A 72,089-nucleotide genomic window follows, 5' to 3' on the forward strand; every position below is an offset into this window, starting at 1 on the left:
GCGCTGCGGTCAGTGTACGATGTGGACCTGGCCCTGCGGTCAGTGTACGATGTGAGGAAGGGCGTGCTGCGGTCAGTGTATGATGTGGACCTGGCCCTGCGGTCAGTGTACGATGTGAGGAAGGGCGCGCTGCGGTCAGTGTACGATGCGGACCCGGCCCTGCGGTCGGTGTACGATGCGGACCCGGCCCTGCGGTCGGTGTACGATGCGGACCCGGCCCTGCGGTCAGTGTACGATGTGAGGAAGAACGCGCTGTGGGACCTGCAACTCGTCGGGTCCCGGGGTGGGTTAGTGAGGTCAGGGATCCGGTTTGTGAGGTCAGGGATCTGGTTTGTGAGGTCAGGGATCGGGTTTGTGAGGTCAGGGATCCGGTTTGTGAGGTCAGGGATCCGGTTTGTGAGGTCAGGGATCCGGTTTGTGAAGTCACGGATCCAGTTTGTGAGGTCAGGGATCTTGTTTGTGAGGTCAGGGATCCGGTTGTGAGGTCAGGGATCCGGTTTGTGAAGTCGCGGATCCCGTTTGTGAGGTCAGGGATCTGGTTTGTGAGGTCAGGGATCTGGTTTGTGAGGTCAGGGATCCGGTTTGTGAGGTCAGGGATCCGGTTTGTGAGGTCAGGGATCGGGTTTGTGAGGTCAGGGATCGGGTTTGTGAGGTCAGGGATCGGGTTTGTGAGGTCAGGGATCCAGTTTGTGAGGTCAGGGATCGGGTTTGTGAGGTCAGGGATCGGGTTTGTGAGGTCAGGGATCGGGTTTGTGAGGTCAGGGATCGGGTTTGTGAGGTCAGGGATCGGGTTTGTGAGGTCATGGATCCGGTTTGTGAGGTCGGGGATCCGGTTTGTGAGGTCAGGGATCCGGTTTGTGAAGTCACGGATCCAGTTTGTGAGGTCAGGGATCGGGTTTGTGAGGTCAGGGATCCGGTTTGTGAGGTCAGGGATCCGGTTTGTGAAGTCGCGGATCCCGTTTGTGAGGTCAGGGATCTGGTTTGTGAGGTCAGGGATCTGGTTTGTGAGGTCAGGGATCCGGTTTGTGAGGTCAGGGATCCGGTTTGTGAGGTCAGGGATCGGGTTTGTGAGGTCAGGGATCGGGTTTGTGAGGTCAGGGATCCGGTTTGTGAGGTCAGGGATCCAGTTTGTGAGGTCAGGGATCGGGTTTGTGAGGTCAGGGATCCGGTTTGTGAGGTCAGGGATCGGGTTTGTGAGGTCAGGGATCGGGTTTGTGAGGTCAGGGATCGGGTTTGTGAGGTCAGGGATCGGGTTTGTGAGGTCAGGGATCCAGTTTGTGAGGTCAGGGATCCGGTTTGTGAGGTCAGGGATCTGGTTTGTGAGGTCAGGGATCGGGTTTGTGAGGTCAGTGATCCAGTTTGTGAGGTCAGGGATCCAGTTTGTGAGGTCAGGGATCTGGTTTGTGAGGTCAGCGATCCGGTTTGTGAGGTCAGGGATCCGGTTCCTCCGGGATCTGGACCGTGGCTCCCCCTCCCCCCACTCCCTGGCAAAGGGCCCGGGGTCCTCCCGCTGCTGGGCCGACGATGGATCCCTCGTCTCGGACCCGGAGGGCATCAGGGCCATTGCCCGAGACTATTACACTGCCCTGTTCTCTCCGGACCCGGCCAGCGAGGATGCTCACAGAGTTTTGTGGGAGGACCTGCCGCAGGTCGGCCCGGAAGGTGCCGGAAAGCTTGACTCCCCTGTAAGTCTGGGGGAGTGACCGGCGCCCTCAACAGTCTCTCAAGGGGCAAATCCCCGGGACTGGACGGGCTGACCATGGAGTTCCTCAGTGCGTTCTGGGACGTCCTGGGGAGCGACTTCGCGTGGGTCCTGGGGGAGAGCATTGCTACCGGGGAGATGCCCCTTTAAGGGCCGTGATTGCCCTGTTACTGAAGAAGGGGGATCTCCACCTCCTTAAAAATTGGCGCCCGGTCTCCCTCCTCAGCACCGATTACAAAATATTCACCAGAGCCATGTCTTCTGGGCTCAGCACCGTCTGGACCACATGATCCACCCTGACCAATCCTACACCATCCCGGCTGGACCATCTTCAATAACATCCATCTGGTCCAGGACATTGTCCCCCATTCCCAGAGGGCTGGTCTGTCGAGCGGCTTCCTGCCCCTTGATCAGGAGAAGGCGTTCGCCAGGGTGGATCACGAATATTTACTCGGGACTCTGCGAGCGTTCAGGTTCGGGACGCATTTTGTGGCCCGGATCCGATGTCTGTACACGGCCGCGGAGAGTCTAGTGAAGGGTAACAGGTCCCTGACGGCGCCCCTTCGCTTTGGGAGAGGGGTACATCAGGGCTGCCCCCTGTCTGGCCAGTTGTATTCTATTTGTGTGGAGCCTTTCCTGCGCCTCTTGCGGAGGAGGTTGTCGGGATTGGTTCTGCGCGGGCCGGGCATCGGGCGTGATCCTCATGTTCATCGACCCAGCTGACCTGCGGAGGATGTGCGAGTGCCAGGAGGTCTACTCTGCCGCGTCCTCTGCCAGGATCAACTGGGGCAAGTGTTCTCGATCCCTGATCAGTCAGAGGCAGATGGATCCCCTACCCGAGGAGCTCAGGCCTTTCACCTGGAGCAGGACCAGCCTCCTCTACCTAGGGGTCCATCTCTGCCCTGCCGAGGAATCCTGGCCGGAGAACTGGCAGGAACTGGAGACAAAGGTCACCGCTCGCCTGCGGCGCTGGACAGGACTGCTCCGAGTGCTGTCTTACCGGGGTCGAGTTCTGGTCATAAACCAGCTGATCGCCGCCATGTTGTGGTATCGGATGGTCACTTTGACCCCTCCCCCGGACTTTGTCACAAAAATCCAGGGAATGCTCGTCGACTTCTTCTGGGACAAAAGGCTGCGCTGGATCACTGCTGAGGTCCTGAGTCTCCCGCTTAGGGAGGGCGGTCAGGGGCTGGTGTGGAGGGCGGTCAGGCGCTGGTGTGGAGGGCGGCCAGGGGCTGGTGTGGAGGGCGGTCAGGGGCTGGTGTGGAGGGCGGTCAGGGGCTGGTGTGGAGGGCGGTCAGGCGCTGGTGTGGAGGGCGGTCAGGCGCTGGTGTGGAGGGCGGTCAGGGGCTGGTGTGGAGGGCGGTCAGGCGCTGGTGTGGAGGGCGGTCAGGGGCTGGTGTGGAGGGTGGTCAGGTGCTGGTGTGGAGGGTGGTCAGGGGCTGGTGTGGAGGGTGGTCAGGGGCTGGTGTGGAGGGTGGTCAGGGGCTGGTGTGGAGGGCGGTCAGGCGCTGGTGTGGAGGGTGGTCAGGTGCTGCTGTGCCTACGCGCCCAGGTGGCAACTTTCCGCCTCCAGGCCCTGCAGCGATACCTTTACGTTGAGCCTCCTCCGAGATGGTTGCCCTGGTGACGCTTTTCTTCCGCCAGGTGCACGGCCTGAATTATGATGTGCGGCTCCTGTTTATAGAGCAGAGGGGCCTCGGCGGCTCCTTGCAGGCATTGCCCGTCTTTTACCAGGACCTGATCAAAGTCTGGAACATGGTCGCCTCGCGATGCAGCTCTCCCCCATCAGGAGTAGCGGCTATCGTCAGAGAGCCACTGCTCAGGAATCCACCCCTCCGTGATTTTCAGTGGCTGGCAGAGAGGAGGGCTGTAGGTGCCGGGGTGACCAGGATTGGGGACGTGCTGGGTGGTGGCGGAGTGGGCTGTGGGTGCCGGGGTGACCGGGATCGGGGAGGTGCTGGGTGGTGGCGGAGTGGGCTGTGGGTGCCGGGGTGACCGGGATCGGGGAGGTGCTGGGTGGTGGCGGAGTGGGCTGTGGGTGCCGGGGTGACCAGGACTGGGGAGGTGCTGGGTGGTGGCGGAGAGGAGGGCTGTAGCTGCTGGGGTGACCAGGATTGGGGACGTGCTGGGTGGTGGCGGAGAGGAGGGCTGTAGCTGCTGGGGTGACCAGGATTGGGGACGTGCTGGGTGGTGGCGGAGTGGGCTGTGGGTGCCGGGTGACCAGGATTGGGGATGTGCTGGGTGGTGGCGGAGAGGAGGGCTGTAGCTGCTGGGGTGACCAGGATTGGGGACGTGCTGGGTGGTGGCGGAGTGGGCTGTGGGTGCCGGGTGACCAGGATTGGGGATGTGCTGGGTGGTGGCGGAGAGGAGGGCTGTGGGTGCCGGGTGACCAGGATTGGGGACGTGCTGGGTGGTGGCGGAGTGGGCTGGATGCTCCCGCAGGAGTTGGCATGTCTGTGGGTGTCCGGCTCGTGGCCGATGCCATTCGAGACCTCAGGACGGTTGTGCTCAGCCCGGACGTTATACTGGGTCTCGAGGTGGCCCAGGTGTGTGGTGGTCTTCCCTCTGAGCGTTCCTCTGTTCGGATGGAATTCCACAATAGCCCCAAACCCCGAACCCTCCCTCAGGAGCCGGTGCCCCGCAATATGAGCTACCTCGGAGGAAATGTCCTCCGTGTCCTTTAGCACAGCGCGGAGGGGTTTCCTGTGTGGGCTGCTGCTCACCCTTCACTTCCTCGCCCTCACCCCCCGCCCGGACACGCCCTGGCTGTCTTGTTACCGTCCGGCGGCGGAGGTCCACGTTGGGGTGCCCGCTACAGAGGTGTCCTCCCACTTTCCCTCGGGGACCTGGAGTGGAGGGTGTTGCACGGAGCAGTCCCCTACAACTGGAGGATGTGTCGGTTCACGGACTCCCAGGACACCTGCCCCTTCTTGTGGTCTTGTGGAGTCCGTGGACCATGTTTATATCGGGTGTCGCAGGCTGCACTCCCTTTTCAGTTATTTAAAGAACCTTTTATTACTGTTTCGTTTGCACTTCAGTCCCACGCTCCTAATCTATGGACACCCGGTGCGGAAGGGGGTCGGGAGGGAGAAGGACCTCCTCATGAACCTGCTCCTGGGCCTGGCCAAGTTAACCATTAACAGGTCCAGGCAGCGGGCGATCGAGGGGGTTATCCCACCCGACTGTCTGCCCCTCTTCCCCGGCCGGCAGTCCTGCATGGATAGAGATGGGGAGAGTGTATCAGGATGCCTGCCGGGCCAGATGATAAGTGTGCCTGGCCTGTGTGGATGGTGAGTGGTCCCATGGACGGGATGAGGACAATGACGGTGAGTGTGAGAGAGTTGCACTCTCTCTGTTGCACTGCAGCGAGTGAGGGCCCTGTGGGTGTGTGGTGGGTTTGTGAGTGTGTGCGTTGACAGTGATGAAAAGAGTGATTTACCCTGGCGGAACTGAGGAGATCATTCATCCTCTTGCGGCACTGGGTGGCTGCCCTCCTCTGCAGGGTGTTGGAGCTGACCACCACTGCCACCGCCTCCCAAGTGACTTTGCTGCCCATCCTGCGGCCAGAGCGGGGGTAGAGCACATCCCAGCGATCTCCACGGCATCCAGCAATCACTCGAGGGACCTGTCGTTGAAGTGGGGAGCTGCAGTCTTTTTGCCTTTGCTGCCCGTGTCTCCCAGGCAGTGGTGATGAGCGCTTTGCTGCCTTTTAAAGATGGCGGCCGGCATGATGCCACAGCGGGGTGATGGCGAGCGGGCGAATGAGATCCTGCCTGCCATGGAAACGGCATGTTTCGCGGGAGTGAATATATAATGAGGCGGGTTCAGGAAGATACGGTGTGAAAGCTGCCATTTTCATCAGTGGGTAGACTCCATTTTACCCGCCCGCTACCGCACTTAGTGCGATTCTGGGAAAATTCAGCCCAACGAGTCAGGATTAATGGGTCTTTTTCAGGTTTGAAAGGCATAACTAGTGGAGTGTCACAAGGATAGTCCTATGATCTCAATTATTTACAATCTACATCAATGTCTTGGAGGAGGGGGCAGAGGGTAATGTATCCAAATTTGCTGATGATACAAAAATAGTTGGGAGGGTAAGTTAAACAAATAGACTAGGAGCAGGAGGAGGCCATTCGGCCCTTCAAGCCTGCTCCCCCATTCATTATGAGCATGGCTAATCATCCAACTCAATAACCTGCTCCCGCTTTCTCCCCATATCCTTTGATCCCTTTCCTCCCAAGAGCTATATCTAACTCCTTCTTCAAAACATACAATGTTTTGGCCTCAACTACTTTCTGTGGTAGCGATTTTGTGATGAGGACATAAGAAACCTGCAAGGGGAAATAGACAGGTTGAGTGAGTGGGCAAAAACTTGGCAGATGGAGTTTAATGTAGGAAAGTGTGAGGTTAGGCACTTTGGTAGGAAGAATCAAAAGACAGACTATTATTTAAATGGAGAGAGACTCCAAAAAAAGTGTAGCACAGAGGGATCTGGGTGTTCTTGTGCATGAAACACTAAAGGTTAGCATGCAGGTGCAGCAAGTAATTCAGAAGGTAAATGGAATTTTGGCCTGTATTGCTACAAGACTGGAATTTAAAAATAGGGAAGTCTTGTTACAACTGTACAGGGTGTTGGTGAGGCTGCATCTGGAGTATTGTGTACAGTTTTGGTCCCTGTATTTAAGAAAGGATATACTGGCATTGGAGGCAGTTGAAAAGAGATTCACTAGGCTGATTCCTGGGATGAAGGGGTCGATTTATCAAGAACAGCTAAACAGGTTAGACCTTTATTCATTAGTTTAGAAGAATGAGGGATGATCTTATTGAAATGTACAAGATTCTGAGGGGCTTGACAGGGTAAATGTTGGAGAAGATGTTTCCACTAGTGGGGGAATCTCGAACTAGGGGACATAGTTACAGAATAAGGGGACACTCATTTAAAACTGAGACATGAAGGAATGTTTTTTCTCAGAGGGTAATGAATGTCTGGAATTCTCTACCCCTGGGAGTTGTGGAGGCTAGATCACTGAAAGTATTTAAAGAGGAGTGTACTGACCGATACAGTTGGTACAGCTGAGTTATTTAAAAATCCCAGAGGGAAACTTTAAACAACTGTCATAACCTATAATTTTAAGTGTTGATGTGACTCTAAACTCAGGAATCAGACCACCAGCTCTCGAGATGTTAAACTAAATGAAACATTTTATTAATTTATACAGGTTAAAATATATACACACATGGCTACAAATTACTACTATCATAACTGTTAACAAATTCCCAAACTAATCCCCATTAAGGCAGCAGCAACCCATAGACTTAACCAAACACCAGGCAAAGCATTTTCAACTTACAGATTCAAAATGAGGTTCTTTTCACTTTGGTTCCTGTGGAGCCTGTTGGGGGCTCACAGCTGCCTTTTGATTTTACATTGACTCTGCTCTGCACACCCGAAAACTACTAAAGTTATAGCTACCACTGCCCATTGAATGTAAACTCTCATTGAATCATCAACCTCTGAACTAAATCTCTCTGACAATGAAACCCCTTTCGTTGTACCAATTTTATTAGTAATATAAACATGTGGCTTGGTAGCTGCTAGAAAGGTGTCAGTTTTCACCCCACTTCTTGAATGTTCTATTCAAAAAATGCAAATGCAGCTGACTCTCTTACACATCAGAACTAGTGCATATCAAAGCACCCAGACTAGCTGCCTTTAATCCAACTAAGACACACCCACAGAAAAAATCTTTTCCCATAATATTATATACATTAATAGCCTCATGACAAGGAGGTAGATAGATTTGAAATATCAGGGAGTTGAGGGCTATGAGGATCTGGCATGAAAGAGGAGTTGAGACCTGGGGCAGATCAGCCACGATCTTATCGAATGGCGGGGTAGGTTTGAGGGGCTGAATGGCCTAATCCTGCTCCTATTTCTTATGTTCACACTTTTCCTGGAATAAGTTTGCAACTTGCAGTGTCCGAACACTCGTGGCTAATGTCAAGAGTGACTGTCTGGAAAGAATTGTGATCATATCACGTGAGCTAACAAGATTCCAAATTGACATTGCCGCTCTCAGTGAGACCTGTCTTCAAGGGGAGGGGCAGCTGAAGGAACAAGCGGTGGGGAGGGATACACCTTCTACTGGAAAGGAAAGGCTGACAGCGATCCTCCTGTTCACAGAGTTAGTTTTGCAATACTTGAGGGACCGAATGGCCTACCCTGCTCCTGGTCTTATGTTCTTATTGTGAGATTTGAGTGACCTTTTTCCATGGATCCCAAATTATCTTTAGATACTGGAATTGAATCCATATTTCATCCAAAATGGGTGACCTCACACTTAGCTGTGTTAAATCCAGCTTCAGAGTTTCAGCCATTCATCGTGTAGGGACCAACACTGGAGCCAGTACTCGAGGGGCAGTCTGCACACAGCAACACTAAAATCACTCAACATCTATCACGAGGGTCACTCGATGGTACCAAACTTGAATCTTGTTGAAAAGAGAGACACGTTGCCAAAGTTTTTCATCTTGCACTCAGGACAAATGCAAGAATGCCAAATTTCAAACAATCACAACAATTTATAACACAGGAGAAAAGTTTCGTTGGTTGGCAAATCAACTCTGATTGGCCGAGGCGTTGCCATGGAGAAAGCAACAGGAAGCTATAGGCTCCCCAAGCTGCTGGGTAATGCAAAAAAGGAGCAAGACTTGAACACTTTCCTTTTGAGTGCAGCTGAACAACAGACACATTGTCAAAGTTTTTCACCTTGAACTCATCAGGACAGAATCGCAAGAATACCAAATCTCAAAGGGAACAACAATTTATACTGCATGAGAAGAGGATGTCGACTGGTTGGCAGGTGGACTCTAATTGTTGGAGTTGTTGCCATGGAGAATGCACTAGGGAGCAGTTAACTTCCAAGCTTTGGTTTAAATTCAAATGTGCAAATCGATGAGGTCTGATGAGTTCATGATGCCTCCTGGGGAGCGAAGTGAGGGTAGTGTGGAACGAGGGGATGGAGAGAATGACCGAGGGCAGAGTGAGGTGGTAGGTTGGGAGGATGAGAGTTCGATGGTAGCAGTAGAAGGGACGGCGAGGGTGGTTGATGGGGACTCAGGGGCAGAACGGCCCCTGGGGGTGTGAAGGAGATGGTCAGGGAGGTGAATGTGGATGGGGGTGTGATTTTCGGGAAGGAAGGGAATGTGTATGTTCACCTGGACATCCCGAGGATAAAGGGCTGTGGCTGGTTGGTCACTGAAGGGAGGTAGAAGGTGATGCCAGGGGGGTCAACAGTGATGGGGGGAAAGGAAATGGATGACTGGGGGAGAGGAAAAGATGGACAAAAAAGTGAATCCAGATCATGCTGTTCAAATTGAAAGTGAGACGAGAGCCATGGTGGGCAGATCAGGTGCTGCATGGGGGTGTGATCATTGGGTGGATGGAGATGCAGGTCAGCTCAGGGAGGTAACTGGAAGCAAACCCCAGCAGGCAGCATTCGAAATGCTCAGGACATTGAGGTGATTGTGATATGGGAAGGCTCTGTGTGCCTGGGAGAGTACTTGTATAAGTATCTGCAGATGACACCAAAATAGGTGGGAAAGTAAGTTGCAATGAAGAAATAAGAAATTTACAAATGGATATGGACAGGTTAGGTGAATGTGCCAAAATTTGGCCGATGGAGTTTAACGTGGATAAGTGTGAGGTTATCCATTTTGGTCAGAAGAATAAAAAAGTGACTCATTATTTAAATGGAGAGAAACTTCAGAATGCTTCAGTGCAGAGGGATCTGGGTGTCCTCGTGCATGAATCGCTGAAAGCTAGTATACAGGTACAGCAGGTAATAAGGAAGGCAATTGGAATTTTGGCATTTATTGCTAAAGGAATTGAGTATAAAAATAGGGAAGTGTTGTTGCAACTGTACAAGGCATTGGTGAGACCTGCACCTGGAGTACTGTGCACAGTTTTGGTCCCCTTACTTGAGGAAGGGTGTAGTTGCACTGGAGGTGGCTCAGAGGAGGTTCACTAGATTGATTCCAGAGATGCGGGGCTTGTCTTATGAAGAGAGATTGAGCAGTTTAGGCCTATACTCGCTCGAGTTTAGAAGGATGAGAGGAGATCTAATTGAGGTATATAAGCTGCTAAAGGGGATAGACAAAGTAGACGTGGAGCGCGTGTTTCCACTTGTGGGGCATTCTAGAATGCGAGGCCATAGTTTTAGGCTAAGGGGTGGTAGATTTAAATCAGAGATGAGGAGGAATTACTTTTCTCAAAGGGTCGTGAATCTGTGGAATTCATTACCTCAGAGTGCAGTGAATGCCGAGACGCTGAATAAATTTAAGGAGGAGATAGACAGATTTTTAAATTAGTAACGGGTTGAAAGGTTATGGGGAGAGGGCGAGAAATTGGAGTTGAGGCCGAAATGAGATCAGCCATGATTGTATTGAATGGTGGGGCAGGCTCGAGGGGCTGAATGGCCCACTCCTGCTCCTAGTTCTTATGTTCTTATGCCCTGCCACACACACACTCCTCTCTCCAGAATCACTCGGGGGCCGGCTGCTACCTGTGCAGTGACAAAGGATGAGGTTGAGGGGGTCACAAGCAAAGGGGACTCAGAGGGATGGGACAGCCTCTGAGATTCCTGAGACCCAGAGGTGTCCAGCTGCTGCTCCTCCTCCCTTTGGGTGCCCGAGGACCACAGTCTGACTCCTTCAGGGGAAGGAGCATCTGGAGGGGGTGTCGAGATGCCCCATTTCCCTTTTGCGTTCCCACTGCAGGAACTCAGTCATGGCTCTCGCGATGGAGTGCAGGTCTGTGCACATCTCCACATTCTGCTGGACCAGGGTCTCCATGGCAACCGCCATCCTCCTCATGAGACCTCCACACATCTACATGTGGGCACCACTTCGTCAGAGAGCAAGCGGACACACTCCTCCCACCTCGGGCCAGTCTGTTCAGGGTTTGCAACATCTCTGCAAGATGTTCCCCCGCCTTCCGCTGACTCTCCAGGATGATTGGGCGGCTGAATCCAGGGGCTCGTCATCTGACTCCGTCCTCACAAAAGCCTCTTCCCCAGCAGCCCCCCCAAGTGTCAGGGAGATCGGCTGAACCTGCCTCCTCCTCCTCGGACACGTGTCTGTGCGGTGACCACCAGATTGTGAACCTGAGCCTGCTCTAGATCTAGGTCCCACCGAGGTGAGTGTCTCTGCGCTGGTGCAGGGTGTGGGTAAGAGGAGGAGTCCTCTTGTCTGGAGCTGAGGGACTGGCTGGCTGAGGGTGTCAGTCACTTGGCAGAGCTCCTTGTGAACCAAAGTAGAGGCAGTTAGCTCCAAAGAAGGGTAATATGGACTCAAAACATCAACTCTGTTTCTCTCCACAGACTGTCAGACCTGCTGAGTTTTTCCTGCATTTTCTGCTATTTTTACAGATAATTAGTGCATTGCAGCAGAGTCAGGAGCATCGAGTCACAGAGTTACACAGCACAGAAACAGGCCTTTTGGCCCATCGTGTCTGTGCCGGCCATCAAGCCCCTATCTATTCTCATACCGTTTTCCAGCACTTGGCCTGTAGCCCTGTGTGTTGAGGTGTTTCAAGGGCACTGACAGTTTGCTGAGTGAGGGATAAAGTGGTGCAGGTTCCTAAGGACGGTATTCGCCACTGACCTCTCCGTCACCACAGGCAGGGTCCACGTCCTCACCAGTCAGGCACCCTCCTCAAAGTGAGTGAGGAGCTTAACGTGGGTCACTCCACCCCCCCTGGTCTGGAAGCACTGATAGCGGATAATGCAAATCCACCTCAAATACAGCGACTGGCGTCATGACGCTGTAATCTAAAACCGGGATGGCCAATCAGAGCCTGCCCACCACAAAAACAGCGGATTACCTGGGAACGCATAATTAATGCGGGGGGTATAAGACAATACATTGTGAGAAGCTGCAATTGCAGCCGGCCGGGAAAATGTCCATTAATCCGCCCAAAAATGCACTTATTGAAAATCTGGGGCAATTCCGTGTTCCCAACAGCAGAATAACGATAACTCACTGTGTAACTGTACAGAGTGAATGTTTATTCAGGGTAAGGGTCACTCACTGTGTAACTGTACAGAGTCACTGTTTATTCAGGGTAAAGGTCACTCACTGTGTAACTGTACAGAGTCACTGTTTATTCAGTGTAAGGGTCACTCACTGTGTAACTGTACAGAGTGAATGTTTATTCAGGGTAAGGGTCACTCACTGTGTAACTGTACAGAGTCACTGTTTATTCAGTGTAAGAGTCACTCACTGTGTAACTGTACAGAGTCACTGTTTATTCAGGGTAAGAGTCACTCACTGTGCAACTGTACAGAGTCACTCTTTATTCAGCCTGGTAAGGATCACTCACTGTTTAACTGTACAGAGTCACTGTTTATTCAGGGTAAGGATCACTCACTGTGTAACTGTACAGAGTCACTATTTATCCAGGGAAAGGTCCATTCACTCTGTAAATGTACAGTGTCGTTGTTTATTCAGGGTAATGATTATTCACTGTGTAACAGCACAGATTCACTGTTTATTCAGGGTAAGGGTCACTCACTGTGTAACTGTACAGAGTCACTGTATTTCAGTGTAAGGAACACTCACTGTGTAACTGTACAGAGTCACTGTTTATTCAGGGTAAGTGTGACTCACTGTGTAACTGTAGAGAATCACTGTTTATTCAGGGTGATGGTCACTCACTGTGTAAATCCACAGTGTCACTGTTTATTCAGTGTAAGGATCAATCATTCTGTAACTGTACAGAGTCACTGTTTATTCAGGGTAATCATCACTCACTGTGTAACTGTACAAAGTCACTGTTTATTCAGGGTAAGGATCACTCACTGTGCAACTGTACAGAGTCACTGTTTATTCAGGGTAAGGATCACTCACTGTGTAACTGTACAGAGTCACTTTTTATTCAGGGTAAGGATCACTCCCTGTGTAACTGTACAGAGTCACTGTTTATTCAGGGTAAGGATCACTCACTGTGTAACTGTACAGAGTCAGAGTTTATTCAGGGTAAGGATCACACACTGTGTAACTTTACAGAGTCACTGTTTATTCAGGGTACTGGTGACTCACTGTGTAACTGTACAGAGTCACGGTTTATTCAGGGTAAGGATCACACACTGTGTAACTTTATAGAGTCACTGTTTATTCAGGGTAATGGTGACTCACTGTGTAACTGTACAGAGTCATTGTTTATTCAGGGTAAGGATCACACACTGTGTAACTTTACAGAGTCACTGTTTATTCAGGGTAAGGATCACTCACTGTGTAACTTTACAGAGTCACTGTTCATTCAGGGTAATGGTGACTCACTGTGTAACTGTACAGAGTCACTGTTTATTCAGGGTAAGGATCACTCACTGTATAAATCCACAGAGTCACTGTTTATTCAGGGTAAGAATCACTCACTGTGTAACTGTACAGAGTCACTGTTTATTCAGGTTAAGGATCACTCACTGTATAAATCCACAGAGTCACTGTTTATTCAGGGTAAGAATCACTCACTGTGTAACTGTACAGAGTCACTGTTTATTCAGGGAAAGGTCACTCACAGTGTAATTGTGCAGAATCACTGTTTATTCAGGGTAAGGATCACTCCCTGTGTAACTGTACAGAGTCACTGTTTATTCAGGGTAAGGATCACTCACTGTGTAACTGTACAGAGTCAGAGTTTATTCAGGGTAAGGATCACACACTGTGTAACTTTACAGAGTCACTGTTTATTCAGGGCACTGGTGACTCACTGTGTAACTGTACAGAGTCACGGTTTATTCAGGGTAAGGATCACACACTGTGTAACTTTATAGAGTCACTGTTTATTCAGGGTAATGGTGACTCACTGTGTAACTGTACAGAGTCATTGTTTATTCAGGGTAAGGATCACACACTGTGTAACTTTACAGAGTCACTGTTTATTCAGGGTAATGGTGACTCACTGCGTAACTGTACAGAGTCATTGTTTATTCAGGGTAAGGATCACTCACTGTGTAACTTTACAGAGTCACTGTTCATTCAGGGTAATGGTGACTCACTGTGTAACTGTACAGAGTCACTGTTTATTCAGGGTAAGGATCACTCACTGTATAAATCCACAGAGTCACTGTTTATTCAGGGTAAGAATCACTCACTGTGTAACTGTTCAGAGTCACTGTTTATTCAGGTTAAGGATCACTCACTGTATAAATCCACAGAGTCACTGTTTATTCAGGGTAAGAATCACTCACTGTGTAACTGTACAGAGTCACTGTTTATTCAGGGTAAGGTCACTCACAGTGTAATTGTGCAGAATCACTGTTTATTCAGGGTAAGGATCACTCACTGTGTTACTGTACAGAGTCACTGTTTATTCAGGGTAAGGTCACTCACAGTGTAATTGTACAGAAACAATGTTTATTCAGGGTAAGGATCACTCACTGTGTAACTGAACAGAGTCACTGTTTATTCAGGGTAAGGATCACTGACTGCGTAACTGTAAAGTGTCACTGTTTATTTAGGGTAAGTTTCAGTCACTGTGTAACGGTCCAGAGTCACTGTTTCTTCAGGGTAAGTTTCACTCACTGTGTAACAGTACAGAGTCACTGTTTATTCAGGGTAAGGGTCACTCACTGTGCATTTGTACAGAGTCGCTGTTTATTCAGAAGGATCACTCATTGTGTAACTGTACAAATTCACCGTTTAATCAGGGTAAGGTTCACTCACTGTGTAACTGTACAGAGTCACTGTTTATTCAGGGTAAGGATCAATCATTGTGTAACTGTACAGAGTCACTGTTTATTCAGGGTAAGGGTCACTCACTGTGTAACTGTAGAGAGTCACTGTTTATTCAGGGTAATGGTCACTCACAGTGTAACTGTACAGAGTCACGGTTTTTTCATGGTCAGGATCACTCACTGTGTAACTGTATAGAATCTCTGTTCACACATGTTAAGGGTCACTTACTGTTTATCTGTACAGAGTCACTGTTTATTCAGGGTAAGGATGACTCACTGTGTAACTGTACAGATTCACTGTTTATTCAGGTTAAGGTCACTCACAGTGTAATTGTACAGAATCACTGTTTATTCAGGGTAAGGTCACTCACTGTGTAATTGTACAGAATCACTGTTTATTCAGGGTAAGTATCACTCACTGTGTATCTGTAGAGAGTCACTGTTTATTCAGGGTAAGGGTCGCTCACTGTGGAACTGTACAGAGTCACTGTTTATTCAGGGTCAGGATCACGCACTGTGTAAATCCACAGAGTCACTGTTTATTCAGGGCAAGGATCACTCACTGTGTAACTGTACAGAGTCACTGTTTATTCAGCCTGGTAAGGATCACTCACTGTGTAAATGTACAGAATCACTGTTTACTTTGGGAATGGATCACTCACTGGTAACTGTACACAGTCATTGTTTATTCAGGGTGCGGGTCACTCACTGTGTAACTGTACAGAGTCACTGTTTATTCAGAGTAAGGATCACTCACTTTGTAACTGTACAGAGTCACTGTTTAATCAGGGTAAGGAGCACTCTCTGTGTGACTGTACAGTGTCAATGTTTACTCAGGGTAAGGATCACTCACTTTGTAACTGTACAGAGTCACTGTTTATTCAGGGTAAGGATCACTCACTGTGTAACTGTACAGATTCACTGTTTATTCAGGGTAGGGGTCGCTCACTGTGTAACTTTATTGAGTCACTTTTTATTAAGGGTAATGGTCACTCACTGTGTAACTGTACAGAATCACTGTTAATTCAGGAGAGGGATCACTCACTGTGTAACTGTGCAGAGTCACCGTTTATTCAGCATAAGAATCACTCACTGTGTAACAGTACAGATTCACTATTTATTCAGAGTTATTGTAACTCACTCTTTAAATGTACAGTGTCACTGTTTATTCAGGGTAAGGGTCACTCACTGTGTAACTGTACAGAGTCACTGTTTACTCAGGGTAATGAACAATCACTGTGTAACTGTACAGAGTCACTGTTTATACAGGGTAAGGATCACTCACTGTGTAACTGTACATTGTCACAGTTTATTCAGGGTAAGGGTCACTCACTGTGTAACTGTACAGAGTCACTGTTTATTCAGGGTATGGGTTGCTCACTCTGTAACTGTACAGAGTCAATGTTTATTAAGGGTAAGTATCACTCAGTGTGTAACTGTACAGAGTCACTGTTTATTCTGGGTAAAAATCACTCACTGTGTAAGGTAAAGAGTCACTGTTTATTCAGGGTAAGGGTCACTCACTGTTTAACTGTACAGAGTAACTGTTTATTCAGGGTAAGGATCACTCACTCTTTAACTGTACAGAGTCACTATTTATTCAGAGTTAGTGTAACTCACTCTGTAAATGTATGGATTCACTGTTTAGTCAGGGTGATGGTCACTCACTGTGTAACTGTACAGAGTCACTGTTTATTCAGCGTTAGGATCACTCACTGTGTAACTGTACAGAGTCACTGTTTATTCAGAGTAAGGATCACTCGCTTTGTAACTGTACAGAGTCACTGTTAATTCAGGGAATGGGTCGCTCACTGTGTCACTGAACAGAGTCACTGTTTATTCAGGGTGTGGGTCGCTCACTGTGTAACTGAACAGAGTCACTTTTTATTCAGGGTAAGGGTCACTAACTGTGTATCTGTACAGAGTCACTGTTTATTCAGAAGGATCACTCGGTGTGTAACTGTACAGAGTCACTGTTTATTCAGGGTTAGTGACACTCACTGTGTAACTGTATAGAATTACTGTTTATTCATGGTGATGGTCACTCACTGTGTAAATCCACAGTGTCACTGTTTATTCAGTGTAAGGATCACTCACTGTGTAACTGTACAGAGTCACTGTTAATTCAGGGTAAGCATCACTCACTGTGTAACTGTACAGAGTCACTGTTTATTCAGGGTGAGGATCACTCACTGTGTAACTGTACAGGGTCACTGTTTATTCAGTGTAAGGATCACTCACTGTGTTACTGTACAGATTCACTGTTTATTCAGTGTAAGGGTCACTCACTGTGTTTCTGAACCGAGTCACTGTTTATTCCGGGTAAGGGTCACTCACTGTTTAACTGTACAGAGTCACTGTTTATTCAGGGTAAGGATCACTCATTGTTTAACTGTACAGAGTCACTGTTTATTCAGGGTCAGGATCACAAACTGTGTAACTGTACAGAGTCACTGTTTATTCAGGATAAGGGTCACTCACTGTGTAACTGTACAGAGTCACTGTTTATCCAGGGAAAGGTTGACTCACAGTGTAACTGTACAGAGTCACTGTTTATTCAGGGTAAGGTTCACTCACTATGTAACTGTACAGAGTCGTTGTTTATTCAGGATAATGATTACTCACTGTGTAACTGTACAGAGTCACTGTTTATTCAAGGCAAGGGTCACTCACTGTGTAACTGTACAGAGTCATTGTTTATTCAGGGTAAGGATCACGCACTGTCTAAATCCACAGAGTCACTGCTTATTCAGGATAAGGATCACTCACTGTGTATCTGTACAGAGTCACTGTTTATTCAGGATAAAGGTCACTCACTGTGTATCTGTACAGAGTCACTATTTATTTCGAAGGATCACTCAGTGTGTAACTGTACAGAGTCACTGTTTATTCAGGGTAAGGATCAATCATTGTGTAACTGTACAGAGTCACTGTTTTTTCAGGGAAAGGATCACTCACTGTGTAACTGTACAGAGTCACAGTTTATTCAGGGTAAGCATCACTCACTGTGTAACTGTACAGAGTCACTGTTTATTCAGGGTAAGGATCACTCACTGTGTAACTGTACAGAGTCACTGTTTATTCAGGGTAAGAATCACTCACTGTGTAACTGTACAGAGTCACTATTTATTCAGGTTAATGGTGACTCACTGTGTAACTGTACAGAGTCATTGTTTATTCAGGGTAAGGATCACGCACTCTATAAATCCACAGAGTCACTGTTTATTCAGGGCAAGGATCACTCACTTTTTAACTGTACAGAGTCGCTGTTTATTCAGCCTGGTAAGGATCATTCACTGTTTAACTTTACAGAGTCACTGTTTATTCAGGGTAAGGGTCACTAACTGTGTAACTGTACAGAGTCACTATTTATCCAGGGAAAGGATCACTCACTGTGTAACTGAACAGAGTCACTATTTAATCTGGGTAAGGATCACTCACTGTGTATCTGTACAGAGTTACTGTTTATTCAGGGTAAGCATTACTCACTGTGTAACTGTACAGAGTCGTTGTTTAATCAGGGTAATGATTACACACTGTGTAACTGTACAGAGTCACTGTTTATTCAGGGTAAGGGTCACTCACTGTGTAACTGTACAGAATCACTGTTTATTCAGTGTAAGGAACACTCTCTGTGTAACTGTACAGAGTCACTGTTTATTCAGGGTCAGGGTCAGGCACTGTATAAATCCACAGAGTCACTGTTTATTCAGGGTAAGAATCACTCACTGTGTAACTGTACAGAGTCACTGTTTATTCAGGTTAAGGATCACTCACTGTGTAAATTCACAGAGTCACTGTTTATTCAGGGCAAGGATCACTCACTTTGTAACTGTACAGAATCACTGTTTATTCAGGGTAAGGATCATTCACTGTTTAACTGTACAGAGTCACTGTTTATTCAGCCTGGTAAGGATCACACACTGTGTAACTGTACAGAGTCACTATTTATCCAGGGAAAGGATCACTTCCTGTGTAACTGCACAGAGTCACTATTTAATCAGGGTAAGGATCACTCACTGTGTATCTGGACAGAGTCACTTTTTATTCAGGGTAAGGGTCACTCACTGTGTAACTGTACAGAGTCACTGTTTATTCAGGGTAAGGATCACTCACTGTTTAACTGTACAGAGTCACTGTTTATTCAGCCTGGTAAGGATCACTCACTGTGTAACTGTACAGAGTCACTATTTAATCAGGGTAAGGATCACTCACTGTGTAAATCCACTGTGTCACTGTTTATTCAGGGTAAGGATCAATCATTGTGTAACTGTACAGAGTCGATATTTAATCAGGGTAAGGATCGCTCACTGTGTAACTGCACAGAGTCACTGTTTATTCAGGGTAATGGTGACTCACTGTGTAACTGTACAGAGTCATTGTTTATTCAGGGTAAGGATCACTCACTGTGTAACTTTACAGAGTCACTGTTTATTCAGGGTAATGGTGACTCACTGTGTAACTGTACAGAGTCACTGTTTATTCAGGGTAAGGATCACTCACTGTATAAATCCACAGAGTCACTGTTTATTCAGGGTAAAAATCACTCACTGTGTAACTGTACAGAGTCACTGTTTATTCAGGGTAAGGGTCTCTCACTGTGTATCTGTACAGAGTCACTATTTATTCAGAAGGATCACTCAGTGTGTAACTGTACAGATTCACTCTTTATTCAGGGTAAGTGTGACTCACTGTGTAACTGTACAGAGTCACTGCTTAGTCAGGGTAAGTGTGACTCACTGTGTAACTCTATAGAATCACTGTTTATTCATGGTGATGGTCACTCACTGTGTAAATCCACAGTATCACTGTTTATTCAGGGTAAGGACCACTCACTGTGTAACTGTACAGAGTCACTGTTTATTAAGGGTAATCATCACTCACTGTGTAACTGAACAGTGTCACTGTTTATTAAGTGTAAGGGTCGCTCACTGTGTAACTGTACAGAGTCACTGCTTATTCAGGGTAATGGTGACTCACTGTGTAACTTTACAGAGTCACTGTTTATTCAGGGTAAGGGTCACTCACTCTGTAACTGTACAGAGACACTGTTTATTCAGGGTAAGGATCACTCACTGTGTAACTGAACAGAGTCACATTTTATTCAGGTTTGGGTCACTCACTGTGTAACTGTACAGAGTCACTGTTTATTCACGTTAAGGATCAATCACTGTGTAACTGTACAGAGTCACTGTTTATTCAGGGTAATGGTGACTCACTGTGTAACTTTACAGGGTCACTGTTTATTCAGGGTAAGGGTCACTCACTGTGTAACTGTACAGAGTCACTGTTTATTCAGGGTAAGGATCACTCACTGTGTAACTGTACAGAGTCACTGTTTATTCAGGGTAAGGATCACTCACTGTGTAACTGCACAGAGTCACTGTTTATTCAGGGTAAGGGCCACTCACTGTGTAACTGTACAGAGTCACTGTTTATTCAGGGTAATGGTGACTCACTGTGTAACTGTTCAGAGTCATTGTTTATTCAGGGTCATGATCACGCACTGTGTAACTGTACAGAGTCACTGTTTATTCAGGTTAAGGATCACTCACTGTGTAAATCCACAGAGTAACTGTTTATTCAGGGCAAGGATCACTCAATTTGTAACTGTAAAGAGTCACTGTTTATTCGGCCTGGTAAGGATCACTCACTGTTTAACTGTACAGAGTCACTGTTTATTCAAGGTAAGGATCACTCAATGTGTAACTGTACAGAGTCACCATTTATCCAGGGAAAGGTTCACTCACTGTGTAACTGTACAGAGTCACTGTTTATTCATGGTAAGGATCACTCAATGTGTAACTGTACAGAGTCACCGTTTATCCAGGGAAAGGTTCAATCACTGTGTAACTGTACAGAGTCACTGTTTATTCAGGGTAAGCATCACTCACTGTGTAACTGTACAGATTCACTGTTTATTCAGGGTGAGGGTCACTCACTTTGTAACTGTACAGAGTCACTGCTTATTCAGGGTAAGTGTGACTCACTGTGTAACTGTACAGAATCACTGTTTATTCAGGATGATGGTCACTCACTGTGTAAATCCACAGTATCACTGTTTATTCAGGGTCAGGATCACAAACTGTGTAACTGTACAGAGTCACTGTTTATTCAGGATAAGGGTCACTCACTGTGTATCTGTACAGAGTCACTGATTATTCAGAAGTATCACTCAGTGTTTAAGTGTACAGAGTCACTGCTTAATCAGGCTAAGTGTGACTCACTGTGTAACTCTATAGAATCACTGTTTATTCATGGTGATGGTCACTCAGTGTGTAAATCCACAGTATCACTGTTTATTCAGGGTAAGGATCAATCATTGTGTAACTTTACAGAGTCACTGTTAATTCAGGGTAAGGATAACTCACTGTGTAACTGTAAAGAGTCATTGTTTATTCAGGGTAAGGATCACTCACTGTGTAACTGTACAGAGTCACTGTTTATTCACGGTAAGGATCACGCACTGTATAAATCCACAGAGTCACTGTTTATTCAGGGTAAGAATGACTCACTGTGTAACTGTACAGAGTCACTGTTTATTCAGGTTAAGGATCACTCACTGTGTAAATCCACAGAGTCACTGTTTATTCAGGGCAAGGATCACTCACTTTGTAACTGTACAGAGTCACTGTTTATTCAGCCTGGTAAGGATCACTCACTGTTTAACTGTACAGAGTCACTATTTATCCAGGGAAAGGTTGACTCACAGTGTAACTGTACAGAGTCACTGTTTATTCAGGGTATGGATAACTCACTGTGTAACTGTACAGAGTCACTATTTATCCAGGGAAAGGTTGACTCACAGTGTAACTGTACAGAGTCACTGTTTATTCAGGGTTAGGATCACTCCCTGTGTAACTGTACAGAGTCGTTGTTTATTCAGGGTAATGATTACTCACTGTGTAACAGTACAGATTCACTGTTTATTCAGGTTAAGGGTCACTCACTGTGTAACTGTACAGAGTCACTGTTTATTCAGTGTAAGGATCACTCAATGTGTAATTGTACAGCGTCGTTGTTTATTCTGGGTAATGATTACTCACTGTGTAACAGTACAGATTCACTGTTTATTCAGGTTAAGGGTCACTCACTGTTTAACTGTACAGAGTCACTGTTTATTCAGTGTATGGATCACTCACTGTGCAACTGTACAGAGTCACTGTTTATTCAGGTTAAGGATCAATCACTGTGTAACTGTACAGAGTCACTGTTTATTCAGGGTAATGGTGACTCACTGTGTAACTTTACAGAGTCACTGTTTATTCAGGGTAAGGGTCACTCACTGTGTAACTGTACAGAGTCACTGTTTATTCAGGGTAAGGATCACTCACTGTGTAACTGTACAAGTCACTGTTTATTCAGGGTAAGGATCACTCAGTGTGTAACTGTACAGAGTCACTGTTTATTCAGGGTAAGGATAACTCACTGTGTAACTGTGCAGAGTCACTGTTTATTCGGGGTAATGGTGACTCACTGTGTAACTGTTCAGAGTCATTGTTTATTCAGGGTCAGGATCACGCACTGTATAAATACACAGAGTCACTTTTTATTCAGGGTAAGAATCACTCACTGTGTAACTGTACAGAGTCACTGTTTATTCAGGTTAAGGATCACTCACTGTGTAAATCCACAGAGTCACTGTTTATTCAGGGCAAGGATCACTCACTTTGTAACTGTACAGATTCACTATTTATCCAGGGAAAGGTTCACTCACTGTGTAACTGTACAGAGTCACTGTTTATTCAGCCTGGTAAGGATCACTCACTGTTTAACTCTACCGAATCACTGTTTATTCAAGGTAAGGATCACTCACTGTGTAACTGTACAGAGTCACTATTTATCCAGGGAAAGATTCACTCACTGTTTAACTGTATAGAGTCACTGTTTATTCAGGGTATGGATCACTCACTGTGTAACTGTACAGAGTCACTGTTTATTCAGGGAAAGCATCACTCACTGTGTAACTGTACAGAGTCGTTGTTTATTCAGGGTAAGGGTCACTCACTGTGTAACTGTACAGAGTCACTGTAATTCAGTGTAAGGAACACTCTCTGTGTAACTGTACAGATTCACTGTTTATTCAGGGTGAGGGTCACTCACTGTATAACTGTACAGAGTCACTGCTTATTCAGGGTAAGTGTGACTCACTGTGTAACTGTACAGAATCACTGTTTATTCAGGGTGATGGTCACTCACTGTGTAAATCCACAGTGTCACTGTTTATTCAGTGTAAGGATCACTCACTGTGTAACTGTACAGAGTCACTGTTTATTCAGGGTAAGCATCACTCACTGTGTAACTGTACAGAGTCACTGTTTATTTTGGGTGAGGATCACTCACTGTGTAACTGTACAGGGTCACTGTTTATTCAGTGTAAGGATCACTCACTGTGTTACTGTACAGATTCACTGTTTATTCAGTGTAAGGGTCACTCACTGTGTTTCTGAACCGAGTCACTGTTTATTCCGGGTAAGGATCACTCACTGTGTAACTGTACGGAGTAACTGTTTATTCAGGGTAAGGATCACTCACTGTGTAACTGTACAGAGTCACTGTTTATTCAGGATAAGGGTCACTCACTGTGTAACTATACAGAGTCACTGCTTAGTCAGGGTAAGTGTGACTCACTGTGTAACTCTATAGAATCACTGTTTATTCATGGTGATGGTCACTCACTGTGTAAATCCACAGTATCACTGTTTATTCAGGGTAAGGATCACTCACTGTGTAACTGTACAGAGTCACTGTTTATTCAGGGTAATCATCACTCACTGTGTAACTGAACAGTGTCACTGTTTATTAAGTGTAAGGGTCGCTCACTGTGTAACTGTACAGAGTCACTGCTTATTCAGGGTAATGGTGACTCACTGTGTAACTTTACAGAGTCACTGTTTATTCAGGGTAAGGGTCACTCACTGTTTAACTGCACAGACTCACTGTTTATTCAGGGTAAGGGTCACTCAGTGTGTAACTGTACAGATTCACTGTTTATTCAGGGCAAGGGTCATTCAATGATTAACTGTACAGAGTCACTGTTTATTCATGGTAAGGATCACTCACTGTGTAACTGTACAGAGTCACTGTTTATTCAGGGTAAGGGTCCCTCACTGTGTATCTGTACAGAGTCACTATTTATTCAGAAGGATCACTCAGTGTGTAACTGTACAGATTCACTCTTTATTCAGGGTAAGTGTGACTCACTGTGTAATTGTACAGAGTCACTGCTTAGTCAGGGTAAGTGTGACTCACTGTGTAACTCTATAGAATCACTATTTATTCATGGTGATGGTCACTCACTGTGTAAATCCACAGTATCACTGTTTATTCAGGTTAAGGATCACTCACTGTGTAACTGTACAGAGTCACTGTTTATTCAGGGTAATCATCACTCACTGTGTAACTGAACAGTGTCACTGTTTATTCAGTGTAAGGGTCGCTCACTGTGTAACTTTACAGAGTCACTGTTTATTCAGGGTAAGGGTCACTCACTCTGTAACTGTACAGAGACACTGTTTATTCAGGGTAAGGATCACTCACTGTGTAACTGAACAGAGTCACATTTTATTCAGGTTTGGGTCACTCACTGTGTAACTGTACAGAGTCACTGTTTATTCACGTTAAGGATCAATCACTGTGTAACTGTACAGAGTCACTGTTTATTCAGGGTAATGGTGACTCACTGTGTAACTTTACAGGGTCACTGTTTATTCAGGGTAAGGGTCACTCACTGTGTAACTGTACAGAGTCTCTGTTTATTCAGGGTAAGGATCACTCACTGTGTAACTGTACAGAGTCACTGTTTATTCAGGGTAATGGTGACTCACTGTGTAACTGTACAGAGTCACTGTTTATTCAGGGTAATGGTGACTCACTGTGTAACTGTTCAGAGTCATTGTTTATTCAGGGTCAGGATCACGCACTGTGTAACTGAACAGAGTCACTGTTTATTCAGGTTAAGGATCACTCACTGTGTAAATCCACAGAGTAACTGTTTATTCAGGGCAAGGATCACTCAATTTGTAACTGTAAAGAGTCACTGTTTATTCGGCCTGGTAAGGATCACTCACTGTTTAACTGTACAGAGTCACTGTTTATTCAAGGTAAGGATCACTCAATGTGTAACTGTACAGAGTCACCATTTATCCAGGGAAAGGTTCACTCACTGTGTAACTGTACAGAGTCACTGTTTATTCATGGTAAGGATCACTCAATGTGTAACTGCACAGAGTCACCGTTTATCCAGGGAAAGGTTCACTCACTGTGTAACTGTACAGAGTCACTGTTTATTCAGGGTAAGCATCACTCACTGTGTAACTGTACAGATTCACTGTTTATTCAGGGTGAGGGTCACTCACTTTGTAACTGTACAGAGTCACTGCTTATTCAGGGTAAGTGTGACTCACTGTGTAACTCTATAGAATCACTGTTTATTCATGGTGATGGTCACTCAGTGTGTAAATCCACAGTATCACTGTTTATTCAGGGTAAGGATCAATCATTGTGTAACTTTACAGAGTCACTGTTAATTCAGGGTAAGGATAACTCACTGTGTAACTGTAAAGAGTCATTGTTTATTCAGGGTAAGGATCACTCACTGTGTAACTGTACAGAGTCACTGTTTATTCACGGTAAGGATCACTCACTGTGTAACTGTACAGAGTCATTGTTTATTCAGGGTAAGGATCACTCAGTGTGTAAATGTACAGAGTCACTGTTTATTCAGGGTCAGGATCACGCACTGTATAAATCCACAGAGTCACTGTTTATTCAGGGTAAGAATGACTCACTGTGTAACTGTACAGAGTCACTGTTTATTCAGGTTAAGGATCACTCACTGTGTAAATCCACAGAGTCACTGTTTATTCAGGGCAAGGATCACTCACTTTGTAACTGTACAGAGTCACTGTTTATTCAGCCTGGTAAGGATCACTCACTGTTTAACTGTACAGAGTCACTATTTATCCAGGGAAAGGTTGACTCACAGTGTAACTGTACAGAGTCACTGTTTATTCAGGGTATGGATCACTCACTGTGTAACTGTACAGAGTCACTATTTATCCAGGGAAAGGTTGACTCACAGTGTACCTGTACAGAGTCACTGTTTATTCAGGGTAAGGATCACTCCCTGTGTAACTGTACAGAGTCGTTGTTTATTCAGGGTAATGATTACTCACTGTGTAACAGTACAGATTCACTGTTTATTCAGGTTAAGGGTCACTCACTGTGTAACTGTACAGAGTCACTGTTTATTCAGTGTAAGGATCACTCAATGTGTAATTGTACAGCGTCGTTGTTTATTCTGGGTAATGATTACTCACTGTGTAACAGTACAGATTCACTGTTTATTCAGGTTAAGGGTCACTCACTGTTTAACTGTACAGAGTCACTGTTTATTCAGTGTATGGATCACTCACTGTGCAACTGTACAGAGTCACTGTTTATTCAGGTTAAGGATCAATCACTGTGTAACTGTACAGAGTCACTGTTTATTCAGGGTAATGGTGACTCACTGTGTAACTTTACAGAGTCACTGTTTATTCAGGGTAAGGGTCACTCACTGTGTAACTGTACAGAGTCACTGTTTATTCAGGGTAAGGATCACTCACTGTGTAACTGTACAGAGTCACTGTTTATTCAGGGTAAGGATCACTCAGTGTGTAACTGTACAGAGTCACTGTTTATTCAGGGTAAGGATAACTCACTGTGTAACTGTGCAGAGTCACTGTTTATTCGGGGTAATGGTGACTCACTGTGTAACTGTTCAGAGTCATTGTTTATTCAGGGTCAGGATCACGCACTGTATAAATACACAGAGTCACTTTTTATTCAGGGTAAGAATCACTCACTGTGTAACTGTACAGAGTCACTGTTTATTCAGGTTAAGGATCACTCACTGTGTAAATCCACAGAGTCACTGTTTATTCAGGGCAAGGATCACTCACTTTGTAACTGTACAGATTCACTATTTATCCAGGGAAAGGTTCACTCACTGTGTAACTGTACAGAGTCACTGTTTATTCAGCCTGGTAAGGATCACTCACTGTTTAACTGTACCGAATCACTGTTTATTCAAGGTAAGGATCACTCACTGTGTTACTGTACAGAGTCACTATTTATCCAGGGAACGATTCACTCACTGTGTAACTGTATAGAGTCACTGTTTATTCAGGGTATGGATCACTCACTGTGTAACTGTACAGAGTCACTGTTTATTCAGGGAAAGCATCACTCACTGTGTAACTGTACAGAGTCGTTGTTTATTCAGGGTAAGGGTCACTCACTGTGTAACTGTACAGAGTCACTGTAATTCAGTGTAAGGAACACTCTCTGTGTAACTGTACAGATTCACTGTTTATTCAGGGTGAGGGTCACTCACTGTATAACTGTACAGAGTCACTGCTTATTCAGGGTAAGTGTGACTCACTGTGTAACTGTACAGAATCACTGTTTATTCAGGGTGATGGTCACTCACTGTGTAAATCCACAGTGCCACTGTTTATTCAGTGTAAGGATCACTCACTGTGTAACTGTACAGAGTCACTGTTTATTCAGGGTAAGCATCACTCACTGTGTAACTGTACAGAGTCACTGTTTATTTTGGGAAGGGATCACTCACTGTGTAACTGTACAGAGTCACTGTTTATTCAGTGTAAGGATCACTCACTGTGTTACTGTACAGATTCACTGTTTATTCAGTGTAAGGGTCACTCACTGTGTTTCTGAACCGAGTCACTGTTTATTCCGGGTAAGGATCACTCACTGTGTAACTGTACGGAGTAACTGTTTATTCAGGGTAAGGATCACTCACTGTGTAACTGTACAGAGTCACTGTTTATTCAGGATAAGGGTCACTCACTGTGTAACTATACAGAGTCACTGTTTATTCAGAAGTATCACTCACTGTGTAACTGTACAGAGTCACTGTTTATTCAGGGTTAGTGTCACTCACTGTGTAACTGTACAGAGTCACTGCTTAATCAGGGTAAGTGTGACTCACTGTGTACCTCTATAGAATCACTGTTTATTCATGGTGATGGTCACTCAGTGTGTAAATCCACAGTATCACTGTTTATTCAGGGTAAGGATCAATCATGGTGTAACTTTACAGAGTCACTGTTTATTCAGGGTAAGGATAACTCACTGTGTAACTGTACAGAGTCATTGTTTATTCAGGGCAAGGATCACTCACTTTGTAACTGTACAGATTCACTATTTATCCAGGGAAAGGTTCACTCACTGTGTAACTGTACAGAGTCACTGTTTATTCAGCCTGGTAAGGATCACTCACTGTTTAACTGTACCGAATCACTGTTTATTCAAGGTAAGGATCACTCACTGTGTAACTGTACAGAGTCAATATTTATCCAGGGAAAGATTCACTCACTGTGTAACTGTACAGAGTCACTGTTTATTTTGGGTGAGTATCACTCACTGTGCAACTGTACAGAGTCACTGTTTATTCAGTGTAAGGATCACTCACTGTGTAACTGTACAGAATCACTGTTTATTCAGGGTGATGGTCACTCACTGTGTAAATCCACAGTGTCACTGTTTATTCAGTGTAAGGATCACTCACTGTGTAACTGTACAGAGTCACTGTTTATTCAGGGTAAGCATCACTCACTGTGTAACTGTACAGAGTCACTGTTTATTTTGGGTGAGTATCACTCACTGTGCAACTGTACAGAGTCACTGTTTATTCAGTGTAAGGATCACTCACTGTGTTACTGTACAGATTCACTGTTTATTCAGTGTAAGGGTCACTCACTGTGTTTCTGAACCGAGTCACTGTTTATTCCGGGTAAGGATCACTCACTGTGTAACTATACGGAGTAACTGTTTATTCAGGGTAAGGATCACTCACTGTGTAACTGTACAGAGTCACTGTTTATTCAGGATAAGGGTCACTCACTGTGCAACTATACAGAGTCACTGTTTATTCAGAAGTATCACTCACTGTGTAACTGTACAGAGTCACTGTTTATTCAGGGTTAGTGTCACTCACTGTGTAACTGTACAGAGTCACTGTTTATTCATGGTGATGGTCACTCACTTTGTAAATCCACAGTATCACTGTTTATTCAGGGTAAGGATCAATCATTGTGTAACTTTACAGAGTCACTGTTTATTCAGGGTAAGGATAACTCACTGTGTAACTGTACAGAGTCATTGTTTATTCAGGGTAAGGATCACTCACTGTGTAACTGTACAGAGTCACTGTTTATTTAGGGTCAGGATCACGCACTGTATAAATCCACAGAGTCAATGTTTACTCAGGGTAAGAATGACTCACTGTGTAACTGTACAGAGTCACTCTTTATTCAGGTTAAGGATCACTCACTGTGTAAATCCACAGAGTCACTGTTTATTCAGGGCAAGGATCACTCACTTTGTAACTGTACAGAGTCACTGTTTATTCAGCCTGGTAAGGATCACTCACTGTTTAACTGTACAGAGTCACTATTTATCCTGGGAAAGGTTGACTCACAGTGTAACTGTACAGAGTCACTGTTTATTCAGGGTAAGGATCACTCACTGTGTAACTGTACAGAGTCACTGTTTATTCAAGGTAAGGATCACTCAATGTGTAACTGTACAGAGTCACCGTTTATCCAGGGAAAGGTTCACTCACTGTGTAACTGTACAGAGTCACTATTTATCCAGGGAAAGGTTGACTCACAGTGTACCTGTACAGAGTCACTGTTTATTCAGGGTAAGGATCACTCCCTGTGTAACTGTACAGAGTCGTTGTTTATTCAGGGTAATGATTACTCACTGTGTAACAGTACAGATTCACTGTTTATTCAGGTTAAGGGTCACTCACTGTGTAACTGTACAGAGTCACTGTTTATTCAGTGTAAGGATCACTCAATGTGTAATTGTACAGCGTCGTTGTTTATTCTGGGTAATGATTACTCACTGTGTAACAGTACAGATTCACTGTTTATTCAGGTTAAGGGTCACTCACTGTTTAACTGTACAGAGTCACTGTTTATTCAGTGTATGGATCACTCACTGTGCAACTGTACAGAGTCACTGTTTATTCAGGTTAAGGATCAATCACTGTGTAACTGTACAGAGTCACTGTTTATTCAGGGTAATGGTGACTCACTGTGTAACTTTACAGAGTCACTGTTTATTCAGGGTAAGGGTCACTCACTGTGTAACTGTACAGAGTCACTGTTTATTCAGGGTAAGGATCACTCACTGTGTAACTGTACAGAGTCACTGTTTATTCAGGGTAAGGATCACTCAGTGTGTAACTGTACAGAGTCACTGTTTATTCAGGGTAAGGATAACTCACTGTGTAACTGTGCAGAGTCACTGTTTATTCGGGGTAATGGTGACTCACTGTGTAACTGTTCAGAGTCATTGTTTATTCAGGGTCAGGATCACGCACTGTATAAATACACAGAGTCACTTTTTATTCAGGGTAAGAATCACTCACTGTGTAACTGTACAGAGTCACTGTTTATTCAGGTTAAGGATCACTCACTGTGTAAATCCACAGAGTCACTGTTTATTCAGGGCAAGGATCACTCACTTTGTAACTGTACAGATTCACTATTTATCCAGGGAAAGGTTCACTCACTGTGTAACTGTACAGAGTCACTGTTTATTCAGCCTGGTAAGGATCACTCACTGTTTAACTGTACCGAATCACTGTTTATTCAAGGTAAGGATCACTCACTGTGTTACTGTACAGAGTCACTATTTATCCAGGGAACGATTCACTCACTGTGTAACTGTATAGAGTCACTGTTTATTCAGGGTATGGATCACTCACTGTGTAACTGTACAGAGTCACTGTTTATTCAGGGAAAGCATCACTCACTGTGTAACTGTACAGAGTCGTTGTTTATTCAGGGTAAGGGTCACTCACTGTGTAACTGTACAGAGTCACTGTAATTCAGTGTAAGGAACACTCTCTGTGTAACTGTACAGATTCACTGTTTATTCAGGGTGAGGGTCACTCACTGTATAACTGTACAGAGTCACTGCTTATTCAGGGTAAGTGTGACTCACTGTGTAACTGTACAGAATCACTGTTTATTCAGGGTGATGGTCACTCACTGTGTAAATCCACAGTGCCACTGTTTATTCAGTGTAAGGATCACTCACTGTGTAACTGTACAGAGTCACTGTTTATTCAGGGTAAGCATCACTCACTGTGTAACTGTACAGAGTCACTGTTTATTTTGGGAAGGGATCACTCACTGTGTAACTGTACAGAGTCACTGTTTATTCAGTGTAAGGATCACTCACTGTGTTACTGTACAGATTCACTGTTTATTCAGTGTAAGGGTCACTCACTGTGTTTCTGAACCGAGTCACTGTTTATTCCGGGTAAGGATCACTCACTGTGTAACTGTACGGAGTAACTGTTTATTCAGGGTAAGGATCACTCACTGTGTAACTGTACAGAGTCACTGTTTATTCAGGATAAGGGTCACTCACTGTGTAACTATACAGAGTCACTGTTTATTCAGAAGTATCACTCACTGTGTAACTGTACAGAGTCACTGTTTATTCAGGGTTAGTGTCACTCACTGTGTAACTGTACAGAGTCACTGCTTAATCAGGGTAAGTGTGACTCACTGTGTACCTCTATAGAATCACTGTTTATTCATGGTGATGGTCACTCAGTGTGTAAATCCACAGTATCACTGTTTATTCAGGGTAAGGATCAATCATGGTGTAACTTTACAGAGTCACTGTTTATTCAGGGTAAGGATAACTCACTGTGTAACTGTACAGAGTCATTGTTTATTCAGGGCAAGGATCACTCACTTTGTAACTGTACAGATTCACTATTTATCCAGGGAAAGGTTCACTCACTGTGTAACTGTACAGAGTCACTGTTTATTCAGCCTGGTAAGGATCACTCACTGTTTAACTGTACCGAATCACTGTTTATTCAAGGTAAGGATCACTCACTGTGTAACTGTACAGAGTCAATATTTATCCAGGGAAAGATTCACTCACTGTGTAACTGTACAGAGTCACTGTTTATTTTGGGTGAGTATCACTCACTGTGCAACTGTACAGAGTCACTGTTTATTCAGTGTAAGGATCACTCACTGTGTAACTGTACAGAATCACTGTTTATTCAGGGTGATGGTCACTCACTGTGTAAATCCACAGTGTCACTGTTTATTCAGTGTAAGGATCACTCACTGTGTAACTGTACAGAGTCACTGTTTATTCAGGGTAAGCATCACTCACTGTGTAACTGTACAGAGTCACTGTTTATTTTGGGTGAGTATCACTCACTGTGCAACTGTACAGAGTCACTGTTTATTCAGTGTAAGGATCACTCACTGTGTTACTGTACAGATTCACTGTTTATTCAGTGTAAGGGTCACTCACTGTGTTTCTGAACCGAGTCACTGTTTATTCCGGGTAAGGATCACTCACTGTGTAACTATACGGAGTAACTGTTTATTCAGGGTAAGGATCACTCACTGTGTAACTGTACAGAGTCACTGTTTATTCAGGATAAGGGTCACTCACTGTGCAACTATACAGAGTCACTGTTTATTCAGAAGTATCACTCACTGTGTAACTGTACAGAGTCACTGTTTATTCAGGGTTAGTGTCACTCACTGTGTAACTGTACAGAGTCACTGTTTATTCATGGTGATGGTCACTCACTTTGTAAATCCACAGTATCACTGTTTATTCAGGGTAAGGATCAATCATTGTGTAACTTTACAGAGTCACTGTTTATTCAGGGTAAGGATAACTCACTGTGTAACTGTACAGAGTCATTGTTTATTCAGGGTAAGGATCACTCACTGTGTAACTGTACAGAGTCACTGTTTATTTAGGGTCAGGATCACGCACTGTATAAATCCACAGAGTCAATGTTTACTCAGGGTAAGAATGACTCACTGTGTAACTGTACAGAGTCACTCTTTATTCAGGTTAAGGATCACTCACTGTGTAAATCCACAGAGTCACTGTTTATTCAGGGCAAGGATCACTCACTTTGTAACTGTACAGAGTCACTGTTTATTCAGCCTGGTAAGGATCACTCACTGTTTAACTGTACAGAGTCACTATTTATCCTGGGAAAGGTTGACTCACAGTGTAACTGTACAGAGTCACTGTTTATTCAGGGTAAGGATCACTCACTGTGTAACTGTACAGAGTCACTGTTTATTCAAGGTAAGGATCACTCAATGTGTAACTGTACAGAGTCACCGTTTATCCAGGGAAAGGTTCACTCACTGTGTAACTGTACAGAGTCTCTGTTTATTCAGGGTAAGCATCACTCACTGTGTAACTGTACAGAGTCGTTGTTTATTCAGGGTAAGGGTCTCTCACTGTGTAACTGTAAAGAGTCACTGCTTATTCAGGGTAAGAGTGACTCACTGTGTAACTGTACAGAATCACTTTTTATTCAGGATGATGGTCACTCACTGTGTAAATCCACAGTGTCACTGTTTATTCAGTGTAAGTATCACTCACTGTGTAACTGTACAGAGTCACTGTTAATTCAGGGTAAGCATCACTCACTGTGTAAATGTACAGAGTCACTGTTTATTCAGGGTGAGGATCACTCACTGTGTAACTGTACAGAGTCACTGTTTATTCAGTGCAAGAATCACTCACTGTGTTACTGTACAGATTCACTGTTTATTCAGTGTAAGGGTCACTCACTGTGATTCTGAACCGAGTCACTGTTTATTCCGGGTAAGGGTCACTCACTGTTTAACTGTACAGAGTCACTGTTTATTCAGGGTAAGGATCACTCATTGTGTAACTGTACAGAGTCACTGTTTATTCAGGGTCAGGATCACAAACTGTGTAACTGTACAGAGTCACTGTTTATTAAGGATAAGGGTCACTCACTGTGTAACCGTACAGAGTCACTGTTTATTCAGAAGTATCACTCAGTGTTTAAGTGTACAGAGTCACTGCTTAATCAGGGTAAGTGTGACTCACTGTGTAACTCTATAGAATCACTGTTTATTCATGGTGATGGCCACTCAGTGTGTAAATCCACAGTATCACTGTTTATTCAGGGTAAGGATCAATCATTGTGTAACTTTACAGAGTCACTGTTTATTCAGGGTAAGGATAACTCACTGTGTAACTGTAAAGAGTCATTGTTTATTCAGGGTAAGGAGCACTCACTGTGTAACTGTACAGAGTCACTGTTTATTCACGGTAAGGATCACTCACTGTGTAACTGTACAGAGTCATTGTTTATTCAGGGTAAGGATCACTCACTGTGTAACTGTACAGAGTCACTGTTTATTCAGGGTCAGGATCACGCACTGTATAAATCCACAGAGTCATTGTTTATTCAGGGTAAGAATGACTCACTGTGTAACTGTACAGAGTCACTCTTTATTCAGGTTAAGGATCACTCACTGTGTAAATCCACAGAGTCACTGTTTATTCAGGGCAAGGATCACTCACTTTGTAACTGTACAGAGTCACTGTTTATTTAGCCTGGTAAGGATCACTCACTGTTTAACTGTACAGAGTCACTATTTATCCAGGGAAAGGTTGACTCACAGTGTAACTGTACAGAGTCACTGTTTATTCAGGGTATGGATCACTCACTGTGTAACTGTACAGAGTCACTATTTATCCAGGGAAAGGTTGACTCACAGTGTAACTGTGCAGAGTCACTGTTTATTCAGGGTAAGGATCACTCCCTGTGTAACTGTACAGAGTCGTTGTTTATTCAGGGTAATGATTACTCACTGTGTAACAGTACAGATTCACTGTTTATTCAGGTTAAGGGTCACTCACTGTGTAACTGTACAGAGTCACTGTTTATTCAGGGTATGGGTCACTCACTGTGTAACTGTACAGAGTCACTGTTTATTCAGGGTAAGGATCACTCACTGTGTAACTGTACAGAGACACTGTTTATTCAGGGTAAGGATCACTCAGTGTGTAACTGTACAGAGTCACTGTTTATTCAGGGTAAGGATAACTCACTGTGTAACTGTGCAGAGTCACTGTTTATTCGGGGCAATGGTGACTCACTGTGTAACTGTTCAGAGTCATTGTTTATTCAGGGTCAGGATCACGCACTGTATCAATACACAGAGTCACTTTTTATTCAGGGTAAGAATCACTCCCTGTGTAACTGTACAGAGTCACTGTTTATTCAGGGTATGGATCACTCACTGTGTAACTGTACAGAGTCACTATTTATCCAGGGAAAGGTTGACTCACAGTGTTACTGTACAGAGTCACTGTTTATTCAGGGTAAGGATCACTCCCTGTGTAACTGTACAGAGTCGTTGTTTATTCAGGGTAATGATTACTCACTGTGTAACAGTACAGATTCACTGTTTATTCAGGTTAAGGGTCACTCACTGTGTAACTGTACAGAATCACTGTTTATTCAGTGTAAGGATCACTCAATGTGTAATTGTACAGCGTCGTTGTTTATTCTGCATAATGATTACTCACTGTGTAACAGTACAGATTCACTGTTTATTCAGGTGAAGGGTCATTCACTGTGTAACTGTACAGAGTGACTGTTTATTCAGTGTATGGATCACTCACTGTGTAACTGGACAGAGTCACTTTTTATTCAGGTTTGGGTCACTCAATGTGTAACTGTACAGAGTCACTGTTTATTCAGGTTAAGGATCAATCACTGTGTAACTGTACAGAGTCACTGTTTATTCAGGGTAAGGATCACTCACTGTGTAACTGTACAGAGCCACTGTTTATTCAGGGTAAGGATCACTCAGTGTGTAACTGTACAGAGTCACTGTTTATTCAGGGTAAGGATAACTCACTGTGTAACGGTGCAGAGTCACTGTTTATTCGGGGTAATGGTGACTCACTGTGTAACTGTTCAGAGTTATTGTTTATTCAGGGTCAGGATCACGCACTGTATAAATACACAGAGTCACTGTTTATTCAGGGTAAGGATCACTCACTGTGTAACTGTACAGAGTCACTGTTTATTCAGGTTAAGGATCACTCACTGTGTAAATCCACAGAGTCACTGTTTATTCAGGGCAAGTATCACTCACTTTGTAACTGTACAGAGTCACTATTTATCCAGGGAAAGGTTCACTCACTGTGTAACTGTACAGAGTCACAGTTTATTCAGCCTGGTAAGGATCACTCACTGTTTAACTGTACCGAATCACTGTTTATTCAAGGTAAGGATCACTCACTGTGTAACTGTACAGAGTCAATATTTATCCAGGGAAAGATTCACTCACTGTGTAACTGTATAGAGTCACTGTTTATTCAGGGTATGGATCACTCACTGTGTAACTGTACAGAGTCACTGTTTATTCAGGCAAAGCATCACTCACTGTGTAACTGTACAGAGTCGTTGTTTATTCAGGGTAAGGGTCACTCACTGTGTAACTGTACAGAGTCACTGTAATTCAGTGTAAGGAACACTCTCTGTGTAACTGTACAGATTCACTGTTTATTCAGGGTGAGGGTCACTCACTGTATAACTGTACAGAGTCACTGCTTATTCAGGTTAAGTGTGACTCACTGTGTAACTGTACAGAATCACTGTTTATTCAGGGTGATGGTCACTCACTGTGTAAATCCACAGTGTCACTGTTTATTCAGTGTAAGGATCACTCACTGTGTAACTGTACAGAGTCACTGTTTATTCAGGGTAAGCATCACTCACTGTGTAACTGTACAGAGTCACTGTTTATTTTGGGTGAGGGTCACTCACTGTGTTTCTGAACCGAGTCACTGTTTATTCCGGGAAAGGATCACTCACTGTGTAACTGTACAGATTCACTGTTTATTCAGGGTAAGGATCACTCACTGTGTTACTGTACAGAGTCACTGTTTATTCAGGATAAGGGTCACTCACTGTGTAACTATACAGAGTCACTGTTTATTCAGAAGTATCACTCACTGTGTAACTGTACAGAGTCACTGTTTATTCAGGGTTAGTGTCACTCACTGTGTAACTGTACAGAGTCACTGCTTAATCAGAGTAAGTGTGACTCACTGTGTAACTCTATAGAATCACTGTTTATTCATGGTGATGGTCACTCAGTGTGTAAATCCACAGTATCACTGTTTATTCAGGGTAAGGATGAATCGTTGTGTAACTTTACAGAGTCACTGTTAATTCAGGGTAAGGATAACTCACTGTGTAACTGTAAAGAGTCATTGTTTATTCAGGGTAAGAATCACTCACTGTGTAACTGTACAGAGTCACTGTTTATTCACGGTAAGGATCACTCACTGTGTAACTGTACAGAGTCATTGTTTATTCAGGGTAAGGATCACTCAGTGTGTAACTGTACAGAGTCACTGTTTATTCAGGGTCAGGATCACGCACTGTATAAATCCACAGAGTCACTGTTTATTCAGGGTAAGAATGACTCACTGTGTAACTGTACAGAGTCACTGTTTATTCAGGTTAAGGATCACTCACTGTGTAAATCCACAGAGTCACTGTTTATTCAGGGCAAGGATCACTCACTTTGTAACTGTACAGAGTCACTGTTTATTCAGCCTGGTAAGGATCACTCACTGTTTAACTGTACAGAGTCACTATTTATCCAGGGAAAGGTTGACTCACAGTGTAACTGTACAGAGTCACTGTTTATTCAGGGTATGGATCACTCACTGTGTAACTGTACAGAGTCACTATTTATCCAGGGAAAGGTTGACTCACAGTGTAACTGTACAGAGTCACTGTTTATTCAGGGTAAGGATCACTCCCTGTGTAACTGTACAGAGTCGTTGTTTATTCAGGGTAATGATTACTCACTGTGTAACAGTACAGATTCACTGTTTATTCAGGTTAAGGGTCACTCATTGTGTAACTGTACAGAGTCACTGTTTATTCAGTGTAAGGATCACTCAATGTGTAATTGTACAGCGTCGTTGTTTATTCTGGGTAATGATTACTCACTGTGCAACAGTACAGATTCACTGTTTATTCAGGTTAAGGGTCACTCACTGTTTAACTGTACAGAGTCACTGTTTATTCAGTGTATGGATCACTCACTGTGCAACTGTACAGAGTCACTGTTTATTCAGGTTAAGGATCAATCACTGTGTAACTGTACAGAGTCACTGTTTATTCAGGGTAATGGTGACTCACTGTGTAACTTTACAGAGTCACTGTTTATTCAGGGTAAGGGTCACTCACTGTGTAACTGTACAGAGTCACTGTTTATTCAGGGTAAGGATCACTCACTGTGTAACTGTACAGAATCACTGTTTATTCAGGGTAAGGATCACTCAGTGTGTAACTGTACAGAGTCACTGTTTATTCAGGGTAAGGATAACTCACTGTGTAACTGTGCAGAGTCACTGTTTATTCGGGGTAATGGTGACTCACTGTGTAACTGTTCAGAGTCATTGTTTATTCAGGGTCAGGATCACGCACTGTATAAATACACAGAGTCACTTTTTATTCAGGGTAAGAATCACTCACTGTGTAACTGTACAGAGTCACTGTTTATTCAGGTTAAGGATCACTCACTGTGTAAATCCACAGAGTCACTGTTTATTCAGGGCAAGGATCACTCACTTTGTAACTGTACAGATTCACTATTTATCCAGTGAAAGGTTCACTCACTGTGTAACTGTACAGAGTCACTGTTTATTCAGCCTGGTAAGGATCACTCACTGTTTAACTGTACCGAATCACTGTTTATTCAAGGTAAGGATCACTCACTGTGTAACTGTACAGAGTCACTAATTATCCAGGGAACGATTCACTCACTGTGTAACTGTATAGAGTCACTGTTTATTCAGGGTATGGATCACTCACTGTGTAACTGTACAGAGTCACTGTTTATTCAGGGAAAGCATCACTCACTGTGTAACTGTACAGAGTCACTGTTTATTCCGGGTAAGGATCACTCACTGTGTTACTGTACAGATTCACTGTTTATTCAGTGTAAGGGTCACTCACTGTGATTCTGAACCGAGTCACTGTTTATTCCGGGTAAGGGTCACTCACTGTTTAACTGTACAGAGTCACTGTTTATTCAGGGTAAGGATCACTCATTGTGTAACTGTACAGAGTCACTGTTTATTCAGGGTCAGGATCACAAACTGTGTAACTGTACAGAGTCACTGTTTATTAAGGATAAGGGTCACTCACTGTGTAACCGTACAGAGTCACTGTTTATTCAGAAGTATCACTCAGTGTTTAAGTGTACAGAGTCACTGCTTAATCAGGGTAAGTGTGACTCACTGTGTAACTCTATAGAATCACTGTTTATTCATGGTGATGGCCACTCAGTGTGTAAATCCACAGTATCACTGTTTATTCAGGGTAAGGATCAATCATTGTGTAACTTTACAGAGTCACTGTTTATTCAGGGTAAGGATAACTCACTGTGTAACTGTAAAGAGTCATTGTTTATTCAGGGTAAGGAGCACTCACTGTGTAACTGTACAGAGTCACTGTTTATTCACGGTAAGGATCACTCACTGTGTAACTGTACAGAGTCATTGTTTATTCAGGGTAAGGATCACTCACTGTGTAACTGTACAGAGTCACTGTTTATTCAGGGTCAGGATCACGCACTGTATAAATCCACAGAGTCATTGTTTATTCAGGGTAAGAATGACTCACTGTGTAACTGTACAGAGTCACTCTTTATTCAGGTTAAGGATCACTCACTGTGTAAATCCACAGAGTCACTGTTTATTCAGGGCAAGGATCACTCACTTTGTAACTGTACAGAGTCACTGTTTATTTAGCCTGGTGAGGATCACTCACTGTTTAACTGTACAGAGTCACTATTTATCCAGGGAAAGGTTGACTCACAGTGTAACTGTACAGAGTCACTGTTTATTCAGGGTTTGGATCACTCACTGTGTAACTGTACAGAGTCACTATTTATCCAGGGAAAGGTTGACTCACAGTGTAACTGTGCAGAGTCACTGTTTATTCAGGGTAAGGATCACTCCCTGTGTAACTGTACAGAGTCGTTGTTTATTCAGGGTAATGATTACTCACTGTGTAACAGTACAGATTCACTGTTTATTCAGGTTAAGGGTCACTCACTGTGTAACTGTACAGAGTCACTGTTTATTCAGGGTATGGGTCACTCACTGTGTAACTGTACAGAGTCACTGTTTATTCAGGGTAAGGATCACTCACTGTGTAACTGTACAGAGACACTGTTTATTCAGGGTAAGGATCACTCAGTGTGTAACTGTACAGAGTCACTGTTTATTCAGGGTAAGGATAACTCACTGTGTAACTGTGCAGAGTCACTGTTTATTCGGGGCAATGGTGACTCACTGTGTAACTGTTCAGAGTCATTGTTTATTCAGGGTCAGGATCACGCACTGTATCAATACACAGAGTCACTTTTTATTCAGGGTAAGAATCACTCCCTGTGTAACTGTACAGAGTCACTGTTTATTCAGGGTATGGATCACTCACTGTGTAACTGTACAGAGTCACTATTTATCCAGGGAAAGGTTGACTCACAGTGTTACTGTACAGAGTCACTGTTTATTCAGGGTAAGGATCACTCCCTGTGTAACTGTACAGAGTCGTTGTTTATTCAGGGTAATGATTACTCACTGTGTAACAGTACAGATTCACTGTTTATTCAGGTTAAGGGTCACTCACTGTGTAACTGTACAGAATCACTGTTTATTCAGTGTAAGGATCACTCAATGTGTAATTGTACAGCGTCGTTGTTTATTCTGCATAATGATTACTCACTGTGTAACAGTACAGATTCACTGTTTATTCAGGTGAAGGGTCATTCACTGTGTAACTGTACAGAGTGACTGTTTATTCAGTGTATGGATCACTCACTGTGTAACTGGACAGAGTCACTTTTTATTCAGGTTTGGGTCACTCAATGTGTAACTGTACAGAGTCACTGTTTATTCAGGTTAAGGATCAATCACTGTGTAACTGTACAGAGTCACTGTTTATTCAGGGTAAGGATCACTCACTGTGTAACTGTACAGAGCCACTGTTTATTCAGGGTAAGGATCACTCAGTGTGTAACTGTACAGAGTCACTGTTTATTCAGGGTAAGGATAACTCACTGTGTAACGGTGCAGAGTCACTGTTTATTCGGGGTAATGGTGACTCACTGTGTAACTGTTCAGAGTTATTGTTTATTCAGGGTCAGGATCACGCACTGTATAAATACACAGAGTCACTGTTTATTCAGGGTAAGGATCACTCACTGTGTAACTGTACAGAGTCACTGTTTATTCAGGTTAAGGATCACTCACTGTGTAAATCCACAGAGTCACTGTTTATTCAGGGCAAGGATCACTCACTTTGTAACTGTACAGAGTCACTATTTATCCAGGGAAAGGTTCACTCACTGTGTAACTGTACAGAGTCACAGTTTATTCAGCCTGGTAAGGATCACTCACTGTTTAACTGTACCGAATCACTGTTTATTCAAGGTAAGGATCACTCACTGTGTAACTGTACAGAGTCAATATTTATCCAGGGAAAGATTCACTCACTGTGTAACTGTATAGAGTCACTGTTTATTCAGGGTATGGATCACTCACTGTGTAACTGTACAGAGTCACTGTTTATTCAGGCAAAGCATCACTCACTGTGTAACTGTACAGAGTCGTTGTTTATTCAGGGTAAGGGTCACTCACTGTGTAACTGTACAGAGTCACTGTAATTCAGTGTAAGGAACACTCTCTGTGTAACTGTACAGATTCACTGTTTATTCAGGGTGAGGGTCACTCACTGTATAACTGTACAGAGTCACTGCTTATTCAGGTTAAGTGTGACTCACTGTGTAACTGTACAGAATCACTGTTTATTCAGGGTGATGGTCACTCACTGTGTAAATCCACAGTGTCACTGTTTATTCAGTGTAAGGATCACTCACTGTGTAACTGTACAGAGTCACTGTTTATTCAGGGTAAGCATCACTCACTGTGTAACTGTACAGAGTCACTGTTTATTTTGGGTGAGGGTCACTCACTGTGTTTCTGAACCGAGTCACTGTTTATTCCGGGAAAGGATCACTCACTGTGTAACTGTACAGATTCACTGTTTATTCAGGGTAAGGATCACTCACTGTGTAACTGTACAGAGTCACTGTTTATTCAGGATAAGGGTCACTCACTGTGTAACTATACAGAGTCACTGTTTATTCAGAAGTATCACTCACTGTGTAACTGTACAGAGTCACTGTTTATTCAGGGTTAGTGTCACTCACTGTGTAACTGTACAGAGTCACTGCTTAATCAGAGTAAGTGTGACTCACTGTGTAACTCTATAGAATCACTGTTTATTCATGGTGATGGTCACTCAGTGTGTAAATCCACAGTATCACTGTTTATTCAGGGTAAGGATGAATCGTTGTGTAACTTTACAGAGTCACTGTTAATTCAGGGTAAGGATAACTCACTGTGTAACTGTAAAGAGTCATTGTTTATTCAGGGTAAGAATCACTCACTGTGTAACTGTACAGAGTCACTGTTTATTCACGGTAAGGATCACTCACTGTGTAACTGTACAGAGTCATTGTTTATTCAGGGTAAGGATCACTCAGTGTGTAACTGTACAGAGTCACTGTTTATTCAGGGTCAGGATCACGCACTGTATAAATCCACAGAGTCACTGTTTATTCAGGGTAAGAATGACTCACTGTGTAACTGTACAGAGTCACTGTTTATTCAGGTTAAGGATCACTCACTGTGTAAATCCACAGAGTCACTGTTTATTCAGGGCAAGGATCACTCACTTTGTAACTGTACAGAGTCACTGTTTATTCAGCCTGGTAAGGATCACTCACTGTTTAACTGTACAGAGTCACTATTTATCCAGGGAAAGGTTGACTCACAGTGTAACTGTACAGAGTCACTGTTTATTCAGGGTATGGATCACTCACTGTGTAACTGTACAGAGTCACTATTTATCCAGGGAAAGGTTGACTCACAGTGTAACTGTACAGAGTCACTGTTTATTCAGGGTATGGGTCACTCACTGTGTAACTGTACAGAGTCACTGTTTATTCAGGGTAAGGATCACTCACTGTGTAACTGTACAGAGACACTGTTTATTCAGGGTAAGGATCACTCAGTGTGTAACTGTACAGAGTCACTGTTTATTCAGGGTAAGGATAACTCACTGTGTAACTGTGCAGAGTCACTGTTTATTCGGGGCAATGGTGACTCACTGTGTAACTGTTCAGAGTCATTGTTTATTCAGGGTCAGGATCACGCACTGTATCAATACACAGAGTCACTTTTTATTCAGGGTAAGAATCACTCCCTGTGTAACTGTACAGAGTCACTGTTTATTCAGGGTATGGATCACTCACTGTGTAACTGTACAGAGTCACTATTTATCCAGGGAAAGGTTGACTCACAGTGTTACTATACAGAGTCACTGTTTATTCAGGGTAAGGATCACTCCCTGTGTAACTGTACAGAGTCGTTGTTTATTCAGGGTAATGATTACTCACTGTGTAACAGTACAGATTCACTGTTTATTCAGGTTAAGGGTCACTCACTGTGTAACTGTACAGAATCACTGTTTATTCAGTGTAAGGATCACTCAATGTGTAATTGTACAGCGTCGTTGTTTATTCTGCATAATGATTACTCACTGTGTAACAGTACAGATTCACTGTTTATTCAGGTGAAGGGTCATTCACTGTGTAACTGTACAGAGTGACTGTTTATTCAGTGTATGGATCACTCACTGTGTAACTGGACAGAGTCACTTTTTATTCAGGTTTGGGTCACTCAATGTGTAACTGTACAGAGTCACTGTTTATTCAGGTTAAGGATCAATCACTGTGTAACTGTACAGAGTCACTGTTTATTCAGGGTAAGGATCACTCACTGTGTAACTGTACAGAGCCACTGTTTATTCAGGGTAAGGATCACTCAGTGTGTAACTGTACAGAGTCACTGTTTATTCAGGGTAAGGATAACTCACTGTGTAACGGTGCAGAGTCACTGTTTATTCGGGGTAATGGTGACTCACTGTGTAACTGTTCAGAGTTATTGTTTATTCAGGGTCAGGATCACGCACTGTATAAATACACAGAGTCACTGTTTATTCAGGGTAAGGATCACTCACTGTGTAACTGTACAGAGTCACTGTTTATTCAGGTTACGGATCACTCACTGTGTAAATCCACAGAGTCACTGTTTATTCAGGGCAAGGATCACTCACTTTGTAACTGTACAGAGTCACTATTTATCCAGGGAAAGGTTCACTCACTGTGTAACTGTACAGAGTCACAGTTTATTCAGCCTGGTAAGGATCACTCACTGTTTAACTGTACCGAATCACTGTTTATTCAAGGTAAGGATCACTCACTGTGTAACTGTACAGAGTCAATATTTATCCAGGGAAAGATTCACTCACTGTGTAACTGTATAGAGTCACTGTTTATTCAGGGTATGGATCACTCACTGTGTAACTGTACAGAGTCACTGTTTATTCAGGCAAAGCATCACTCACTGTGTAACTGTACAGAGTCGTTGTTTATTCAGGGTAAGGGTCACTCACTGTGTAACTGTACAGAGTCACTGTAATTCAGTGTAAGGAACACTCTCTGTGTAACTGTACAGATTCACTGTTTATTCAGGGTGAGGGTCACTCACTGTATAACTGTACAGAGTCACTGCTTATTCAGGTTAAGTGTGACTCACTGTGTAACTGTACAGAATCACTGTTTATTCAGGGTGATGGTCACTCACTGTGTAAATCCACAGTGTCACTGTTTATTCAGTGTAAGGATCACTCACTGTGTAACTGTACAGAGTCACTGTTTATTCAGGGTAAGCATCACTCACTGTGTAACTGTACAGAGTCACTGTTTATTTTGGGTGAGGGTCACTCACTGTGTTTCTGAACCGAGTCACTGTTTATTCCGGGAAAGGATCACTCACTGTGTAACTGTACAGATTCACTGTTTATTCAGGGTAAGGATCACTCACTGTGTAACTGTACAGAGTCACTGTTTATTCAGGATAAGGGTCACTCACTGTGTAACTATACAGAGTCACTGTTTATTCAGAAGTATCACTCACTGTGTAACTGTACAGAGTCACTGTTTATTCAGGGTTAGTGTCACTCACTGTGTAACTGTACAGAGTCACTGCTTAATCAGAGTAAGTGTGACTCACTGTGTAACTCTATAGAATCACTGTTTATTCATGGTGATGGTCACTCAGTGTGTAAATCCACAGTATCACTGTTTATTCAGGGTAAGGATGAATCGTTGTGTAACTTTACAGAGTCACTGTTAATTCAGGGTAAGGATAACTCACTGTGTAACTGTAAAGAGTCATTGTTTATTCAGGGTAAGAATCACTCACTGTGTAACTGTACAGAGTCACTGTTTATTCACGGTAAGGATCACTCACTGTGTAACTGTACAGAGTCATTGTTTATTCAGGGTAAGGATCACTCAGTGTGTAACTGTACAGAGTCACTGTTTATTCAGGGTCAGGATCACGCACTGTATAAATCCACAGAGTCACTGTTTATTCAGGGTAAGAATGACTCACTGTGTAACTGTACAGAGTCACTGTTTATTCAGGTTAAGGATCACTCACTGTGTAAATCCACAGAGTCACTGTTTATTCAGGGCAAGGATCACTCACTTTGTAACTGTACAGAGTCACTGTTTATTCAGCCTGGTAAGGATCACTCACTGTTTAACTGTACAGAGTCACTATTTATCCAGGGAAAGGTTGACTCACAGTGTAACTGTACAGAGTCACTGTTTATTCAGGGTATGGATCACTCACTGTGTAACTGTACAGAGTCACTATTTATCCAGGGAAAGGTTGACTCACAGTGTAACTGTACAGAGTCACTGTTTATTCAGGGTAAGGATCACTCCCTGTGTAACTGTACAGAGTCGTTGTTTATTCAGGGTAATGATTACTCACTGTGTAACAGTACAGATTCACTGTTTATTCAGGTTAAGGGTCACTCATTGTGTAACTGTACAGAGTCACTGTTTATTCAGTGTAAGGATCACTCAATGTGTAATTGTACAGCGTCGTTGTTTATTCTGGGTAATGATTACTCACTGTGTAACAGTACAGATTCACTGTTTATTCAGGTTAAGGGTCACTCACTGTTTAACTGTACAGAGTCACTGTTTATTCAGTGTATGGATCACTCACTGTGCAACTGTACAGAGTCACTGTTTATTCAGGTTAAGGATCAATCACTGTGTAACTGTACAGAGTCACTGTTTATTCAGGGTAATGGTGACTCACTGTGTAACTTTACAGAGTCACTGTTTATTCAGGGTAAGGGTCACTCACTGTGTAACTGTACAGAGTCACTGTTTATTCAGGGTAAGGATCACTCACTGTGTAACTGTACAGAATCACTGTTTATTCAGGGTAAGGATCACTCAGTGTGTAACTGTACAGAGTCACTGTTTATTCAGGGTAAGGATAACTCACTGTGTAACTGTGCAGAGTCACTGTTTATTCGGGGTAATGGTGACTCACTGTGTAACTGTTCAGAGTCATTGTTTATTCAGGGTCAGGATCACGCACTGTATAAATACACAGAGTCACTTTTTATTCAGGGTAAGAATCACTCACTGTGTAACTGTACAGAGTCACTGTTTATTCAGGTTAAGGATCACTCACTGTGTAAATCCACAGAGTCACTGTTTATTCAGGGCAAGGATCACTCACTTTGTAACTGTACAGATTCACTATTTATCCAGTGAAAGGTTCACTCACTGTGTAACTGTACAGAGTCACTGTTTATTCAGCCTGGTAAGGATCACTCACTGTTTAACTGTACCGAATCACTGTTTATTCAAGGTAAGGATCACTCACTGTGTAACTGTACAGAGTCACTAATTATCCAGGGAACGATTCACTCACTGTGTAACTGTATAGAGTCACTGTTTATTCAGGGTATGGATCACTCACTGTGTAACTGTACAGAGTCACTGTTTATTCAGGGAAAGCATCACTCACTGTGTAACTGTACAGAGTCACTGTTTATTCAGGGTATGGGTCACTCACTGTGTAACTGTACAGAGTCACTGTTTATTCAGGGTAAGGATCACTCACTGTGTAACTGTACAGAGTCACTGTTTATTCAGTGTAAGGATCACTCAGTGTGTAACTGTACAGAGTCACTGTTTATTCAGGGTAAGGATAACTCACTGTGTAACTGTGCAGAGTCACTGTTTATTCGGGGCAATGGTGACTCACTGTGTAACTGTTCAGAGTCATTGTTTATTCAGGGTCAGGATCACGCACTATATAAATACACAGAGTCACTTTTTATTCAGGGTAAGAATCACTCCCTGTGTAACTGTGCAGAGTCACTGTTTATTCAGGGTATGGATCACTCACTGTGTAACTGTACAGAGTCACTATTTATCCAGGGAAAGGTTGACTCACAGTGTTACTGTACAGAGTCACTGTTTATTCAGGGTAAGAATCACTCACTGTGTAACTGTACAGAGTCACTGTTTATTCAGGTTAAGGATCACTCACTGTGTAAATCCACAGAGTCACTGTTTATTCAGGGCAAGGATCACTCACTTTGTAACTGTACAGATTCACTATTTATCCAGGGAAAGGTTCACTCACTGTGTAACTGTACAGAGTCACTGTTTATTCAGCCTGGTAAGGATCACTCACTGTTTAACTGTACCGAATCACTGTTTATTCAAGGTAAGGATCACTCACTGTGTTACTGTACAGAGTCACTATTTATCCAGGGAACGATTCACTCACTGTGTAACTGTATAGAGTCACTGTTTATTCAGGGTATGGATCACTCACTGTGTAACTGTACAGAGTCACTGTTTATTCAGGGAAAGCATCACTCACTGTGTAACTGTACAGAGTCGTTGTTTATTCAGGGTAAGGGTCACTCACTGTGTAACTGTACAGAGTCACTGTAATTCAGTGTAAGGAACACTCTCTGTGTAACTGTACAGATTCACTGTTTATTCAGGGTGAGGGTCACTCACTGTATAACTGTACAGAGTCACTGCTTATTCAGGGTAAGTGTGACTCACTGTGTAACTGTACAGAATCACTGTTTATTCAGGGTGATGGTCACTCACTGTGTAAATCCACAGTGCCACTGTTTATTCAGTGTAAGGATCACTCACTGTGTAACTGTACAGAGTCACTGTTTATTCAGGGTAAGCATCACTCACTGTGTAACTGTACAGAGTCACTGTTTATTTTGGGAAGGGATCACTCACTGTGTAACTGTACAGAGTCACTGTTTATTCAGTGTAAGGATCACTCACTGTGTTACTGTACAGATTCACTGTTTATTCAGTGTAAGGGTCACTCACTGTGTTTCTGAACCGAGTCACTGTTTATTCCGGGTAAGGATCACTCACTGTGTAACTGTACGGAGTAACTGTTTATTCAGGGTAAGGATCACTCACTGTGTAACTGTACAGAGTCACTGTTTATTCAGGATAAGGGTCACTCACTGTGTAACTATACAGAGTCACTGTTTATTCAGAAGTATCACTCACTGTGTAACTGTACAGAGTCACTGTTTATTCAGGGTTAGTGTCACTCACTGTGTAACTGTACAGAGTCACTGCTTAATCAGGGTAAGTGTGACTCACTGTGTACCTCTATAGAATCACTGTTTATTCATGGTGATGGTCACTCAGTGTGTAAATCCACAGTATCACTGTTTATTCAGGGTAAGGATCAATCATGGTGTAACTTTACAGAGTCACTGTTTATTCAGGGTAAGGATAACTCACTGTGTAACTGTACAGAGTCATTGTTTATTCAGGGCAAGGATCACTCACTTTGTAACTGTACAGATTCACTATTTATCCAGGGAAAGGTTCACTCACTGTGTAACTGTACAGAGTCACTGTTTATTCAGCCTGGTAAGGATCACTCACTGTTTAACTGTACCGAATCACTGTTTATTCAAGGTAAGGATCACTCACTGTGTAACTGTACAGAGTCAATATTTATCCAGGGAAAGATTCACTCACTGTGTAACTGTACAGAGTCACTGTTTATTTTGGGTGAGTATCACTCACTGTGCAACTGTACAGAGTCACTGTTTATTCAGTGTAAGGATCACTCACTGTGTAACTGTACAGAATCACTGTTTATTCAGGGTGATGGTCACTCACTGTGTAAATCCACAGTGTCACTGTTTATTCAGTGTAAGGATCACTCACTGTGTAACTGTACAGAGTCACTGTTTATTCAGGGTAAGCATCACTCACTGTGTAACTGTACAGAGTCACTGTTTATTTTGGGTGAGTATCACTCACTGTGCAACTGTACAGAGTCACTGTTTATTCAGTGTAAGGATCACTCACTGTGTTACTGTACAGATTCACTGTTTATTCAGTGTAAGGGTCACTCACTGTGTTTCTGAACCGAGTCACTGTTTATTCCGGGTAAGGATCACTCACTGTGTAACTATACGGAGTAACTGTTTATTCAGGGTAAGGATCACTCACTGTGTAACTGTACAGAGTCACTGTTTATTCAGGATAAGGGTCACTCACTGTGCAACTATACAGAGTCACTGTTTATTCAGAAGTATCACTCACTGTGTAACTGTACAGAGTCACTGTTTATTCAGGGTTAGTGTCACTCACTGTGTAACTGTACAGAGTCACTGTTTATTCATGGTGATGGTCACTCACTTTGTAAATCCACAGTATCACTGTTTATTCAGGGTAAGGATCAATCATTGTGTAACTTTACAGAGTCACTGTTTATTCAGGGTAAGGATAACTCACTGTGTAACTGTACAGAGTCATTGTTTATTCAGGGTAAGGATCACTCACTGTGTAACTGTACAGAGTCACTGTTTATTTAGGGTCAGGATCACGCACTGTATAAATCCACAGAGTCAATGTTTACTCAGGGTAAGAATGACTCACTGTGTAACTGTACAGAGTCACTCTTTATTCAGGTTAAGGATCACTCACTGTGTAAATCCACAGAGTCACTGTTTATTCAGGGCAAGGATCACTCACTTTGTAACTGTACAGAGTCACTGTTTATTCAGCCTGGTAAGGATCACTCACTGTTTAACTGTACAGAGTCACTATTTATCCTGGGAAAGGTTGACTCACAGTGTAACTGTACAGAGTCACTGTTTATTCAGGGTAAGGATCACTCACTGTGTAACTGTACAGAGTCACTGTTTATTCAAGGTAAGGATCACTCAATGTGTAACTGTACAGAGTCACCGTTTATCCAGGGAAAGGTTCACTCACTGTGTAACTGTACAGAGTCTCTGTTTATTCAGGGTAAGCATCACTCACTGTGTAACTGTACAGAGTCGTTGTTTATTCAGGGTAAGGGTCTCTCACTGTGTAACTGTAAAGAGTCACTGCTTATTCAGGGTAAGAGTGACTCACTGTGTAACTGTACAGAATCACTTTTTATTCAGGATGATGGTCACTCACTGTGTAAATCCACAGTGTCACTGTTTATTCAGTGTAAGTATCACTCACTGTGTAACTGTACAGAGTCACTGTTAATTCAGGGTAAGCATCACTCACTGTGTAAATGTACAGAGTCACTGTTTATTCAGGGTGAGGATCACTCACTGTGTAACTGTACAGAGTCACTGTTTATTCAGTGCAAGAATCACTCACTGTGTTACTGTACAGATTCACTGTTTATTCAGTGTAAGGGTCACTCACTGTGATTCTGAACCGAGTCACTGTTTATTCCGGGTAAGGGTCACTCACTGTTTAACTGTACAGAGTCACTGTTTATTCAGGGTAAGGATCACTCATTGTGTAACTGTACAGAGTCACTGTTTATTCAGGGTCAGGATCACAAACTGTGTAACTGTACAGAGTCACTGTTTATTAAGGATAAGGGTCACTCACTGTGTAACCGTACAGAGTCACTGTTTATTCAGAAGTATCACTCAGTGTTTAAGTGTACAGAGTCACTGCTTAATCAGGGTAAGTGTGACTCACTGTGTAACTCTATAGAATCACTGTTTATTCATGGTGATGGCCACTCAGTGTGTAAATCCACAGTATCACTGTTTATTCAGGGTAAGGATCAATCATTGTGTAACTTTACAGAGTCACTGTTTATTCAGGGTAAGTATAACTCACTGTGTAACTGTAAAGAGTCATTGTTTATTCAGGGTAAGGAGCACTCACTGTGTAACTGTACAGAGTCACTGTTTATTCACGGTAAGGATCACTCACTGTGTAACTGTACAGAGTCATTGTTTATTCAGGGTAAGGATCACTCACTGTGTAACTGTACAGAGTCACTCTTTATTCAGGGTCAGGATCACGCACTGTATAAATCCACAGAGTCATTGTTAATTCAGGGTAAGAATGACTCACTGTGTAACTGTACAGAGTCACTCTTTATTCAGGTTAAGGATCACTCACTGTGTAAATCCACAGAGTCACTGTTTATTCAGGGCAAGGATCACTCACTTTGTAACTGTACAGAGTCACTGTTTATTTAGCCTGGTAAGGATCACTCACTGTTTAACTGTACAGAGTCACTATTTATCCAGGGAAAGGTTGACTCACAGTGTAACTGTACAGAGTCACTGTTTATTCAGGGTATGGATCACTCACTGTGTAACTGTACAGAGTCACTATTTATCCAGGGAAAGGTTGACTCACAGTGTAACTGTGCAGAGTCACTGTTTATTCAGGGTAAGGATCACTCCCTGTGTAACTGTACAGAGTCGTTGTTTATTCAGGGTAATGATTACTCACTGTGTAACAGTACAGATTCACTGTTTATTCAGGTTAAGGGTCACTCACTGTGTAACTGTACAGAGTCACTGTTTATTCAGGGTAAGGATCACTCAGTGTGTAACTGTACAGAGTCACTGTTTATTCAGGGTAAGGATAACTCACTGTGTAACTGTGCAGAGTCACTGTTTATTCGGGGCAATGGTGACTCACTGTGTAACTGTTCAGAGTCATTGTTTATTCAGGGTCAGGATCACGCACTGTATCAATACACAGAGTCACTTTTTATTCAGGGTAAGAATCACTCCCTGTGTAACTGTACAGAGTCACTGTTTATTCAGGGTATGGATCACTCACTGTGTAACTGTACAGAGTCACTATTTATCCAGGGAAAGGTTGACTCACAGTGTTACTGTACAGAGTCACTGTTTATTCAGGGTAAGGATCACTCCCTGTGTAACTGTACAGAGTCGTTGTTTATTCAGGGTAATGATTACTCACTGTGTAACAGTACAGATTCACTGTTTATTCAGGTTAAGGGTCACTCACTGTGTAACTGTACAGAATCACTGTTTATTCAGTGTAAGGATCACTCAATGTGTAATTGTACAGCGTCGTTGTTTATTCTGCATAATGATTACTCACTGTGTAACAGTACAGATTCACTGTTTATTCAGGTGAAGGGTCATTCACTGTGTAACTGTACAGAGTGACTGTTTATTCAGTGTATGGATCACTCACTGTGTAACTGGACAGAGTCACTTTTTATTCAGGTTTGGGTCACTCAATGTGTAACTGTACAGAGTCACTGTTTATTCAGGTTAAGGATCAATCACTGTGTAACTGTACAGAGTCACTGTTTATTCAGGGTAAGGATCACTCACTGTGTAACTGTACAGAGCCACTGTTTATTCAGGGTAAGGATCACTCAGTGTGTAACTGTACAGAGTCACTGTTTATTCAGGGTAAGGATAACTCACTGTGTAACGGTGCAGAGTCACTGTTTATTCGGGGTAATGGTGACTCACTGTGTAACTGTTCAGAGTTATTGTTTATTCAGGGTCAGGATCACGCACTGTATAAATACACAGAGTCACTGTTTATTCAGGGTAAGGATCACTCACTGTGTAACTGTACAGAGTCACTGTTTATTCAGGTTAAGGATCACTCACTGTGTAAATCCACAGAGTCACTGTTTATTCAGGGCAAGTATCACTCACTTTGTAACTGTACAGAGTCACTATTTATCCAGGGAAAGGTTCACTCACTGTGTAACTGTACAGAGTCACAGTTTATTCAGCCTGGTAAGGATCACTCACTGTTTAACTGTACCGAATCACTGTTTATTCAAGGTAAGGATCACTCACTGTGTAACTGTACAGAGTCAATATTTATCCAGGGAAAGATTCACTCACTGTGTAACTGTATAGAGTCACTGTTTATTCAGGGTATGGATCACTCACTGTGTAACTGTACAGAGTCACTGTTTATTCAGGCAAAGCATCACTCACTGTGTAACTGTACAGAGTCGTTGTTTATTCAGGGTAAGGGTCACTCACTGTGTAACTGTACAGAGTCACTGTAATTCAGTCTAAGGAACACTCTCTGTGTAACTGTACAGATTCACTGTTTATTCAGGGTGAGGGTCACTCACTGTATAACTGTACAGAGTCACTGCTTATTCAGGTTAAGTGTGACTCACTGTGTAACTGTACAGAATCACTGTTTATTCAGGGTGATGGTCACTCACTGTGTAAATCCACAGTGTCACTGTTTATTCAGTGTAAGGATCACTCACTGTGTAACTGTACAGAGTCACTGTTTATTCAGGGTAAGCATCACTCACTGTGTAACTGTACAGAGTCACTGTTTATTTTGGGTGAGGGTCACTCACTGTGTTTCTGAACCGAGTCACTGTTTATTCCGGGAAAGGATCACTCACTGTGTAACTGTACAGATTCACTGTTTATTCAGGGTAAGGATCACTCACTGTGTAACTGTACAGAGTCACTGTTTATTCAGGATAAGGGTCACTCACTGTGTAACTATACAGAGTCACTGTTTATTCAGAAGTATCACTCACTGTGTAACTGTACAGAGTCACTGTTTATTCAGGGTTAGTGTCACTCACTGTGTAACTGTATAGAGTCACTGCTTAATCAGAGTAAGTGTGACTCACTGTGTAACTCTATAGAATCACTGTTTATTCATGGTGATGGTCACTCAGTGTGTAAATCCACAGTATCACTGTTTATTCAGGGTAAGGATGAATCGTTGTGTAACTTTACAGAGTCACTGTTAATTCAGGGTAAGGATAACTCACTGTGTAACTGTAAAGAGTCATTGTTTATTCAGGGTAAGAATCACTCACTGTGTAACTGTACAGAGTCACTGTTTATTCACGGTAAGGATCACTCACTGTGTAACTGTACAGAGTCATTGTTTATTCAGGGTAAGGATCACTCAGTGTGTAACTGTACAGAGTCACTGTTTATTCAGGGTCAGGATCACGCACTGTATAAATCCACAGAGTCACTGTTTATTCAGGGTAAGAATGACTCACTGTGTAACTGTACAGAGTCACTGTTTATTCAGGTTAAGGATCACTCACTGTGTAAATCCACAGAGTCACTGTTTATTCAGGGCAAGGATCACTCACTTTGTAACTGTACAGAGTCACTGTTTATTCAGCCTGGTAAGGATCACTCACTGTTTAACTGTACAGAGTCACTATTTATCCAGGGAAAGGTTGACTCACAGTGTAACTGTACAGAGTCACTGTTTATTCAGGGTATGGATCACTCACTGTGTAACTGTACAGAGTCACTATTTATCCAGGGAAAGGTTGACTCACAGTGTAACTGTACAGAGTCACTGTTTATTCAGGGTAAGGATCACTCCCTGTGTAACTGTACAGAGTCGTTGTTTATTCAGGGTAATGATTACTCACTGTGTAACAGTACAGATTCACTGTTTATTCAGGTTAAGGGTCACTCATTGTGTAACTGTACAGAGTCACTGTTTATTCAGTGTAAGGATCACTCAATGTGTAATTGTACAGCGTCGTTGTTTATTCTGGGTAATGATTACTCACTGTGTAACAGTACAGATTCACTGTTTATTCAGGTTAAGGGTCACTCACTGTTTAACTGTACAGAGTCACTGTTTATTCAGTGTATGGATCACTCACTGTGCAACTGTACAGAGTCACTGTTTATTCAGGTTAAGGATCAATCACTGTGTAACTGTACAGAGTCACTGTTTATTCAGGGTAATGGTGACTCACTGTGTAACTTTACAGAGTCACTGTTTATTCAGGGTAAGGGTCACTCACTGTGTAACTGTACAGAGTCACTGTTTATTCAGGGTAAGGATCACTCACTGTGTAACTGTACAGAATCACTGTTTATTCAGGGTAAGGATCACTCAGTGTGTAACTGTACAGAGTCACTGTTTATTCAGGGTAAGGATAACTCACTGTGTAACTGTGCAGAGTCACTGTTTATTCGGGGTAATGGTGACTCACTGTGTAACTGTTCAGAGTCATTGTTTATTCAGGGTCAGGATCACGCACTGTATAAATACACAGAGTCACTTTTTATTCAGGGTAAGAATCACTCACTGTGTAACTGTACAGAGTCACTGTTTATTCAGGTTAAGGATCACTCACTGTGTAAATCCACAGAGTCACTGTTTATTCAGGGCAAGGATCACTCACTTTGTAACTGTACAGATTCACTATTTATCCAGTGAAAGGTTCACTCACTGTGTAACTGTACAGAGTCACTGTTTATTCAGCCTGGTAAGGATCACTCACTGTTTAACTGTACCGAATCACTGTTTATTCAAGGTAAGGATCACTCACTGTGTAACTGTACAGAGTCACTAATTATCCAGGGAACGATTCACTCACTGTGTAACTGTATAGAGTCACTGTTTATTCAGGGTATGGATCACTCACTGTGTAACTGTACAGAGTCACTGTTTATTCAGGGAAAGCATCACTCACTGTGTAACTGTACAGAGTCACTGTTTATTCCGGGTAAGGATCACTCACTGTGTTACTGTACAGATTCACTGTTTATTCAGTGTAAGGGTCACTCACTGTGATTCTGAACCGAGTCACTGTTTATTCCGGGTAAGGGTCACTCACTGTTTAACTGTACAGAGTCACTGTTTATTCAGGGTAAGGATCACTCATTGTGTAACTGTACAGAGTCACTGTTTATTCAGGGTCAGGATCACAAACTGTGTAACTGTACAGAGTCACTGTTTATTAAGGATAAGGGTCACTCACTGTGTAACCGTACAGAGTCACTGTTTATTCAGAAGTATCACTCAGTGTTTAAGTGTACAGAGTCACTGCTTAATCAGGGTAAGTGTGACTCACTGTGTAACTCTATAGAATCACTGTTTATTCATGGTGATGGCCACTCAGTGTGTAAATCCACAGTATCACTGTTTATTCAGGGTAAGGATCAATCATTGTGTAACTTTACAGAGTCACTGTTTATTCAGGGTAAGGATAACTCACTGTGTAACTGTAAAGAGTCATTGTTTATTCAGGGTAAGGAGCACTCACTGTGTAACTGTACAGAGTCACTGTTTATTCACGGTAAGGATCACTCACTGTGTAACTGTACAGAGTCATTGTTTATTCAGGGTACGGATCACTCACTGTGTAACTGTACAGAGTCACTGTTTATTCAGGGTCAGGATCACGCACTGTATAAATCCACAGAGTCATTGTTAATTCAGGGTAAGAATGACTCACTGTGTAACTGTACAGAGTCACTCTTTATTCAGGTTAAGGATCACTCACTGTGTAAATCCACAGAGTCACTGTTTATTCAGGGCAAGGATCACTCACTTTGTAACTGTACAGAGTCACTGTTTATTTAGCCTGGTGAGGATCACTCACTGTTTAACTGTATAGAGTCACTATTTATCCAGGGAAAGGTTGACTCACAGTGTAACTGTACAGAGTCACTGTTTATTCAGGGTATGGATCACTCACTGTGTAACTGTACAGAGTCACTATTTATCCAGGGAAAGGTTGACTCACAGTGTAACTGTGCAGAGTCACTGTTTATTCAGGGTAAGGATCACTCCCTGTGTAACTGTACAGAGTCGTTGTTTATTCAGGGTAATGATTACTCACTGTGTAACAGTACAGATTCACTGTTTATTCAGGTTAAGGGTCACTCACTGTGTAACTGTACAGAGTCACTGTTTATTCAGGGTATGGGTCACTCACTGTGTAACTGTACAGAGTCACTGTTTATTCAGGGTAAGGATCACTCACTGTGTAACTGTACAGAGACACTGTTTATTCAGGGTAAGGATCACTCAGTGTGTAACTGTACAGAGTCACTGTTTATTCAGGGTAAGGATAACTCACTGTGTAACTGTGCAGAGTCACTGTTTATTCGGGGCAATGGTGACTCACTGTGTAACTGTTCAGAGTCAATGTTTATTCAGGGTCAGGATCACGCACTGTATCAATACACAGAGTCACTTTTTATTCAGGGTAAGAATCACTCCCTGTGTAACTGTACAGAGTCACTGTTTATTCAGGGTATGGATCACTCACTGTGTAACTGTACAGAGTCACTATTTATCCAGGGAAAGGTTGACTCACAGTGTTACTGTACAGAGTCACTGTTTATTCAGGGTAAGGATCACTCCCTGTGTAACTGTACAGAGTCGTTGTTTATTCAGGGTAATGATTACTCACTGTGTAACAGTACAGATTCACTGTTTATTCAGGTTAAGGGTCACTCACTGTGTAACTGTACAGAATCACTGTTTATTCAGTGTAAGGATCACTCAATGTGTAATTGTACAGCGTCGTTGTTTATTCTGCATAATGATTACTCACTGTGTAACAGTACAGATTCACTGTTTATTCAGGTGAAGGGTCATTCACTGTGTAACTGTACAGAGTGACTGTTTATTCAGTGTATGGATCACTCACTGTGTAACTGGACAGAGTCACTTTTTATTCAGGTTTGGGTCACTCAATGTGTAACTGTACAGAGTCACTGTTTATTCAGGTTAAGGATCAATCACTGTGTAACTGTACAGAGTCACTGTTTATTCAGGGTAAGGATCACTCACTGTGTAACTGTACAGAGCCACTGTTTATTCAGGGTAAGGATCACTCAGTGTGTAACTGTACAGAGTCACTGTTTATTCAGGGTAAGGATAACTCACTGTGTAACGGTGCAGAGTCACTGTTTATTCGGGGTAATGGTGACTCACTGTGTAACTGTTCAGAGTTATTGTTTATTCAGGGTCAGGATCACGCACTGTATAAATACACAGAGTCACTGTTTATTCAGGGTAAGGATCACTCACTGTGTAACTGTACAGAGTCACTGTTTATTCAGGTTAAGGATCACTCACTGTGTAAATCCACAGAGTCACTGTTTATTCAGGGCAAGGATCACTCACTTTGTAACTGTACAGAGTCACTATTTATCCAGGGAAAGGTTCACTCACTGTGTAACTGTACAGAGTCACAGTTTATTCAGCCTGGTAAGGATCACTCACTGTTTAACTGTACCGAATCACTGTTTATTCAAGGTAAGGATCACTCACTGTGTAACTGTACAGAGTCAATATTTATCCAGGGAAAGATTCACTCACTGTGTAACTGTATAGAGTCACTGTTTATTCAGGGTATGGATCACTCACTGTGTAACTGTACAGAGTCACTGTTTATTCAGGCAAAGCATCACTCACTGTGTAACTGTACAGAGTCGTTGTTTATTCAGGGTAAGGGTCACTCACTGTGTAACTGTACAGAGTCACTGTAATTCAGTGTAAGGAACACTCTCTGTGTAACTGTACAGATTCACTGTTTATTCAGGGTGAGGGTCACTCACTGTATAACTGTACAGAGTCACTGCTTATTCAGGTTAAGTGTGACTCACTGTGTAACTGTACAGAATCACTGTTTATTCAGGGTGATGGTCACTCACTGTGTAAATCCACAGTGTCACTGTTTATTCAGTGTAAGGATCACTCACTGTGTAACTGTACAGAGTCACTGTTTATTCAGGGTAAGCATCACTCACTGTGTAACTGTACAGAGTCACTGTTTATTTTGGGTGAGGGTCACTCACTGTGTTTCTGAACCGAGTCACTGTTTATTCCGGGAAAGGATCACTCACTGTGTAACTGTACAGATTCACTGTTTATTCAGGGTAAGGATCACTCACTGTGTAACTGTACAGAGTCACTGTTTATTCAGGATAAGGGTCACTCACTGTGTAACTATACAGAGTCACTGTTTATTCAGAAGTATCACTCACTGTGTAACTGTACAGAGTCACTGTTTATTCAGGGTTAGTGTCACTCACTGTGTAACTGTACAGAGTCACTGCTTAATCAGAGTAAGTGTGACTCACTGTGTAACTCTATAGAATCACTGTTTATTCATGGTGATGGTCACTCAGTGTGTAAATCCACAGTATCACTGTTTATTCAGGGTAAGGATGAATCGTTGTGTAACTTTACAGAGTCACTGTTAATTCAGGGTAAGGATAACTCACTGTGTAACTGTAAAGAGTCATTGTTTATTCAGGGTAAGAATCACTCACTGTGTAACTGTACAGAGTCACTGTTTATTCACGGTAAGGATCACTCACTGTGTAACTGTACAGAGTCATTGTTTATTCAGGGTAAGGATCACTCAGTGTGTAACTGTACAGAGTCACTGTTTATTCAGGGTCAGGATCACGCACTGTATAAATCCACAGAGTCACTGTTTATTCAGGGTAAGAATGACTCACTGTGTAACTGTACAGAGTCACTGTTTATTCAGGTTAAGGATCACTCACTGTGTAAATCCACAGAGTCACTGTTTATTCAGGGCAAGGATCACTCACTTTGTAACTGTACAGATTCACTATTTATCCAGTGAAAGGTTCACTCACTGTGTAACTGTACAGAGTCACTGTTTATTCAGCCTGGTAAGGATCACTCACTGTTTAACTGTACCGAATCACTGTTTATTCAAGGTAAGGATCACTCACTGTGTAACTGTACAGAGTCACTAATTATCCAGGGAACGATTCACTCACTGTGTAACTGTATAGAGTCACTGTTTATTCAGGGTATGGATCACTCACTGTGTAACTGTACAGAGTCACTGTTTATTCAGGGAAAGCATCACTCACTGTGTAACTGTACAGAGTCACTGTTTATTCCGGGTAAGGATCACTCACTGTGTTACTGTACAGATTCACTGTTTATTCAGTGTAAGGGTCACTCACTGTGATTCTGAACCGAGTCACTGTTTATTCCGGGTAAGGGTCACTCACTGTTTAACTGTACAGAGTCACTGTTTATTCAGGGTAAGGATCACTCATTGTGTAACTGTACAGAGTCACTGTTTATTCAGGGTCAGGATCACAAACTGTGTAACTGTACAGAGTCACTGTTTATTAAGGATAAGGGTCACTCACTGTGTAACCGTACAGAGTCACTGTTTATTCAGAAGTATCACTCAGTGTTTAAGTGTACAGAGTCACTGCTTAATCAGGGTAAGTGTGACTCACTGTGTAACTCTATAGAATCACTGTTTATTCATGGTGATGGCCACTCAGTGTGTAAATCCACAGTATCACTGTTTATTCAGGGTAAGGATCAATCATTGTGTAACTTTACAGAGTCACTGTTTATTCAGGGTAAGGATAACTCACTGTGTAACTGTAAAGAGTCATTGTTTATTCAGGGTAAGGAGCACTCACTGTGTAACTGTACAGAGTCACTGTTTATTCACGGTAAGGATCACTCACTGTGTAACTGTACAGAGTCATTGTTTATTCAGGGTACGGATCACTCACTGTGTAACTGTACAGAGTCACTGTTTATTCAGGGTCAGGATCACGCACTGTATAAATCCACAGAGTCATTGTTAATTCAGGGTAAGAATGACTCACTGTGTAACTGTACAGAGTCACTCTTTATTCAGGTTAAGGATCACTCACTGTGTAAATCCACAGAGTCACTGTTTATTCAGGGCAAGGATCACTCACTTTGTAACTGTACAGAGTCACTGTTTATTTAGCCTGGTGAGGATCACTCACTGTTTAACTGTATAGAGTCACTATTTATCCAGGGAAAGGTTGACTCACAGTGTAACTGTACAGAGTCACTGTTTATTCAGGGTATGGATCACTCACTGTGTAACTGTACAGAGTCACTATTTATCCAGGGAAAGGTTGACTCACAGTGTAACTGTGCAGAGTCACTGTTTATTCAGGGTAAGGATCACTCCCTGTGTAACTGTACAGAGTCGTTGTTTATTCAGGGTAATGATTACTCACTGTGTAACAGTACAGATTCACTGTTTATTCAGGTTAAGGGTCACTCACTGTGTAACTGTACAGAGTCACTGTTTATTCAGGGTATGGGTCACTCACTGTGTAACTGTACAGAGTCACTGTTTATTCAGGGTAAGGATCACTCACTGTGTAACTGTACAGAGACACTGTTTATTCAGGGTAAGGATCACTCAGTGTGTAACTGTACAGAGTCACTGTTTATTCAGGGTAAGGATAACTCACTGTGTAACTGTGCAGAGTCACTGTTTATTCGGGGCAATGGTGACTCACTGTGTAACTGTTCAGAGTCAATGTTTATTCAGGGTCAGGATCACGCACTGTATCAATACACAGAGTCACTTTTTATTCAGGGTAAGAATCACTCCCTGTGTAACTGTACAGAGTCACTGTTTATTCAGGGTATGGATCACTCACTGTGTAACTGTACAGAGTCACTATTTATCCAGGGAAAGGTTGACTCACAGTGTTACTGTACAGAGTCACTGTTTATTCAGGGTAAGGATCACTCCCTGTGTAACTGTACAGAGTCGTTGTTTATTCAGGGTAATGATTACTCACTGTGTAACAGTACAGATTCACTGTTTATTCAGGTTAAGGGTCACTCACTGTGTAACTGTACAGAATCACTGTTTATTCAGTGTAAGGATCACTCAATGTGTAATTGTACAGCGTCGTTGTTTATTCTGCATAATGATTACTCACTGTGTAACAGTACAGATTCACTGTTTATTCAGGTGAAGGGTCATTCACTGTGTAACTGTACAGAGTGACTGTTTATTCAGTGTATGGATCACTCACTGTGTAACTGGACAGAGTCACTTTTTATTCAGGTTTGGGTCACTCAATGTGTAACTGTACAGAGTCACTGTTTATTCAGGTTAAGGATCAATCACTGTGTAACTGTACAGAGTCACTGTTTATTCAGGGTAAGGATCACTCACTGTGTAACTGTACAGAGCCACTGTTTATTCAGGGTAAGGATCACTCAGTGTGTAACTGTACAGAGTCACTGTTTATTCAGGGTAAGGATAACTCACTGTGTAACGGTGCAGAGTCACTGTTTATTCGGGGTAATGGTGACTCACTGTGTAACTGTTCAGAGTTATTGTTTATTCAGGGTCAGGATCACGCACTGTATAAATACACAGAGTCACTGTTTATTCAGGGTAAGGATCACTCACTGTGTAACTGTACAGAGTCACTGTTTATTCAGGTTAAGGATCACTCACTGTGTAAATCCACAGAGTCACTGTTTATTCAGGGCAAGGATCACTCACTTTGTAACTGTACAGAGTCACTATTTATCCAGGGAAAGGTTCACTCACTGTGTAACTGTACAGAGTCACAGTTTATTCAGCCTGGTAAGGATCACTCACTGTTTAACTGTACCGAATCACTGTTTATTCAAGGTAAGGATCACTCACTGTGTAACTGTACAGAGTCAATATTTATCCAGGGAAAGATTCACTCACTGTGTAACTGTATAGAGTCACTGTTTATTCAGGGTATGGATCACTCACTGTGTAACTGTACAGAGTCACTGTTTATTCAGGCAAAGCATCACTCACTGTGTAACTGTACAGAGTCGTTGTTTATTCAGGGTAAGGGTCACTCACTGTGTAACTGTACAGAGTCACTGTAATTCAGTGTAAGGAACACTCTCTGTGTAACTGTACAGATTCACTGTTTATTCAGGGTGAGGGTCACTCACTGTATAACTGTACAGAGTCACTGCTTATTCAGGTTAAGTGTGACTCACTGTGTAACTGTACAGAATCACTGTTTATTCAGGGTGATGGTCACTCACTGTGTAAATCCACAGTGTCACTGTTTATTCAGTGTAAGGATCACTCACTGTGTAACTGTACAGAGTCACTGTTTATTCAGGGTAAGCATCACTCACTGTGTAACTGTACAGAGTCACTGTTTATTTTGGGTGAGGGTCACTCACTGTGTTTCTGAACCGAGTCACTGTTTATTCCGGGAAAGGATCACTCACTGTGTAACTGTACAGATTCACTGTTTATTCAGGGTAAGGATCACTCACTGTGTAACTGTACAGAGTCACTGTTTATTCAGGATAAGGGTCACTCACTGTGTAACTATACAGAGTCACTGTTTATTCAGAAGTATCACTCACTGTGTAACTGTACAGAGTCACTGTTTATTCAGGGTTAGTGTCACTCACTGTGTAACTGTACAGAGTCACTGCTTAATCAGAGTAAGTGTGACTCACTGTGTAACTCTATAGAATCACTGTTTATTCATGGTGATGGTCACTCAGTGTGTAAATCCACAGTATCACTGTTTATTCAGGGTAAGGATGAATCGTTGTGTAACTTTACAGAGTCACTGTTAATTCAGGGTAAGGATAACTCACTGTGTAACTGTAAAGAGTCATTGTTTATTCAGGGTAAGAATCACTCACTGTGTAACTGTACAGAGTCACTGTTTATTCACGGTAAGGATCACTCACTGTGTAACTGTACAGAGTCATTGTTTATTCAGGGTAAGGATCACTCAGTGTGTAACTGTACAGAGTCACTGTTTATTCAGGGTCAGGATCACGCACTGTATAAATCCACAGAGTCACTGTTTATTCAGGGTAAGAATGACTCACTGTGTAACTGTACAGAGTCACTGTTTATTCAGGTTAAGGATCACTCACTGTGTAAATCCACAGAGTCACTGTTTATTCAGGGCAAGGATCATTCACTTTGTAACTGTACAGAGTCACTGTTTATTCAGCCTGGTAAGGATCACTCACTGTTTAACTGTACAGAGTCACTATTTATCCAGGGAAAGGTTGACTCACAGTGTAACTGTACAGAGTCACTGTTTATTCAGGGTATGGATCACTCACTGTGTAACTGTACAGAGTCACTATTTATCCAGGGAAAGGTTGACTCACAGTGTAACTGTACAGAGTCACTGTTTATTCAGGGTATGGGTCACTCACTGTGTAACTGTACAGAGTCACTGTTTATTCAGGGTAAGGATCACTCACTGTGTAACTGTACAGAGACACTGTTTATTCAGGGTAAGGATCACTCAGTGTGTAACTGTACAGAGTCACTGTTTATTCAGGGTAAGGATAACTCACTGTGTAACTGTGCAGAGTCACTGTTTATTCGGGGCAATGGTGACTCACTGTGTAACTGTTCAGAGTCATTGTTTATTCAGGGTCAGGATCACGCACTGTATCAATACACAGAGTCACTTTTTATTCAGGGTAAGAATCACTCCCTGTGTAACTGTACAGAGTCACTGTTTATTCAGGGTATGGATCACTCACTGTGTAACTGTACAGAGTCACTATTTATCCAGGGAAAGGTTGACTCACAGTGTTACTGTACAGAGTCACTGTTTATTCAGGGTAAGGATCACTCCCTGTGTAACTGTACAGAGTCGTTGTTTATTCAGGGTAATGATTACTCACTGTGTAACAGTACAGATTCACTGTTTATTCAGGTTAAGGGTCACTCACTGTGTAACTGTACAGAATCACTGTTTATTCAGTGTAAGGATCACTCAATGTGTAATTGTACAGCGTCGTTGTTTATTCTGCATAATGATTACTCACTGTGTAACAGTACAGATTCACTGTTTATTCAGGTGAAGGGTCATTCACTGTGTAACTGTACAGAGTGACTGTTTATTCAGTGTATGGATCACTCACTGTGTAACTGGACAGAGTCACTTTTTATTCAGGTTTGGGTCACTCAATGTGTAACTGTACAGAGTCACTGTTTATTCAGGTTAAGGATCAATCACTGTGTAACTGTACAGAGTCACTGTTTATTCAGGGTAAGGATCACTCACTGTGTAACTGTACAGAGCCACTGTTTATTCAGGGTAAGGATCACTCAGTGTGTAACTGTACAGAGTCACTGTTTATTCAGGGTAAGGATAACTCACTGTGTAACGGTGCAGAGTCACTGTTTATTCGGGGTAATGGTGACTCACTGTGTAACTGTTCAGAGTTATTGTTTATTCAGGGTCAGGATCACGCACTGTATAAATACACAGAGTCACTGTTTATTCAGGGTAAGGATCACTCACTGTGTAACTGTACAGAGTCACTGTTTATTCAGGTTACGGATCACTCACTGTGTAAATCCACTGAGTCACTGTTTATTCAGGGCAAGGATCACTCACTTTGTAACTGTACAGAGTCACTATTTATCCAGGGAAAGGTTCACTCACTGTGTAACTGTACAGAGTCACAGTTTATTCAGCCTGGTAAGGATCACTCACTGTTTAACTGTACCGAATCACTGTTTATTCAAGGTAAGGATCACTCACTGTGTAACTGTACAGAGTCAATATTTATCCAGGGAAAGATTCACTCACTGTGTAACTGTATAGAGTCACTGTTTATTCAGGGTATGGATCACTCACTGTGTAACTGTACAGAGTCACTGTTTATTCAGGCAAAGCATCACTCACTGTGTAACTGTACAGAGTCGTTGTTTATTCAGGGTAAGGGTCACTCACTGTGTAACTGTACAGAGTCACTGTAATTCAGTGTAAGGAACACTCTCTGTGTAACTGTACAGATTCACTGTTTATTCAGGGTGAGGGTCACTCACTGTATAACTGTACAGAGTCACTGCTTATTCAGGTTAAGTGTGACTCACTGTGTAACTGTACAGAATCACTGTTTATTCAGGGTGATGGTCACTCACTGTGTAAATCCACAGTGTCACTGTTTATTCAGTGTAAGGATCACTCACTGTGTAACTGTACAGAGTCACTGTTTATTCAGGGTAAGCATCACTCACTGTGTAACTGTACAGAGTCACTGTTTATTTTGGGTGAGGGTCACTCACTGTGTTTCTGAACCGAGTCACTGTTTATTCCGGGAAAGGATCACTCACTGTGTAACTGTACAGATTCACTGTTTATTCAGGGTAAGGATCACTCACTGTGTAACTGTACAGAGTCACTGTTTATTCAGGATAAGGGTCACTCACTGTGTAACTATACAGAGTCACTGTTTATTCAGAAGTATCACTCACTGTGTAACTGTACAGAGTCACTGTTTATTCAGGGTTAGTGTCACTCACTGTGTAACTGTACAGAGTCACTGCTTAATCAGAGTAAGTGTGACTCACTGTGTAACTCTATAGAATCACTGTTTATTCATGGTGATGGTCACTCAGTGTGTAAATCCACAGTATCACTGTTTATTCAGGGTAAGGATGAATCGTTGTGTAACTTTACAGAGTCACTGTTAATTCAGGGTAAGGATAACTCACTGTGTAACTGTAAAGAGTCATTGTTTATTCAGGGTAAGAATCACTCACTGTGTAACTGTACAGAGTCACTGTTTATTCACGGTAAGGATCACTCACTGTGTAACTGTACAGAGTCATTGTTTATTCAGGGTAAGGATCACTCAGTGTGTAACTGTACAGAGTCACTGTTTATTCAGGGTCAGGATCACGCACTGTATAAATCCACAGAGTCACTGTTTATTCAGGGTAAGAATGACTCACTGTGTAACTGTACAGAGTCACTGTTTATTCAGGTTAAGGATCACTCACTGTGTAAATCCACAGAGTCACTGTTTATTCAGGGCAAGGATCACTCACTTTGTAACTGTACAGAGTCACTGTTTATTCAGCCTGGTAAGGATCACTCACTGTTTAACTGTACAGAGTCACTATTTATCCAGGGAAAGGTTGACTCACAGTGTAACTGTACAGAGTCACTGTTTATTCAGGGTATGGATCACTCACTGTGTAACTGTACAGAGTCACTATTTATCCAGGGAAAGGTTGACTCACAGTGTAACTGTACAGAGTCACTGTTTATTCAGGGTAAGGATCACTCCCTGTGTAACTGTACAGAGTCGTTGTTTATTCAGGGTAATGATTACTCACTGTGTAACAGTACAGATTCACTGTTTATTCAGGTTAAGGGTCACTCATTGTGTAACTGTACAGAGTCACTGTTTATTCAGTGTAAGGATCACTCAATGTGTAATTGTACAGCGTCGTTGTTTATTCTGGGTAATGATTACTCACTGTGTAACAGTACAGATTCACTGTTTATTCAGGTTAAGGGTCACTCACTGTTTAACTGTACAGAGTCACTGTTTATTCAGTGTATGGATCACTCACTGTGCAACTGTACAGAGTCACTGTTTATTCAGGTTAAGGATCAATCACTGTGTAACTGTACAGAGTCACTGTTTATTCAGGGTAATGGTGACTCACTGTGTAACTTTACAGAGTCACTGTTTATTCAGGGTAAGGGTCACTCACTGTGTAACTGTACAGAGTCACTGTTTATTCAGGGTAAGGATCACTCACTGTGTAACTGTACAGAATCACTGTTTATTCAGGGTAAGGATCACTCAGTGTGTAACTGTACAGAGTCACTGTTTATTCAGGGTAAGGATAACTCACTGTGTAACTGTGCAGAGTCACTGTTTATTCGGGGTAATGGTGACTCACTGTGTAACTGTTCAGAGTCATTGTTTATTCAGGGTCAGGATCACGCACTGTATAAATACACAGAGTCACTTTTTATTCAGGGTAAGAATCACTCACTGTGTAACTGTACAGAGTCACTGTTTATTCAGGTTAAGGATCACTCACTGTGTAAATCCACAGAGTCACTGTTTATTCAGGGCAAGGATCACTCACTTTGTAACTGTACAGATTCACTATTTATCCAGTGAAAGGTTCACTCACTGTGTAACTGTACAGAGTCACTGTTTATTCAGCCTGGTAAGGATCACTCACTGTTTAACTGTACCGAATCACTGTTTATTCAAGGTAAGGATCACTCACTGTGTAACTGTACAGAGTCACTAATTATCCAGGGAACGATTCACTCACTGTGTAACTGTATAGAGTCACTGTTTATTCAGGGTATGGATCACTCACTGTGTAACTGTACAGAGTCACTGTTTATTCAGGGAAAGCATCACTCACTGTGTAACTGTACAGAGTCACTGTTTATTCAGGGTATGGGTCACTCACTGTGTAACTGTACAGAGTCACTGTTTATTCAGGGTAAGGATCACTCACTGTGTAACTGTACAGAGTCACTGTTTATTCAGTGTAAGGATCACTCAGTGTGTAACTGTACAGAGTCACTGTTTATTCAGGGTAAGGATAACTCACTGTGTAACTGTGCAGAGTCACTGTTTATTCGGGGCAATGGTGACTCACTGTGTAACTGTTCAGAGTCATTGTTTATTCAGGGTCAGGATCACGCACTATATAAATACACAGAGTCACTTTTTATTCAGGGTAAGAATCACTCCCTGTGTAACTGTGCAGAGTCACTGTTTATTCAGGGTATGGATCACTCACTGTGTAACTGTACAGAGTCACTATTTATCCAGGGAAAGGTTGACTCACAGTGTTACTGTACAGAGTCACTGTTTATTCAGGGTAAGGATCACTCCCTGTGTAACTGTACAGAGTCGTTGTTTATTCAGGGTAATGATTACTCACTGTGTAACAGTACAGATTCACTGTTTATTCAGGTTAAGGGTCACTCACTGTGTAACTGTACAGAGTCACTGTTTATTCAGGGTAAGGATCACTCACTGTGTAACTGTACAGAGTCACTGTTTATTCAGGGTAAGGATCACTCAGTGTGTAACTGTACAGAGGCACTGTTTATTCAGGGTAAGGATAACTCACTGTGTAACTGTGCAGAGTCATTGTTTATTCAGGGTCAGGATCACGCACTGTATAAATACACAGAGTCACTTTTTATTCAGGGTAAGAATCACTCACTGTGTAACTGTACAGAGTCACTGTTTATTCAGGTTAAGGATCACTCACTGTGTAAATCCACAGAGTCACTGTTTATTCAGGGCAAGGATCACTCACTTTGTAACTGTACAGATTCACTATTTATCCAGGGAAAGGTTCACTCACTGTGTAACTGTACAGAGTCACTGTTTATTCAGCCTGGTAAGGATCACTCACTGTTTAACTTTACCGAATCACTGTTTATTCAAGGTAAGGATCACTCACTGTGTAACTGTACAGAGTCACTATTTATCCAGGGAACGATTCACTCACTGTGTAACTGTATAGAGTCACTGTTTATTCAGGGTATGGATCACTCACTGTGTAACTGTACAGAGTCACTGTTTATTCAGGGAAAGCATCACTCACTGTGTAACTGTACAGAGTCACTGTTTATTCCGGGTAAGGATCACTCACTGTGTAACTGTACAGAGTCACTGTTTATTCAGGGAAAGCATCACTCACTGTGTAACTGTACAGAGTCGTTGTTTATTCAGGGTAAGGGTCACTCACTGTGTAACTGTACAGAGTCACTGTAATTCAGTGTAAGGAACACTCTCTGTGTAACTGTACAGATTCACTGTTTATTCAGGGTGAGGGTCACTCACTGTATAACTGTACAGAGTCACTGCTTATTCAGGGTAAGTGTGACTCACTGTGTAACTGTACAGAATCACTGTTTATTCAGGGTGATGGTCACTCACTGTGTAAATCCACAGTGTCACTGTTTATTTAGTGTAAGGATCACTCACTGTGTAACTGTACAGAGTCACTGTTTATTCAGGGTAAGCATCACTCACTGTGTAACTGTACAGAGTCACTGTTTATTTTGGGTGAGGATCACTCACTGTGTAACTGTACAGAGTCACTGTTTATTCAGTGTAAGGATCACTCACTGTGTTACTGTACAGATTCACTGTTTATTCAGTGTAAGGGTCACTCACTGTGTTTCTGAACCGAGTCACTGTTTATTCCGGGTAAGGATCACTCACTGTGTAACTGTACGGAGTAATTGTTTATTCAGGGTAAGGATCACTCACTGTGTAACTGTACAGAGTCACTGTTTATTCAGGATAAGGGTCACTCACTGTGTAACTATACAGAGTCACTGTTTATTCAGAAGTATCACTCACTGTGTAACTGTACAGAGTCACTGTTTATTCAGGGTTAGTGTCACTCACTGTGTAACTGTACAGAGTCACTGCTTAATCAGGGTAAGTGTGACTCACTGTGTAACTCTATAGAATCACTGTTTATTCATGGTGATGGTCACTCACTGTGTAAATCCACAGTATCACTGTTTATTCAGGGTAAGGATCAATCATTGTGTAACTTTACAGAGTCACTGTTTATTCAGGGTAAGGATAACTCACTGTGTAACTGTACAGAGTCATTGTTTATTCAGGGTAAGGATCACTCACTGTGTAACTGTACAGAGTCACTGTTTATTTAGGGTCAGGATCACGCACTGTATAAATACACAGTGTCACTGTTTATTCAGGGTAAGAATGACTCACTGTGTAACTGTACAGAGTCACTCTTTATTCAGGTTAAGGATCACTCACTGTGTAAATCCACAGAGTCACTGTTTATTCAGGGCAAGGATCACTCACTTTGTAACTGTACAGAGTCACTGTTTATTCAGCCTGGTAAGTATCACTCACTGTTTAACTGTACAGAGTCACTATTTATCCTGGGAAAGGTTGACTCACAGTGTAACTGTACAGAGTCACTGTTTATTCAGGGTAAGGATCACTCACTGTGTAACTGTACAGAGTCACTGTTTATTCAAGGTAAGGATCACTCAATGTGTAACTGTACAGAGTCACCGTTTATCCAGGGAAAGGTTCACTCACTGTGTAACTGTACAGAGTCTCTGTTTATTCAGGGTAAGCATCACTCACTGTGTAACTGTACAGAGTCGTTGTTTATTCAGGGTAAGGGTCTCTCACTGTGTAACTGTACAGAGTCACTGCTTATTCAGGGTAAGAGTGACTCACTGTGTAACTGTACAGAATCACTTTTTATTCAGGATGATGGTCACTCACTGTGTAAATCCACAGTGTCACTGTTTATTCAGTGTAAGTATCACTCACTGTGTAACTGTACAGAGTCACTGTTAATTCAGGGTAAGCATCACTCACTGTGTAAATGTACAGAGTCACTGTTTATTCAGGGTGAGGATCACTCACTGTGTAACTGTACAGAGTCACTGTTTATTCAGTGCAAGGATCACTCACTGTGTTACTGTACAGATTCACTGTTTATTCAGTGTAAGGGTCACTCACTGTGTTTCTGAACCGAGTCACTGTTTATTCCGGGTAAGGGTCACTCACTGTTTAACTGTACATAGTCACTGTTTATTCAGGGTAAGGATCACTCATTGTGTAACTGTACAGAGTCACTGTTTATTCAGGGTCAGGATCACAAACTGTGTAACTGTACAGAGTCACTGTTTATTCAGGATAAGGGTCACTCACTGTGTAACCGTACAGAGTCACTGTTTATTCAGAAGTATCACTCAGTGTTTAAGTGTACAGAGTCATTGCTTAATCAGGGTAAGTGTGACTCACTGTGTAACTCTATAGAATCACTGTTTATTCATGGTGATGGCCACTCAGTGTGTAAATCCACAGTATCACTGTTTATTCAGGGTAAGGATCAATCATTGTGTAACTTTACAGAGTCACTGTTTATTCAGGGTAAGGATAACTCACTGTGTAACTGTAAAGAGTCATTGTTTATTCAGGGTAAGGAGCACTCACTGTGTAACTGTACAGAGTCACTGTTTATTCACGGTAAGGATCACTCACTGTGTAACTGTACAGAGTCATTGCTTATTCAGGGTAAGGATCACTCACTGTGTAACTGTACAGAGTCACTGTTTATTCAGGGTCAGGATCACGCACTGTATAAATCCACAGAGTCATTGTTTATTCAGGGTAAGAATGACTCACTGTGTAACTGTACAGAGTCACTGTTTATTCAGGTTAAGGATCACTCACTGTGTAAATCCACAGAGTCACTGTTTATTCAGGGCAAGGATCACTCACTTTGTAACTGTACAGAGTCACTGTTTATTTAGCCTGGTAAGGATCACTCACTGTTTAACTGTACAGAGTCACTGTTTATCCAGGGAAAGGTTGACTCACAGTGTAACTGTACAGAGTCACTGTTTATTCAGGGTATGGATCACTCACTGTGTAAATGTACAGAGTCACTATTTATCCAGGGAAAGGTTGACTCACAGTGTAACTGTACAGAGTCACTGTTTATTCAGGGTAAGGATCACTCCCTGTGTAACTGTACAGAGTCGTTGTTTATTCAGGGTAATGATTACTCACTGTGTAACAGTACAGATTCACTGTTTATTCAGGTTAAGGGTCACTCACTGTGTAACTGTACAGAGTCACTGTTTATTCAGGGTATGGGTCACTCACTGTGTAACTGTACAGAGTCACTGTTTATTCAGGGTAAGGATCACTCACTGTGTAACTGTACAGAGTCACTGTTTATTCAGTGTAAGGATCACTCAGTGTGTAACTGTACAGAGTCACTGTTTATTCAGGGTAAGGATAACTCACTGTGTAACTGTGCAGAGTCACTGTTTATTCGGGGCAATGGTGACTCACTGTGTAACTGTTCAGAGTCATTGTTTATTCAGGGTCAGGATCACGCACTATATAAATACACAGAGTCACTTTTTATTCAGGGTAAGAATCACTCCCTGTGTAACTGTACAGAGTCACTGTTTATTCAGGGTATGGATCACTCACTGTGTAACTGTACAGAGTCACTATTTATACAGGGAAAGGTTGACTCACAGTGTTACTGTACAGAGTCACTGTTTA

Source organism: Cetorhinus maximus, chromosome 7 (assembly GCF_964194155.1).
Source record: "Cetorhinus maximus chromosome 7, sCetMax3.hap1.1, whole genome shotgun sequence".
Taxonomy (NCBI): domain Eukaryota; kingdom Metazoa; phylum Chordata; class Chondrichthyes; order Lamniformes; family Cetorhinidae; genus Cetorhinus; species Cetorhinus maximus.